Raw genomic sequence first — 57,367 nt, 5'->3', positions numbered from 1 at the left:
GCGGTTGCAACTGCACGCAGTAATAGTTGTTGCGCGCAGGCGGCCTACTTGCTGGCGCCGCCTGCTCTTGTAGGCGCTGTGGCCGCAGGCAGCGCTAGCAAGTGGGGCACCCGCGGGCTACCAGCCCCGTCGATCGCAAGCCTACTACATGTGGGCCGCCGGCCGACTTCTATAGGTGCAGCGCCTGCGCCGGCGCTGTGCTGCCGGTTGCCGCTACTGATGGCTACACGCACGTAGATCAATGGCAGCAACTGTTGCTGCCCTTCCTCGCTTTTGCGTCAACGATTTTGATGTCAAAAATTTCTCCAAAACACAACACACGTAATTTAAAATCAATCATTCACACAAACAACCTGGCTTTAATACCACTGTTGGAAAATCTCAGGGGCGACATCACAGAAGAACAGAAAACAAAATCCCCAATTTCGTAAAATGATCATAAAATTCTGTAAAACTTAAAACTGCGTATAAAATAGATTATATTACCTAGGGAGATCGTATATCCCTGAATCTTGTCCATGAGATCTAATAATTCAGGGGCTTATTGGATATCCAATAAGATAGGGTCTCTAACGGATATCTCATATCCGAACCTCTACTATCGTAATGCTTATCTTATGTCTAGGCCCAATATCAAGCTGGTCGTAAGTCATACCTATCAAAACTCCTTTTGGCTCAGTGAATTATTATGGAAATAATAATTCACTCAACTCATTGACTGTGAACGTACTGGGCCACTACGTCATAGTCCGTCCCCAGACGATACAGGAGAATCCAATCCATTAGACCTATTTATCCATAGTTACCATGTATCTATAGTCCCTCATCTATCTAATATCCCAAAGATCGTATACCGGGCATGGTACTGTCAGACCAATACAGTTTCTACTCGAGTCTCGCTCTAATCGGATTCTACCAGAGAACTCTTTCTCTCTCAATCCAAATGACCCTGGCTAGGGATTTGTCTGAGCAAGAATACATAGGACATTCCTCTCATGACACCGAGAGTGGATGATCCTCTATCGACACGCAATAGTCCTCTTAAGGTTGACTACTACTCTCGAAGACTAACTGTGTTAGATCTGGGACATCCAAACCTATAAGTCCGGTATCAAAGAGTGGAGCACTCATACAAGACATCCTTAGTGTCTCAAGTCTAAGGACCAGATACACCACTTGGATCACGGAATTGCTGTCTGACAATAAGGCATCATCAAGCATTCAGAATTCCGTAAGCGGATCAATCAGTGAACTCATTCTCCAATGAGCACCTGTACTGTATCACTAGCGTCCCCACACAAAAAACTAGAAGGCAGTTCGGGTCAATTACAAACCAACTCCCCTATGAAATATTCATAGGAATATTCCAGGTAGATCAGAAGGTAGTTCAATCAATTACAAATAGGCTCCTCTATGAAAAATTCATAAGATAGGGAATATAAAATGATAGGGAATATAAAATTAAGTAGTTACTATTCATCACTTTAATACCATATCAAGCCAATACTCTCTTGTAGAAACCCAAAAGATAGCTCGGGTCAATTATCAACTTGTTGAGCCTACCTCCTCGATGAAATATTCACAAGGATATTCCTAGTAGACCAAAAGGTGGTTCAAGTCGATTATGAACCAACTCCCATATTAAATATTCATAGGACTATTCCTAAAAGACCATAAGGCAATTTAGGTCAATTACAAACCAGTTCCCTTATAGAATATTCGAAGAAATATTTTCAAAAAACTATTAAGACAGTTGGGGTCAGTTACAAACCAACTCCCCTATGAAATATTTGCAGGAATATTTTAGGAAGATCAGAAGATAGTTCAATCAATTACAAATAGGCTTCTCTGTGGAATATTCATAGAAATATTTCAAAAAAAATAAGAGGCAATTGAGGTCGATCATGATCTGTCTTCTCTATAGGCTCTTCACAAGATATTCTCTCCTCTTTTGTGGTGAGAATAAAAATATACCATTAGCTCCACATTAGGAATGAGGAAGAAAGAAGATAAAAAAAAATGCAATTAAGTACTAACTTGAGTATCAAAGGAATCGACTGAGAAACTCTTCTCGACCTTGATCTTTATATAGGAATGAGGTTATAGAAACCCTGCTCTATCATGAACAACTCCTCACAAACAGATCAAGGCTATGTCGTACTGATACAAACATCACCAATATTTTTTCCTAATAATTTTGATTATAATTTTTTAATATCAAAAATCAGAATCGAAATAGAATCAGAGCCGGTTTGAATGGTTCCAATTTGAATCGCTATTTTTTTATTATTCAAATTGTTAATTTTTAATTAAAAATAAAATATAAATTTATTTTTAAATAATTTAAAATCACATAATTGATTTCGATTTTTTAAATCTAAGAACTAAAACTGAATTGTTCGAGATTGATTCTGAGTATCTAAGACAAACATTCTGTAACATGAAAAAAATAAAAAAATCATAATTAAACCAAAATCCATCAATTCAAAAATATAGAGAGCGAGCATAGTTCTATGATGAGGAGTTTAGACGTGACGTGTCTAATATGTATATTATATAATAATTGAATAAAAAATTAATTAAACAAAAGCTATGAATCTAAAAGCTCAAGAGAATTACTTCATTAAATAAGAACAGAAAAGATAACTAAATGGTTGAGGTAAAAAGTGTATAGTTCTAAAATTAGACATCAGAGTCATGTTTAATATGAGTATTATATAATACCCGATTGGAATAAGTAAAAACAAAAAGTTACATTGATTAAAATTAGACGGGATATAGTTTGCCTTCGATCTAATGTGCATCTCATGTAATACTATAATTAAACTCAAAGGATTAATTACATATTATCCTTATAATTAGCTATATTAAATATTTTAATTTTTATACTTTAAAAAGTTACATTAGCATCCTTGTAGTTATGAAAGTGAGACATCTATGTCTATTTACTCTAATGTTGTAGGTTTTATCAATAAAAATATAAAAATAACAGATAAAAAAATAATTTTAATATTTCAATTGATGGTGATAGACGTTGGCAGATGACGGTACCGTTGGGAGTCGTGGGTGGATATTATGGATAAGAAAAGTGGCGACGAGAAGTGATGATCATTTTGTATCTACATCGACATCAATGTAGTTGTCGAGCGACAAAAGGGCTACCAATGTAGATGTTGAGTGGTCCTTTCGTTGCTCAGTAACTACGCCAACACCGATGCAGATGTAGTGACAAAAGAGTCACTCGACAACTACATCGACATCGATACATAAATAAAAACGTCGTCGACGTAGATGTAGAGTGACCCTCATCTCTCGTCATTGCTCTCTTTATTTACACATCCACCCATGGCCCCCAATGGTATCGTCATCCCCCACTATCGACATTATTCATTATCATCAATTGAAATATTAAAATTATTTTTTTATTTTTTTATTTTTATTGATAAAATCGATGTTTCAATTTTATAATCATACAGATACCAATATAATTTTTTAAAATATAAGAATCGAATTACTCAATATAACTATGTACGAGAGGTAGTAATTAGTCCCAACTTAAACCATCCAAACATTATGCACACCAATACGATCATGCAACAATAATAATCATCTTTGTGGCAATAGAATCAACCCCTCCAACCACAAAACTCAAAGGTATTCTCTTTGTTGGCAAGCCAGATATATGATCGATCGATAAGCATGAGATCGTTGTTGTCACTGTTACGAATCAAATCAAAATCTCGAATCTAAAAAAAGCATGGGATTATTGGTGTCACTGAGATGGCATTGGGAGCATCATGATCACAATAAGTGACATCTTCATCATGTGGATGTCAACTCCAACCACCCAAACATTGTACACATTAATAGGATCATGTCGATGGAATCAACCCCTCCCTCAAACAGCCACATTCAAAAGTGTTTCCTTTGTTGGCAAGCCATGGCGAGATGCATGATCGATCAATAAGCGGATAACTCAGCATGAGGAGAAAGGGAAGACGGTAGAGTAGGCTTGCGGGTGAAGGCGGGCGACGTTGATGTTGATGTTGACGTTGATGGCCTCCTCTTTTGTTTTAGCTTGCAAGAATCCAAAGTCTATGACAACAATGGGATGTGTCTATAGGAATACTGTATCCCTTCTACCCCTTTTGTCATGTATGTGACATGGGTCCTATATCTTATCACCACCTTGTTTGTTTTATGTGGAATTCTTCTATGAATAAATTGATAGTTTTATTCAGTTAATTTAAAAATAGATTGTAAAATTGAGTAGTGATTTTATGAACACCTCCTCAATTTTTTTTAGTCATTTAAAAGAGTTAATAAGATTGATGGGGAGAGAGAGAGAGAGAGAGAGAGAGGAAAAAGAGTAAGAGAGATCCTTTAGAGGAGGAGATGAGATAACGAAGGAAGAATGGAGTAGGGTATGAGAACGATTTATGACGATAACGAAAGAGGGAGACACAAACATGAGGAAAGAGATGAAGATGATGAGAAACATATTTATAAAAATAAGTATAGAAAAAAAATTTGGAAACAACTTAATAAAACATGTTTATGGGGATAAATCATCATAATTTTTAAAATTTTGAACTATTTCTTTGTTTAGAAAAATGAGAATTTTCTTAATATCTCTCCTCCATTTCTTTCCAATTTTTTTATTTATTTATCATGTAATAATATATTTGTTTTATTTTTCTATATATGTATTCTCCTTCTCTCTCTTTCTCCGCATACCAGCTCCTCTTGCTCATAGCTCTCTCTCTCTCTCGCTCTCTCTCTCTCTCTCTCTCGCGGTGACCATGGCGGACGAAGCCCAAAGCAAGGCACACGATGTGGCACCCGCGGCGGAGGTCGTCGTCTCTGAGGCCCCGGCGGAGGAAAAGGTGGCGGTGACCGAGGCGCCGCCTGCGGTAACCGCTCCTGAGGCGGTGGTGGCGGAGGAGGCCGAGAAGCCTGCCGAGGAGGCGGCGCCGGAGGCTGGGGAGAAGAAGCCCAAGGCGGAGGAGGGGGCGGCGCCGGCTGAGACCACTGAGGCACCGTCTGTCTCCTTGAAGGAGGAGAGCACCGCCGTTCCTGACCCCGTCGACCCCGAGAAGAAGGCCCTCGACGATTTCAAGCAGCTCGTGCAAGCTGCCCTTGCGAACAACGAGTTTGCTCCTCCTCCACCTCCTCCGTCTCCACCTACGCCTCCGGCCAAAGAGGAGGAGTCGGCTCCAGCCAAGGAGGAGGAATCCAAGCCTGAAGAGCCCGCTGCCCCTGCTACGGAGGAACCCAAGATTGAGACCGAAGAGCCTCCGAAGCCAGCGGAGACGGAGACACCCGCCCCGCCGGTGGCAGCCGAGGAGGAAACCGTCCCACCTGTAAAGGTGGAGCCTTTACCTCCCCCGCCAACACCAGTGGAGGAGAAGGTTGTTGCAGCCGATGAGGACGGCGCCAAGACAGTTGAAGCGATCGAGGAAACCGTCGTCGCCGTCACCGCCCCTCCTCCGGCTACCACCGAGGAGGTCACTCCGGCGGCGGAGGAGGCGACAAAGGAGCAGCCAGCCGAGACCCCTGCTCCGCCACCGGCGGAACCGCCGGAGGAGGTGTTCATCTGGGGCGTCCCGCTCGTCGGCGACGAGAAGTGCGACACCATCCTCCTCAAGTTCCTCCGCGCCAGGGACTTCAAGGTGAAGGACGCCATGGCGATGCTCAAGAACGCCGTCATCTGGAGGAAGCAGTTCGGCATCGAGGCCCTCCTCGAGGAGGACCTTGGCCTGCCGGAGCTGGAGAAGGCCGTGTTCATGCACGGCGTCGACAAGGAGGGCCACCCCGTGTGCTACAACGTCTACGGCGAGTTCCAAAACAAGGAGCTTTACGAGAAGGCCTTCGGCGACGAGGAGAAGAGGCAGAAGTTCCTGAAGTGGAGGATCCAATATCTGGAGAAGGGAATCAGGGAGCTCTTGGACTTCTCTCCCGGTGGCATCTCATCCATGGTTCAGGTGACCGACCTCAAGAACACGCCACGGCTCGGGAAGCATCGCCAGGCTACGAAGCAAGCCGTCACCCTGTTGCAGGACAACTACCCTGAATTCATCGCCAAGAAGGTACTTTTAGCATAGAATTCTAGTCCTCCTCTTCCTGTTCCGGTTCACCTTTATCTGCATGATGTGCAATTGGATCCGAGTTGTGTTAACCAAACTGCATCTCTGCGAGAGAGATCAAATTCTTCAATCAACTAATTCCTAATTACCAGAGCACAAAAATTATGTCGGCTTTGCTTGATATATAGGATGATCAGATAGTTGGATACATGTGAGAGTGTAAATTATATTCCAGCTATCTTTGCATCTCCTAAGGCGTTTGCTTATAGAATGGATGCAATTGTTCCTTATAAATGAAGGCTAAGGTGGTCAAATCGATTCTTTTGTCGAAACTCTCGAATAGATCTTAACTCTATCGATTGGATGAGACTAATCCATCCACATATGTAGTTCATCCAAGCAAAGGTTTTTTCGTTAAAGTAATTTTATATGATATATGTGTTTATAATTGGATGAGACAGATCCATCTTCACATATAATTTGTAACATCCGTGTTATTTTAGGTGTTCATCAACGTTCCGTGGTGGTATTTGGCTTTTAATCGGATGATAAGTCCCTTCTTCACCCAGAGGACCAAGAGCAAGTTTGTCTTCGCTGGGCCATCCAAGTCGGCAGAGACTCTATTCAAGTGTGTGAAGATCCCTTAAGTTTCTTTGCTGATACAATCCCTAGGCAATTTGACGACCTTTCTTACATGAGTTCGTGTTCTTGATTCAGGTACATAGCGCCTGAGCAAGTGCCGGTTGCAATTGGAGGCCTAAGCAAGGAGAATGATCCAGATTTCACTACTGCTGATGCTGTCACCGAGGTTACCATTAAGCCCTCATCAAAGCAATCCATAGAAATACCAGTTCCTGAGGTTGTGCCTCAATCACATTCACCTTATCTTGAATTCTTCTTTGTTTCATTAGTGATTAGAGGAATTATTCATTCTTTAAGCAGTTTGGTAATAGCTCTGTTTGGATCATGATGCTGTCTTGACAGACAACCCTCCTGGTCTGGGAACTCCGCGTCTTGGGATGGGAGGTCAGTTACGGTGCTGAGTTTGTGCCAAGCGCAGAGGACGGGTACACGGTGATCGTGCAGAAGACAAGGAAGCTGATCGCTACTGATGAGCCTGTCATCAAGACCTCTTTCAAGATCGGTGAGCCCGGAAAAGTAGTTCTTAACATCGAGAACCCGACATCCAAGAAGAAGAAGGTCCTCTACCGATCCAAGGCTAAGAGCTCTGCCGAATCAACATAGGCGGCTGCTGTTCTTCCTCTCCATTTGTTCAAGTCAAAAAAAATAAAGCTAAAGATTAGGAAGCACTGGGTTTTCTTTGGATGATAAAATCTTTTCTTTTCTTTTCTTTTTTTTTTTGGGTGTGAAATTGGTTTGTTTGTTGGAGTCATTTGTTCACCTGTGTGAGTTGCTGCTGTAGTTTCTTAATACAGTTCATGTGTCATGATTCTAGAGTCAGAAAGGAGCTAAGAGGACTCATGCTGCTTGCTATCATTGTAAATGCTTCTTTGTACATTGGCTTCTTCTGTGCACTTTCTTGTCATATGGTTTGCATTGTTTGAAACTTTTCATACAAGAAGAATGTAGCTTATGTTCCTTTATCTACATCATACTGTTTGCTGGTTACTTTTGTGGCAGGGGAAATTAAGTTTTCCCGTTTGCTTTCAGAGTCCTTCATTCTATGCTGCTGCAAATCTTATGTTCTCTGTACTAAATGGAATGAGGCAGTTCCATTGCGCAAACAGGAATGGCTGCCGGTGGGCATGTGAGTGGTGAAGAGCACAACCAAAGCAAGGTGGAGAATGCTATCTTTCACCTGATGATGGCATCATGTTAGTCAGCTCCTTGTTCAGAGGGGGTGATTGGTTTGCCAAGTAAACAAGTCTGCCTCCAACATTATCATGCTTCTTCCTTCTTTCTCTCTCTTGGTTCTTTTCAGCACAGCACTGAAGAGCTTTCTCCAGGCCAGCCATGTGCATGCTGGCCACAGCTTTTATGGGTTACAGTGGATTCTGCAGTTGAATGTTCCTCTGCCTGCACACATCCCATTCTCCTCCATCCTCCCTTTACTCAGCTCCCATTTCTAAAGCATAACCAGCAACCTGAGTGCTTGATCGCTCACACATACCTGCACTGTCGATGATGAGTTCTTCTTGTATTCTGTCGACCGAAATGGTCAATTGTAGGTACAACCAATTTAGGATTATTCAGCAGACCAAGTTTTCGGCGAGAGACAGGACATGGCACAACCTGTACCATCTCAGTCTTTGGTGGTATCTGGACCCACTTGCTCGGACAAGGTCACAGGAGGTGGGTGGAAGGGAGAGCTGAGCCTGTCATGACTCAAGTGGAACATGGAGGCGAAGAGGGAGGGGTGCCATTCTTTTATGACATTTGCAGACCACCTTGGTACCAAAGAGTCAACAGTCACAGCTAATGCATGGGGTCATCTGAAGGCCATGTTTCCCGGCTTCCCTTCCTCTCTTTACCATCATCCATGTGGCAGCAGCATGGTCTTCCTTCTTGCTCTTGTTTCTGCAGCGAGGCATTTGTGTGGTAAACGAGGCACCGGTTGACGCTCCCATTGGACATTATCATTGTTGTCGTCGTCCTCGGCAAACTCTGAACCGAGACAAATACCGGAATTGCTTTCAAGAGTGAGCCCATGATTTGACACCAAAGAATAAACAGAAAAAGGATAGGAAGAGCATGCTGATGACGGGAAGGAGTAGGATTCTCTGATTCGAGCAGATTGTTGTTTGGGTTTATGATGTAACCTCTTCTTTTATCGTCCATCGTTAGCATGATTCTTTTGAGGACAAGATTCAGATGGAAAGCCACTAGAAAATGAAATGCTTTTGCACACACTGTCCAACTTGCTTTTGCTGTCTTCTCATCATACCATCTTTGCAATTTGCCATCTGTCTCAAGATTTGTTTAATTCCAGGCTAATTTGTTTCAGAAAATTTCCAGTATTCCAAGTGACTTTTTAGTAAGACTTTGAATTGCTTGTGCTTTTTGGTGCTATCAGAGCAAATCATAGAGGCCATTTCTTCAAAAGATGGAAAAAGCAATCATGAGATAGGGTTGCCAACCAGCTCAAAGGCCAATATAAACTCTTGCAATTTGCCATCTTTGCAATTTGAACAACAACTTCTTTTCGATAAAGAAAAAAAATTATACATATATAATTTTGAAAAAAAAAGATTGTTGAATAAGATTTACGTATCGTACTTATCGACGACGACGAGAAGTAACCTTTTGAAAATATGATGTATGAAGTTATGATTCAATTGTTGTGTATATTGTTGTGACTTTAATTATCCATACTAGAATTCAAGTTAATTTCTAAACTGATGAAAAATGATGAAATGATCTCAATTAAGGTTTGTGAAGTACAATTCCAACCTGAAACAATAAGTTGGGTTTGCCCCCTCCCCACATCTTAGAGAAGCTTTCCTCATCCCCCAGAATCATTTGGTCCATGGTCCAAGCATGTGGATCTTCATGTGCTTTATATGATTGCTTCCTCTTCCTCTTCACCTTCTTCCATCTTCCATCCCTCTCTTTTGCTGTTGCAGTACTTAAATCAAAACTGGAGGACCAACTTGCTCATTTCACACCAAATTGGCAGCTGTTGTGTACTGAAGGGCAAAGAAATGGATGGTGATACAAAATAAAAGAAAAGTCTGGACCAAACCACTTTGAAAGAGGCCTTTTTTCCCCATGTGCATAGGGAGTACATGTCTTTAGTTGAGTGGGGTTAAGCCCCCACTCTCTCACCTCTCACTTCTCTGTAGTTGTGGAAAGGAACATATGGTGAGAGGATTCTGAGCTCTCTCTCTCTCTTGGATTGTGAACATAAGTCTGAAGGGAATCTTTCCATGGGAGTAGGATATCTGGGATTTTAGAGACATGGTGAGTGATGTTTGTGATAGATAGAGAGAGAGATGTGAAGGGACTTCACCTCTCTTACCTAAGAAGGAGAAGAGAGTCCATACCAGGACTCATTAGTGAATGCTTGAGTACTTGAATCTACTCATAGAAATTAAAGGATAATGCATCAAAAAGGGAACTGTTTCCTTCTATTTCATTGTTGTGGTGTGTTTGGTGAATCCTTCTGGACAAACAAAAGGTAGGGCAATGATACTTGGTTTCTAGCAATTGGATTTTTCTACATAGAGAGAAGGTGCTAAAGGTCCCAGATTCATGCCTAGGTGGGGCTGGGATGCTCAAGAGTTTCCTCTCTACCTAGGTTCCATGTATCTAACTAAATTCAAATTCCAAATTTTATGGGTACAAATGCTTTAGAAATTTATAAACAAGCATTCTAAATTGACCTATGGACTTCTTACAATCCATGCCCTATATGATATGTTAGGATCCTAAAAGTGCATGAAACTTGGACAGAGTAGGACTAGGTCCTCAAAAGATAATAGGGTCATTGTAGCATTATTGGTTGGCAAAGATCTAACCAGATCAAAATTCTATTATTCAAAGCACATATATTAGGTGAAGGGCATTAGTTTTCTTCTATTTATGGGAAGCAGTATTGTATTGTATTGTATTTAAAGATGATTTTTTTTTTCTCTCCTTAACATAAATTAAATTGTCATAAATAATGTATTATTTTATTTAAATTATTAACTTCCTTATTTATATAATATGAATAAGGAAATAATTAAAATTTATTTCCTTAATCATATGGACATGTTAGAAATTTTATCAATCAATTAAATTGTTAGTTGATTTATTTCTTAATTTTAAAAAATAAATAATTTAAATTTTCTTTTTATATGTTAACCATAAGAAAATAAATAATGAGTGATGTAATTTTTAGAAAATAAATCATTAGCTTCCTTGTTTGTGTAGTATGGTTAAGGAAATAATTTAAATTGATTCCCTTAATTATATGGACAAGTTAAGAATGTTATTGATTTATTTCCTAATGAGTGATGTAATTTTTAGAAAGTAATAATTTAAATTTTATTTTTGTCTGTGAACTATAAGAAATAAATATCATGATTCTTTCTTTGTATATAAAAATAAAATAAAAATAAATTTAAAAATAAAAATTAAATTATTAACTTATCTTTCGAAAAATGCTCATCTTTTGGGGGTTCTCCCCTCTCATTATTCACTTAGCCTATTAGTAAGAGGATTTAGGAGTGGATTCATTAGGATCTCGAGGAGTGATAGGATCTTCTATTATTTTCTTATCAATTTTTATTTATATTTTAATTTTAAAATTTTATAAATAATAAATAATCATCATTGAAGGGTGATGTTAGAATAATTAGTTAATTAAATAGTAATTTTAAGTTATTTAATTATACATATTTATGCTTCAAAAAATTATGTGTGAATTTTATAATTTAATTTGTTTTAAATTTGAAATCATGAATCTAAATTAGTTAATTCATAAAAAAGAATGGAGTTGTGGTTAATTATTATTTTATAATATTTTAAAATACTTCTCAAAATATTAAAATATAATTTAATAATAAGGATCAAATTATAGTTAGACTTGAATTAAGTTGATTAGTTAGACCAACTCACGTGGTCAAGCATAACCTAGCTCATGTGATCAGGTATGATTCAACTCTTATGGTTAAGTATATTCCAACCCATGTTAGTTACGTAATACCTAACCTATATGACCCGACATGACTGAATCCATATTGCTAGGTACAATTCAACCCATGTGGTTGGGCATGACTTAGTCCATGTGGCCAAGTATGACATAATTGATATGGTTAAGCATATCCTAACTCATGTGGCTATGCATGACCTAGCCCATATAACCAGATATGACACAATCTATGTGGTTAAAAATGACTTCGCGCATGTGGTCAAGTATAGTTCAACTCATATGACCAAACATAACCCAACCCGTACTATCATGTGTCTTTTGGTTATATTTATGCTTTGCACAACATGTAGAGAGTTTATAGTAGGCTTGGTAATCCCATTTTGGTTGACTTTTGTAGTTGTTTTAGTCCTATAAATGTAGGTTGTGCGCAAATGTTGCGTAGAGGTAAAGCTATCCAAAAATAGGTCATTTAGGCTACCATTTTGGAGGTTTTCTAGAGTAATGCAAATGTTAGCTAGTATAGCACCCAAGAGTTACTTGGGTGACACATAGCTAGATGGGCCTTTGGGATAGTATTCGTCTTATTTCACAATAATGTCATGTGAGCACTTATATGGATTTTTTTATTACAGCGAACTATCTTAGACCTTTTGTCATGTGATCATTTAGAGTCTACGAAATCTATATTTATAATTTATATAGCCTATCAAATATTTGTTGAAATGTTTGCTTATGGGATCCCGAGTTAAATACTTCCTCTAACTCGTCTTTTATTTTGTAAATCCTTAGAGGACTATAAAAGGTTTTGGGAAGACTAGTTGTTTATGGACAGATATGCAAGGGTGCCACATGACTTTGGTAAAGCTAACTAAGTCTATGATAATGTGGTCAAGCATGGCCCAACCTACGTGGCTAAGCACAACCCAAATCGTGAGCCAAGCATAGCCCAACTTGTGAGTGAGGCTCAATCTAACTCACGAAACTAGGCTCGCCTAGCTATGCAATTGGCGCTAAACACATCATCGTAGCTCTACCTAGCTCGTTATACCTTAGCTCAACTTGCTACTTGGGATAGGCACGTGCGATGCACGTGACATGTCGAAGGCTCATGTGGGTCAATTTAGTTTGGATTAGGAATATGTGACATAGTTCATTTTTCTTTCCCTTTATTGGGTTGAGTTTGTTAGTTAACTAAATTAGATAGGTTTGATTGGTTTAGGGTGGTTTAGGCCCACTAGACTTAATTGAAACCATCAGTTTAAGTGATTCTAAACCAATTTTATAAGGATTTAAGGTTAATTTCATTATATTCTAATTGAATCGAGTTTGATTAAAAATAGTTAGGACTATTCCAAATTATTGATTGAGAATTATTGAAAGATTGATGTCCCGTGTCTTTATGATTTGATGAACTTAAAAATTTTATTTAAATGTGTCCTTAGAAAATAATTAATGGTTTTCTCTTAGTTTTCAGATTAAATTGATGATATTGATATAATTATTACCATGCAATATATATGATTACGCTGAGTGGTTCATAATGAAAGTATAAAATGTGAAAGAAGCTACGGGTCTATCATACTACAAAACCACAAATGGACATAGTCTAGTAAATCATATATCAAACAATAGTCCATCATAATATTTTATCATAATACTTCTTGGAAGCATGCATCAATGAATACACGAACATAAATAAATGATCATGGTTGACTATGTATCTTTGCTGAGAGCATATAAGGTGATTTCCTTCAAGGATCAAATGTTATGGTTAGATAGTTACTCCATCCATTGTTGAGAGGATCATATCCTCATTTGGATGGGCGAGAGATACCACTCCATCTACTATTATAAGTTTTATATGGGTTTTTTTCATCCATTGTTGGGAGGAATCCATCCCGTAGAGTATATCTTTCCATTCGCTATTAAGAAAATACATTATTAAATATGATGTACGCCTTTGTTATTTAATAATCATCTAACGCATCGAGAATTATTTATTTATTTATTTATTTATTTATTTATTTTATTATTATTATTATTATTATTATTATTATTATTATTCTTATTATTATTAAATAATTAATATTTATATATATCTTATAAATATTAAAAATATTTTTATAATTTTTTTAAAATTTCTACTAACATATGTGATTATGTTTTTATCATGTATTTATTTTTAAAATAAATATAAAAAAATCTTCATCATTTATGACCCTCTTCTTTTTTTTCAATTAAAAAATAATTAGTATTATAAAATTAAAATTTTAAATTTAAAGATAAAAAAATCTAAATAATAAGTAATAAATTCATAATTTATTCGTTTTATAAATATGGGATGTGACTAGTGTTCTCATTTTAAAACAATACAACATCATCTAGAACTATGCATATCAAACTATGTTAAAGTCTTAACAATTAAAGTGCAGATTACCATCAATGACAAATGGAACTATAAATATAAATGCATAAAATAAAATAGAAAATAGTCCAATAAGCATAGAAATTACGTTATAGGTTCGAAAGCAGAAAGGCCAAATCGAGAGATCATTTAAAGAATACTGCCTCCTGCAACTCAAACCCGAAATAGTGAGAGTTGTGAAAGTGTACAAGCACCCACATCTTAAACGTGTTCTTGGTAGTCAAAACTATCAGAAATACAGTCATCAATACATAAACCTCTAAATCTTATCCTGCTTATCGCTTACAAGGGGGAGAAGCTCCATTAGGCTTCGAGGGGTGCGAGGAGTCCGAGGTGTTCCAGGAACAACAGTCTGTTGAGAGAGTTTATGCCTGACATATCCATAGAAGGTGCAGCCCAACAGGGTCACTGCACATCCAAAAGCATTCATGACAGAGATTGGATTTCTGAAAATTAGCCATGAAACTAATACGGCAACAGCAACCTGTAACAAAACACTCTTCTTTTAGCATCAAACAGTAACAAGGATCTTTCTGAATGTTGCATAATCAACTTAATGAAATGCATTACAAAAGTTAACTCACTTTTAGATTGCCTGCAACATTGAAGGTAACCGCTGTAGTTGAATGTATGACGTAGAAGATTGAGAAGTTGAGACAGAAGGCTGAAACCCCAGAGCCAAAAATAATGAACATTGCCGAAGAAACAGATTCATGAGTGTAAAACCAGTTGAATACTCCAGCTCCTTCGAGGAGGATTGCCGGTACAGATAGAATCATAGTTGCAAAAGGTGCCATATAGTACACCGTGTTTATGCTACACATTGTAGGCACTACCAAATCAACATATAATTAACCAAGAAAAAAAGAATAATAATATTTATTTTAAAGAATAATCTCATGAATCTGCAAATAACCTGAAGATGACTTTTAAATGTTGCAGATCATTCAACTTGTAGAAGGCACATGCATTCAATGAATTCCACGAATTTATAGTATATGCTTCGTTTCAGATCAGGCATACACTATGTTTGCATCCGGCGAAATTCACACGGTGCAATGTGTCTAGTCTCACATGAATATCTTACACCATTTAGCTTTCTGTTATTGCCATGTTAAAGCACACAAAATTAAACAGGTAAAATACTACAGAATGGATATAATCCTCTAGCTTTACCCTCTTTTTTGTTCAGGTTTTAGGCTGCTGACCTACAAAATCCACAAATCGATAATTCTCATGGAAATTAGGCAATTTAAAAGGAGGTATTTCTCACAAAATGGTCTGTGTTTCCTTTGGACCTCATTGTTCTAGTTCTTTTATAATAATTAAAAATGTGTCGAAGGCTTTACTACAAGTAGAAGTCAAGTCAACCGATATCAACACTAAACCAAAAAAGGCCGGATATTGATAAAAGTTGCATTTGCACTGACATTCTAGATCCCGAGGTTTACATTTTCTTAAAACTCAAATTTCCTAACAGTGTGCTCTAAACAACAGACACAATTGTACTCAAGTTAGAAATGGTTACAAACAAGAAGCTTAAGACACAATACCCAATAGGGAGAGTGATGTATGTGCCAAAGACTACCAGGATGGAAGTAATCATGACATGGTAAATTACTCAAAAAAAGTTTTACGAGTCAAAATAACTAAAAAAATTGCAACATGAATAATTATATGCACGGGCTGGTAACAATAAAATTGCAACTTAAGACACCAATTAAGCAATACATATTAATTCAAATCTAGAGTATTCCAATTTCCTCACTTTTTTCTTAGAAGTTACAAAGAGCAAAGGCTTAAAATGATCCATGAAAATGATGTTTTAGCTAAAACATGTTATGCTCAAAATACACAAAAAAAGGTCCACAAACCATAAGCTTTACTAGCAAACTATAAAGTATGTGGTTGAAGATTCCATAAATTATGGCATCTGCAATGATGTGAGAATCACAAAATAATTTACCTTGCATATGGCATTGAGTGAATTTATCATTCTTCTCTTCAAGAAATGAATATGAATGCATAGGTTGTATACCTAAAGAACGCTAGACAGTTCTTAGACGGCGACGCAGTCTCAGTATAAATGATTGAAGAGAAAGTTCGAAGTTTAAGAAACATGACAGTGTAAATTCATTTTGTTCTACGCAATTGAACATGCAAAAGTAACACATGTAAACTTTCAACAAATTGAAAACAAAGGAAAGGAAAATATTGACAAAATTTGACAACTTCAATCAAACTCCAACAAATTCACATGTAGAAAGAAACATCAAGTAACTTCTAGACTACTAAAAACAACATTAACGGAAATGATAAAGTTTAATATAGGCTCCATTCCAAACTTGTAATCACGTGAAAGTCATGCAAATATTATCCTGTACAACAGGAACATGATGTTCTTATCTTTGTGTCAACAACTTTTCATGGACACATTTGGAAGTAAACTCACATCAACACTGGAGAAGTCTTATCTTTGGTAGCACCAAAAAGTAAGTTGACTGAATTCAAGGAAGTGGACAGGTGCCAATCAGCAATGAGGAAAAGAAAGTTTAAGAAAAATTTCATTGGAAAAATGTTGGGCACATTAAAACATAAAGTTAGGTACCTGTCAAATTTATATCCATGAAGCAGTGACTCTGCTAAAATTGTCTTTGTTGACGTAGCGAGACAACCAAATAATGCAGCACAGAATCCAGATATATCAAAACTAAGTTCGGATAAAGAGGTTAAAAGTATACCCCCAACGATGGGCACCAATGAAGCCCATATACGCCACTCAAAAACTTTTCTCCATACCAACCACTGCAGAATGACTGACAAGGATGTACAAATAAGAATAAAATGATACAAATGCATGAATAGCAAAAAAACATGACATACAACACTATAAACCAACCTGTTGTTGCAGGAGTGAAGGATTTTATTGTCTGCATGAATGAGACTGGAATATACCTCAAGCTTACATTCCCCAATACAATATTAATGCAAAAGACAAATGACATGGGAAATATTCTCCGCCAGCGATCTTCAGGATCAACCTCAATTAATGGTTTGAGCTTAAGCAACTTGATAACAATATATGCTCCAACAGCAGAGCATATGAAATGGATACATGATACTGTCAGAGGAAACTTGAAGTCCAGATTCTGTATACACAAGTCGTTCTTTTAGCCAACAACTCAAAATGAAACAAAAGTTCAGGTAATTGCATGGATGACTAAAAGAAAAACATTTTATCTTTAATCAATTATTTTTGGTGATGGCTAAATAAGAATAATTGCGACAAAATAGCTTATATGAAGAAAAAGTTAGTTCAAGAGTAACGTACATGAAACTTAATTAATTCCATTGCTTTCCAATTCTTACATTTAACTTAAATTCTGCTCAATATTGTACCGTCAAAGTTAATTCACAATTTGTCTTTATTCTCATTGTGATCCAAAAAGTGTGGTTATCCATTTCCATCATTGTACAAAATTATACTGCTGATAACTTAAATATCATGTAAAACAAGAAAATGAATTAGCATTTCCATCTATCGTGAGTCACTAAATGGTCAAACTGCGCTGAGATAAATAACTGACTTCCTACTGTTTATAAAACTTCAACAGCAACCTTTCCACCATCCTCTACTATTATAATGTATGTGGCCTGCATGACTTGAGGGGGACATCATCTTGATACTGAATCACAGTGCACAGAGAGGAACATCATCTTGAAAATAGATCATAGTGATCCATTTTATGCACAAAGATCTCTGCAATGTATCTATCCATGCGCAAAGCACATGCTGATTTTTATTTGTCAATATGAAGAACAGCCTTGATCTATTGATCAGTTTGTGTAAGAAAAGAAGAAACAAATTATGATGAAGCATGCCAGCCACCAGCAACTGATAATCTCAGTCATGTTGTTGCTGAAACCTGCATTTGTTCCCCATGCAGATCTTTTGTTCAGAAATGTTGGTAATTCATCGAAAATCAAACCAGCTTTATCTTAAAGCCATAGCACCATAACCTTAAAAACAAGATGTGCGGTACATTGTGCCAGAGGAGCATACAAGTGAAAGATTGGAGATCTAAGAGCTAAAGAAACGTACAGCTACTGACACTATAAATCTAATAAAGAATAGCATAAAAAACTAATTAAACCGCAACTTCCAGGGATCAACTCCAGGAAAGAACCTAACCCTAATATCTTCACGAGCCTATATTTCCTCTAACGACCTTCCAGAATCGAAATATGGGAAATATGGTAGGAAGAATCAGATCTAGTGCACGTCCTCATTCCTACCACATAACAATATCATTAAACCCATATAGGAAGGTGAAAAGTACCTCCAACCCAACGGTTCTCTGAAAAGACACCAACTTTATCACATAAGATTGCGAGAAACTTACATATATGAATCACAGACAAAGAATAATAAAGATTCTAATACAAATAAAGAAAAATCCTAAACCTTTCCTAAGATCTCGCCAAGGGGAAGGACATTAGGACGGAAATCGGTAAATCCACCAACAAGCCAGAACAATCTCCACCTAATTGACCAAAAACAGGGGGCAAAAGGAACGGATCGGAGCCAGACCTGAAAGATCCACTTGTTCATGATGATGACCGTGACATTGAACGCCCACCACTGGAGGATGGAGAGCACGGCGCGAAGCATCCCCCAATTCGACGTCTTGCTGTCCTCCATCCGTCCCACTTCAGATCAGAAAGCCCTCGGCTGCGCGCCCTCCGCCGCCCCCGCCGCCGCGCAGCCGCAGAAACGGGTGAATCCGAAGAAATTAAGGACGGCGACGGGGCCTGGAAGCTGCGAATTAAACCCCCCCCCCCCCCCCCCGCCCGTATCCTCGACCTTCGCCCCCTCCAAATCCGAAACGGAAGATGGAAAGGAGACTTCTTTAGAAGGGGGGTTGATAGACACTATAACGAGTTCTATTGCTGCTCCTTTGGTCGCTTCTGCCCAGAGGATGGCAACGGGTCAACCAGCGCTCGCTCGGTCACTCAAAAATATTTTGTACTATTAGTATACAATATATATACGTATAATTTGGTTATAATTATATAACCCGGTCACATAAATATGTACTTATAATTCAAGATAAATTTTTTTAAAAAATAACTTTTCACTTTCGACCTTTTATTCTTTTAAATGAGATTTATTTGATTTTCGCCCTATCTGCTGCATGTGGTTGTCTTTGCCTCATCATGAGACCTGATTATTATCGAACTCTATCGAGATAGGGGATAAGGCTAAAGATAGGGAAGCGACCATAGGGTTGCCTCCGTCATAATACTATATTTTGTCACACCTCTTTTTAAGCTATCTTCGTACATCACGTTGCTGACCTCAATAAAATGAAATGAGACAATTATGATGGAGCTTCCCCTCCTTCCTCCCTTATATGGTCCTCGATGCCTTACTCTTAAGTTACTTTGCTCCTATAATCAAGTTGTGACAAGAGGCTAAATTGACAAGATGGAAAGGGTACACTTCTTTAGCATTATGACCTTAGAATCTAAGAGATGAAGGGGGTTGAGGATCTCCGAGGTAAGGTGAGTATAGAAACAACAATAATAATACAGATTATGATAAAGAGAAAAGGTGAAAGCCTCGTAATAGAGTTTTAATGGTGCCTCAACAATAATTGTGGATAAGGACTAGGGTAGAGGCAGTGGATAAGAACGTGATGATAGCAGCAAATGAGGGTGAGGGTTTGCTGAAGAGCAACGAACAAGAGTAAGATTAGAGATGGTGAATGAAAGCGCGACAATAGTAACTAACGAGGGAGTGAATGATCTCATCATTAAAAAAAATAAGAGGCATTGTATGAAAATAAATTAGATGAAAAACACTTTGTAGCATTTTTTTTAGAATTTATCTTATAATTTATATATGCATAATTATATTTTATATTATTAACATATATTCATTGGTTGTATTATAAAATACTATTTATATAAAATATTATCGTCAATTCTTACTTTAGTCTTTTACCTAATTATTTTGATAAAATTTAATTGAATCCTATCCAATCCAATTTGATGAAAGCCTTTTTTTTTTTTTCCTTCTTCTTAAATGCTAGCGAGAGGAAGTGATTGAGCTAAAAAAGCTCACAGTATATTGTTTTCCTTTTATTGTAATAAATTAATGAAATTTTAAGAAAAATGTTCATCGTATCCTTTTTCATTTTATTTACTGATCGAAGAAATGATCGATTCATCCTTTCCTTGAAAAAATGTTAATTTTGTAGAAAAATATAATTTTCTTTAGTGCAAGTCATGTATTTATTTAAGAAATATATAAAAAATATTGACACGATATTATTGTCATCATCATCGTCCTCATCATCATCTACTTTCATTATTCAAACATTAATTTAACTATTTAGCCAAAATGATATCTCATGAGAAATAAAAAATAATTATTATTCTTTCCAAAAAAACATAGAGAGAGAGAGAGAATTGTAAATGAAAAATACTCTTTTGGATAGAATTTTTACTAATTTCCAAACAAATATGTGGAATGTGCTTCTTGATTAGAACAATAGCGGAATAAGCAGTAAAGAAAAAAAAAAGATGAATCCAATGCATAATGCTTTTTTCATTTCACCGAAACAAAAAGATATATTACTCGATCAAACGAGAACAAAAATCACCCCTCGAGAAGGCCAATCCCCTCTCCAATGGTTAGCTATGCTCTATAAACAGGGTTACTTAATCTAACCTTTATAAACACAAATAGAGAGGTGCATTATTACATAATAGATCGTGTGAATAATAGGAACAAGAGGTGGAGGATTAGACCAATTCTTAAACTCAATACTCGGGATTCCTTTGCTCCTCCATTCTTTTGAGAGCAGTGATATGATGCTTTGATGGGCTCAACACATTGGTGTGCTAATCCCTTGCACATGCCGTCTCAGACCTGGTAATGTTCCCCACCACAGTACATTCTCCTCGGGAAGAGTAATACAAGGTTGAGAATAATTTAGATCAAATGTTGCTGTGTGGTTATTGTTTTGAGTGTTATGCCATGCATGATATAATTTTGACCAGTCGTCCTGTGATTTTGACTAATCTTTGACGTTGGATTAGCGGAGAGGGTGTCGGTGTTCATGGCTCGAACCTTTCATGACATGTGAGAGCTACTGAGAGCGACAGGGAATAAGAACAAGAGCTTCCCATCAGTGATGTTTATGTTTCTTTCTTTTCCTATCTTGTTTGTGCTTTGATGCAGGAGTAGATACCTCAATGATGTGTGATCAACATTTCAATGTCATCTGATTAATACCTCAAAATGATATGATTGATATATTGATGATATGTGATCGACACATAAATATCACGTGATTAATATTTTAGCGACACGTGAGCAACACCTCTGCATGAGGTTGTACTACCATAAACACTGTTAAGTTCAGAAGAGAAGCACCATCTTCTTCATAATCGATGTCTAATGCAAAAATAATAATATCCAAAACCCATTATTTTTATATATATATATATATATATATATATATATATATATATATATATATATATATATATATATTCTTTCTTGCTTTCATAAGAAGGAAAACTAATCACCAACTCGGCAACTTGTGGTGTTTATGTGTGGGTATGCTAGTCTTCACCTGAGACTGAGTTCTTGTTAAAGGCACAGTCCATCGATCATCATCTCATCAAGAGGACTCAGCGAAACAACCTCCGGTTCTAAGTATCATCTTACGATCACGAGCATCGTTGCCATGATTCGTTTCATGTATCTGAAGCAGTCCTCCTAAGTTAATCAACCGATCTCCATATCATCTTCCCAAAAAACAAGTTCCTTTTGTCTCTACCAAGTCTCTCTCGTCTTCAGCACAGCCGGTAATGAAACCCTAAAGATAAAGATATTATCATGTAAGTACAGTTCTGTGTTGCCATTACAGACCTGAAACACTCGGGCTTACTGAGGAGAGGTCATTCACTTTGCCCATGATCTCCTGCATCTGTTAATGGAGAGGAACTTTTGTTTTGCCGAACGAGCTGAAGCAATAGTTACAATGAAACAGTTGAGATTTTATGACTTGTTGTTTGTTTAACGAGAAACATCTTGTTGAGGATGGTGAAGAACATGGATCAATAATGATGCTAGTCAAGAAAAACGTGCCTAAACAATTGAAAGCAGTGACTCATAGATAATATAGTTAAATGAGAAATGAACCACATTCAACCTTGTCAAATAATAGTGCCTTCAGTACATGTAAATAGAAAAGATTATCCTTCGGCATCCCCACAAGACCACTGTAGAAGAAGGCTGTACTCCTGTCCATGCCCACTATCTTCAACTAGGCTGAGGGAGTCCTACAAACACCAAGGGCTGGACTCTCGCAATATTGGTCTCAAAGAATATGTTGGGTGAGGGGCATGTGGTGAAAGGGAGAGTGTGCGGCACATAACTCCTTCGATATTGTCTAATAATTAGAACCATAAGCTTTTGCTTTACCAACTTTTTTCCTTCCTCAAAAGAATCTAAGTGCGGAGATAAAAATTGGAAGAATAATGGTAATGTAAATTTCGATCTTCAACCTGATGTGTCGCGAAACTATTTGCTGAGTCTAAAAAAAACAAAAAACTCTCCTTGTATAGTCAGTCACCTCTGTGGAGACACTGTAGTGATCGATGCATTATTACGCAAGTGAGGAAGCATTGACCTGATCGACGACCACATAGGCTTCTCAAATATGGTACCGAAGACACAAAGTTAGGACTGCTAAAAATGAACTAAACTAAGTGTGGAACTCATCGCACCTACAACTCCGACAGCTCATCCAAGAGGGTACACTCTTGTCACCACCCCATAAAGACGAGTCATGGTAGTGAACACTTATCCGGTTAAACCTCCTGTTTGCAGACTGGTCCAACCTATAACCCCTAGCTCGCAGTCATAAACCCCAAGCCATGCGCAGGCCTAAGTCCTGGACCACCCTTCTTCTTATCTTAAACAGCGATGAATCATAGATAAAATGATATACATATGCATTTATATACGTTGTGCTTAGTCCCTCTAACCTTGGGTTGATTAAGTAGGATTGAGATAAAATCTCATGTGCCTCTCCATCCACCTCACATGCAAACACGTCGCCAGCGTCAGAAGGAGACGTATCGAGGGTGTATGAATGATGGCCTCTATTCGCGGCTATGGCAGCTACGTAATCCAAGAGAGGGTCGTTGCCGAAGCATACAGGACTACTCACATCGCCGGCCTTTTTTCGGCGTGCTCGTCCAAACTCGCAGCCGGTGCGATCCAAGGCTGACGTGGCGCCTTTGCTTGTGGAGCCCTGATGACATGTACAATATTCAGGCTTCGAGTGATTACCCAGCCATCTCTGTTGAGTTGTGCACGAGCGATCTGATAGATGCACCTTACTTCTGACACGCGTCACCTCGCAGTTGGACCAAACATCGTTTTGTCCGTGTGCGCCAACGCCCTCCCCCTCTCTCGCGCTCGTGCGGAACAACGCGAGCCTTAACCCGCGCCGCCTGATGCTATTGTTATTACCACGCGCGCCGCACGTGTCGCCCGTAGAGGCGGTCGATTGTGGTCGCGTCACCCTGGTCGCGTTTCGGAACCCGGTGAAGCCCACCGCTTTGCGCTCCATTTAAGGTCGCGAGGCCTACGCGTCCTTTCGAAGCGACGGGCGGACGGAGATCGAAATTCCCCTGCGATTGATCTCTGTCGCCGGGAGTCTGTGATGGCGGAGGGGAGGGATCGGGAAGAGGCGGCGGAGGGCGGACGCGGAGGAGGGATGGGCAGGCTGGTGACGGCGGAGTTACGGGAGTTGTGGACAATGGCGGCGCCGATCACCGCGTTGAACTGCCTGGTGTACCTACGGGCGATGGTGTCGGTGGTGTGTCTGGGGCGACTCGGCCCGCTGGAGCTCGCCGGCGGCGCGCTATCTATCGGGTTCACTAACATCACCGGCTACTCCGTGCTGTTCGGCCTCGCCTCCGGCCTCGAGCCGCTCTGCTCCCAGGCCTACGGCTCCCGCAACTGGGAACTCATCTCCCTTTCGCTCCAGCGCACCATCTTGCTGCTGCTGCTCGCCGCCGTCCCCATCGCTGTCCTGTGGGTCAACCTCGGCCCCATCCTCGTCGCCCTGGGGCAGGACCCGGCCATCACGGCCGCCGCCGCCACCTACTGCCTTCACTCCCTCCCGGACCTCCTCACCAACGCCCTCCTCCAGCCCCTCCGCGTCTTCCTTCGCTCCCAGGGCATCGCCCGCCCCATGGCCGCCTGCTCCGCCGCTGCCGTCCTCCTCCACATCCCTCTCAACTTCCTCCTCGTCTTCGTCCTCCGCCTCGGCGTTCCCGGCGTGGCTCTCGCCGCCGTCGTCACCAACCTCAACATGGCCCTCTTCCTGCTCGGCTACCTCCGCGTGTCGCGCGCCTGCGAGCTCTCCTGGCGGGGATGGTCCAGGGCGTCCCTCCGCGGGCTCTCCCCGGTGCTCCGCCTGGCGCTCCCTAGCTGCATCGGCGTCTGTCTCGAGTGGTGGTGGTACGAGATCATGACCGTGCTAGCCGGCTACCTCCCCGACCCGACCTCCGCCGTCGCCGCCACGGCCGTCCTCATCCAGACCACCAGCCTCATGTACACCGTCCCCATGGCTCTCGCCGCCTGCGTCTCCACAAGGGTAACCTACTCCCCTCCTTTCCGCTCTTCCATCTCGTTTCTATTTACCTCGTCGTTCGTGCACCGTCTTTGGATGGATTCTCTTTAGGGGTGTTCCGCCGGAGCACCGGACCGGCAGGGTGTTTTTGGGGGTCTGCCGTTTTCTATATCTGGCAAGATTTTGTTGGGGTTTTCGAATTCCCGTAAAGGTGAGAATTATGTTGTCTCTACGAATCAGAACTCGCCACGTAGGATGTTCGCCTTTGTTGTTCTTCGCCTTCGGTCTCTGACACTGTTCCATTGGTCGCTTTTATCGCTCGTATACTGAAACGGGAGTGGTTGCCGTGGATTCGTCATCTTGTGCTTGTTGCGTGCTCTGATGGCTCACGCAGGTGGGCAGTGAGCTCGGCGCCGGGAGGCCGAAGCGGGCAAAGATGGCGGCGCTGGTGGCGCTCGGCTGCGCAGTCGTGATCGGCGTCATCCACGTCGCGTGGACCACGCTCTTCCGGGAGCAGTGGGCGAGGCTGTTTACGGTGGACGCGTCGGTGCTGCGGCTGGCGGCGGCCGCGCTTCCGCTCGTGGGACTGTGCGAGCTCGGCAACTGCCCGCAGACCACCGGGTGCGGCGTGCTGCGCGGGACGGCGCGACCGGCCACCGGGGCGCGGATCAACCTCCTCTCCTTCTACCTGGTGGGCGCCCCGGTGGCGGTCGGGCTGGCGTTCCAGCTCCGCATCGGCTTCGGCGGGCTCTGGTACGGCCTCCTGACGGCGCAGGCGGTGTGCGTCGTCCTGGTGCTGGCCGTGGTGCTTCTGCGCACCGACTGGGAGGTGGAGGCACTGCGGGCCAAGAAGCTGACCAACTTGGAGGTGACAGTTATGTCCGAGGACGCCAAGGCACTGATAATTTGCGACAGTGACGACGAAGCTGTTCGAGGCATATAGTGGGGAGGGAGGTGAACAGTGTGATCTGTAGCTTTTAGGAAGTTGCGGTTTGTGGTTGGCAGGGGATGGGGATGGGAGTCATATAAAGAAGCTTTTAGGCGGCGACGATGACTACTTGCTTTCTGCTGATCTCTTTCTCTCTCTCTCTCTCTCACTGTCTCTGCTCAAAATCGTCTCCAGGTTTAGAATCAAATGATGCCTTCACAGAGAGCACAGATATTTCTCTTCTGTAGAAAAGGTGCAACACAACTCGCACACAGTGCTTTGCATACAGTGTCTTCGTCCTGTGGGTTTGAAAGGGAGCATGGAGACAATCAAGTACACTCTCGACCTACTCCATGCGCATTATTCCTAGGCCTTCTGCCGTGGGACTGGGGGGTCTCACATTTGGAGCCACCTTTTGCCCTCCTCCCCCTGCCGTTCCTGCACAGTATAAAAGTAGTATGACCCTGCAGTAATGCACGCAGAATGACCATGTCATTTACCACATCCCCAATCATGCAGCTTTAGATCTGTGTCTCTAACATGTGTGTCCGTGTCCTCTTTGGTGATGCACAAGGGATGATGAGGATTGTGGAGACACAGGCATTCTTGTATTCACCATGCATCATTTGTCCTTCCTCAGAAAGGAGGATCCAATCTCTTTCCGACAGTTCAACCATATCATTAAGGCAGCAACAGTTGGATAAATAATTGCTCTTCTCTGCACAGTACAACATACACTCATTTCTTCTGTTCTTTCCTCATCTGCAGTGCCAGCTAACGGTCAGTTTTCACTGTATGTGTGCAAAGGATGAGTAAGATTTTGATCGTCACTACAAAAGCAATGTCTACTTTTCTTACTTGTCAGTTTAATCTCATTTTCAAAACATCGATCAAAACTTAAATGAAACTAATAAATATTTCATAGGTTTTATATCATTATCAACTTAGATCTAATCATTTTGAATCAATAATTTAGTTATCTCAAATGGGATAAAGACTCTACATCACATTGCATGATAAATTTTTTACCAATATTATTTTATCTAAAAGTTTAAGTTCTTACCTGAGATATATATATATATATATATATATATATATATATATATATATATATACACACACACACACACTTGCAACAAAATTTAAGTTGTTTTTCATATTTAAACTCCATAAAAAGCTTTGTTATGATTTTTAAAAATTTAAGCATTTTTTTTGTCAAAAGAGAAATTAAAATATTTTATTACTAAAATTGATAGGAAACAATCCCATTGACCTCAAAACGAATCAAAAGATAAAAATTACTCTAAAGACTAAAGAGTTTATTGGCTGTAGCATAAGTGGCCAATGAATTAGCTACATAATTTCTTTCATAGAATACATGCCAGATCTTACAATTATCCATAATAGACATTAGATGTAAAATATTCCTACCATTATTCAAAATTCATCCTAGAGCAGGAGATTGATTGCTTACTATATCCACCATCATCAAAGAATCTATCTCGATATGAACTCGATAAAAATCATCTTTATAAATCAAGCATAACTCTTACAAAATAATTTTTAATTTTTGCCTCACAATAATTATTTTCTCGCTTTTGAAGGTATTTACAATCCAAAACAATAATAGATGCATCATCATGTCTAACAACCAAGCCAAGAATCATCATAATTTAATTTAATCCAATCAAGAGCTGTTTTTTTTCATTTAATAGGGCAAGAACAATGATTAACATTCATCATAGACTCAATTGGAAATATATCTTCATTTTAGATATAATGGGTAGCTACCAGAAACATCACAACTCATCCCACACATCCTATTAGGCACATCCACATTGAATTAACATATCCCTATCCTATTTATATAGATGAGAAGGAAGAATTTTCCTTAATAGAATAGAGGATTTTTTTCAACAGAATAGACAGATTTCCTCGTATAGTCGGAGAAATCTGCTATCAAAAATTCAGAAACAATTAAAAATTTCAATATTTATGAGAAAATAATTCAGAGAATGGATGTACAAGAACCAAGAGTAGTAAATATCATAAAACTATGTCTAAGTTTGTTCAAAGCCTTACCAAAAAACCTCTAAGTCCAACTGTACTTACAATGCATAGATTAAATTCTAGGGATCAAGGTGACCATACTTAGCCTCGTCGATACTAATCCAAATTGAATCAACATCATTAAAATGTTTTATACGTTTAGCATGTAAAACAAATTTAATTAAATGAAGATCATCTATACCCAAAATCGCCCATAGCTTTTGGGGTCACAAACCATCTCACAGGATAACAAATGAAGACTACGAGAGTGGTCTGCTGTATACTAAAGAAACTATCTAATAATATGATTAATACCTTCAAGAATAGAATTAGGAATCCAACAAGCACTAAAAGTATGCAAGGGAAGCAAATAGAGCACAGAGTTAAACAAGAGTAATGCACTCAGCTGGGATAACAAGTTGGTTTTGTAAGTGCTTAATCTATTTCTAACATTTTGAGTAGAATGCTCAAGTACTCAATTAGGATCGTAACGAGGAGCACTGAAGGATAGGATCCCAAATACTTGAAAGGAAATTTACCTTCCTTGAAGGATCCCAATTAGGAATTTCGAAAGATTGTTTCTGTATTGTGTGCTTTCATAATAAAACTTTAGACTCTCGTTAGATAAATAAATATTAAATGGTGGACTAAATCACAATCCAAATGGATCATTGAGGGTGACCTCAATATTAAGTCAGCTTCATCACTCTAATCATATCACCATCTTCGGATTAATGGCAATTTTGTTCAAGATCATAGTCTTAATGAGTTTATCACTTTTTTTATTTTTAGCTTTGGAACGCTAAACCATCCCAACCAACTACCCTTTTGTCTTGGCTTATTCCAACTGATTGGGGTATCTCTATTTAGGAGAGCAATCGACTCATTTCGTGTTTCACAATCAAAGAGATTTTTGAAACTATTTGTTATTTTGGCCTAATGATTATAGTTGAGTTTTATAAGTACCATTGAGATATTCTGCCTAATGATTATAGTTCAGTGAACTTAGAATCATTAAATCCTCACAAACAATCTTTAGATTCTAATACAGAAATATTATGTTGAGCACTAGCTAAAGAATCCTCAACATCACCAAGCTTGTGCTTATTCTAATAAGAAAGCAAATGACAAAGATTATGTAGGTTAGTAGAGAAGATCTAAAGAGGAGCACTACCATTAGAACCCCAAGTATTGCGAAGAATATCTGTGACTTCATTATACCCACTCTAAAAGTTTTGAAATTTAAAATTATAAAGAAAATAATAAACAGAAGATAATGAACAAAAAAGAAGCATCCAACAATTATTAGCAAGAGTATGATCTAACCTATCCTAGATTTGAACAGATCCTTTATGGTTATTACAAAGTGTTCTTGGGGTTGGAAAAACCTAGATTTAAAAGATGAGCCATGTCAACAAATGATTGAAATCCTCGAACAAACCAGAAACATAAAAAACAAAATCTCCACGTTTATCTTAGAGAATATAATTAAAATCACTGATGAGAAACCATGAAATACAAGTCATGCCAAGCATAGAAAAGTATTCCCATAATATGTTACTAAGGATGTACTAATATACAGCCGTAAGCAACCATTGATTGCTGTTGGTGTATTGAACAACCACATTGCACATATTGAGATTGCATAGAAAGCACATGAGCAAATACTCACCAACTGTTCCAAGCAACAAGAACACTGCCCCAACGCTCGAATTGCAGGCTACGCATCCCCTGTCCAATTTTTTCCTAACCTTCGGATGAACCTCACACAATATTCCTTAGAAGCCTGGATTTCCTGTAAAATCAAAGAATCTACATGGTCAGATCGAATCATATTTTGAATATAGTCACTCACAGCCTGCAAAGGTGTGGTCAAGGGAAGGGCCATCGTCAGCCAACATAAACAAGCGAGGAGGAGGGGCATCTTTGCCATAGTAGGCTTCGCCACAGCGACCTTCTTGACACGGTTAGTTTCCTTAACCACAAGTTGAGTCTTTTTCTGCCTAGCCTTAGGCTTAAGCAAGGCGGCGACCTCCTTGACTTTAGCGCGAGCTGCCGCTCGGGTGGAGACATTCTTAACACAAGTTTTTCCTTGATCCTAGTACTCAAAGGGTAAGCCAAGCATTTGTACCCACACCGGGGCAGCATGCATCGGTTCCAACAGAGGCTGGAAATCCAATCGCCAAGGCATAAGATGCAAGAGTTCACCTCGGATGGACCAAGGACCATTAGTGAGCACCTTCAAGATATCTTCCTACGAAGAAAATCGAAATAGCACATTGCCCTTTCTCCATATCCATGGTCAGAGGGGGGACAGAAGCATTCCAAGACTTGTAAACAAATGATTTAATCACTTCTATGGGAGGAGGACGACGTAAAAAACGACTAACTAAACTAAACTTCCAATGCTCACGCCAATTTTCCAAATTCTCGTCGTCAAAACAAACGAAATCCGCAGACGAATTAATGATCCGATCAAAATGAGAGTGAGAAAGAAACCAACTTTCGAACTAGCAGAGGGTTTTTCAGAGATTCCCTTAGCCCATGTAAGGGGAGCGGATCCAACCTGTTTGTTGCGACTATCCAAGCCCTGCTTGGAAACGGGATGCCTCATAGGAGCAGGAGCAATACCAGCATTGTCAACCATGAGCACGGTGATGCCTGTGGAAGGGAGCACAAAAGAAGGTGAAGAGAAAGAAGAGTTGTGGAAGAGGGTAAGTGAGCGCCGGTAGAGAGGAAGAGGAAGGCGACGGGGTTTCCCCCCAACGCCCAAGAAGAATCTCTTTCCGTTTCTTTGTACCCCTTCTTTACTAGCACCTTCCATTGAGTGCCTTTCACTTTCGCTAAATTTAGACTAGCAATTGATAATAATCACTATAAATGATGGTTAATATTGATATTATATATATATATATATAATCCAAATATTGATAAGAGATATATGCATTCTATCGAAAAAAAACCCATTATATTTACTTTTTAGCCCCCCATATTCGTTTTTATCCTAGGGGCACATTTTCAACGTGGACGAAAATAATCTCAATGTTTTAGTAAAATAATATGATTATATATGATATTCAAAAAAATAATTAATCATTATAAAATTTAAAAAATAATACTAATCATCTTAGAATAATTAGAATATAATTCTAATATGATTAGTACTTAAAAATATATAAAAATTAACTATCAAAATTAAAAATTTTAAATAGTATTATTTAGATAAAATATACAAATATTTTTGTCCAAATAAAAAGTTAACTTTTTCCCGATAAAATGTAGTTAAATATGCTATAAAATAGGGTTAATTATAAATAATCACTGTAAGTAACTATTTTCACTATCTCATTCTTTATATTTTAAATAGTTACATCGAGATTTTTATAATTACGAAAGTTAAAAATTTAATCTAGTTTCTTCTCATATTGTCTACTCTGTTTACAAAAATACCAGACGTACTCATTGATAAATTGAAATGAGATAAAATCAGTATATGCTCAATGATAAATTCAAGATATTTTTTAATAAAATCGATATTATGAGAAAAAAGTAAATTAAATATTTTTTTATAAATATAAAATTTTAAATATAAATTTTACAAATATAAAGATGAAGATAATAAAGATTACTAACTAATTAAATAATAATATGTAATCAGCCCTACAAAATTAAAAAAAAGGGTTATCCCTCCACAAGCCCACCATCTTTGAAGTTGGAAGGCGGGCTTCTTCGCTGCCTCACCGTCTTTAGTTCTTCCTTCCTCCCTCATCCTCGTTACCCTCCCAAGACCAAACCTCTCGCTACTTCCCTCTCTTCTTTGACGCCCCTTCCTCGCTTCGACTTAACGCTCTCCTCACATGCCGCTTCCCTGAAGTCGGCCAGCGGCGCCCACGCGGCGAAGCATCCGCCGCCTGCAACGAAGAGGAAGAATTCCGGGAAGACGAGGGCTCCGGAGAAGCCACCCGCCGAATGCGATGGATCGGCGTAGCGATCCTTCCCCGCTGCCGAAGCCGCCCGCTGGATTCTTGCTCGACCAGCACGGGAGGGTCCTCCTGGCCGCCTCGAAGCGGATCGCCACCATCGTACGCAAATTTTGAACGGTTTTCTTTCCTTCATGGCGTCTGTTTGTTTGTCCGATCGGCGCGGACTTTATCTGGACATTGTTGTGGACTCGAATCTTGATATGGCTATTAGGTTATAGATTTATGCTTCCGTGATGGCCAAAATTCGTTCTTAAATTAGATTAACAGTGAGCCCAAGCAGTGGCGGGAAACCTAATTGGATAGATTTTGCAAATCTTCGTTTCAGCGAGCTCAAACTAGGGTTTGTACGTCGTAGGGTAACTGTTGATGCTTACACTGTGTCCTGTACCTTCCTTCTACTCTACAGCGATTATTGCACTGAAAAGCATGACTTTGATTCCTTTTCATGACCAGATAAAGAGGTACTTATTTTCCTGTGACATATTTGCTGGTTGATGCTTCCAATAATCTGCCCTTAGAATGTGTAATTAGGAGAGTGTTCCAAAGTTCTAAAGGGGATGAATGCATGCTGCTCTGCCCAGTGGATACGTATGTGTTCAACATTTTGAGTACTGGGTTCCTTCTTGCTGCAACTATTATATTATAAGTCGTTATCTTCCTGGGCAGGCCCATACAAATATTGAAGAGCACAAACTTCAGTGGCTGGTCAGCAGTATGTGTCATATTCTTATATTTTCATTTACTTGTGTTTTCGGTATTACTAATCTTGCTACTGAAGTAAATTCATAGTTGAAGCTCTTAATGTTGATTGATTGGAATTGCATTTGGACTTTTCGATTGTGTTCCTATTTCTGATCCTCTTTTTAATTTAGTACATAGCTTTTCTTCTACACAGGTTGGATGGGGTTAGATCAGTAATGAAAATTTCTTTTCTAATATTACGGTAGTCAGTAGGCTCAGGTTAATTACTGGCACATCAGAAATTAAGGACCATAGAAGGCCACAGGAACATCATGGTCCATGTGTTTGAAGTAGCTTTTCTATCTAAAGTGTCTTAGCTAAGCATGTGGTCTTTCACCACAAGATCCTCATAAAGCATGGGGTCTTTCAGTATCAAGATATCTTGGTCGTAACTTTTACCAAGTCAGTGCAGGCTAAAATATCTATTTTTACTCCTTTGCAACCACAAATGAAGTACTTTTAGGTAATAACTTTACGCAAAGCAAAACTTATGGTTTTCTACTTTCAAAACATGTAGAATTTTTAGATGTTGCTTATGGTTATAAGTTCGTGCATCATCCTTTGTGCATAAGATTATCATGTATATTTGCTGCTAAGGCTTTTTAAAATAAAACTCAAGGATCATGAAGAAGAATTGCAATGTTTTGGTTTGTTAAACCAACCTCTCTCTCTCTCTCTCTCTTCCTCTCCTTCCCATCTACGTTTATTAATACACACAAATGGAGAAAAAGGAAAATCCAGAATTCCTAGATGCATTGCTCTACCTTTAACATGTTTAAAGTCTATATTAGTGTACTTTGTGAGTTTCTTTTTCAGGTTATCCCTGCTGCTGCACATGCCCTTGCCAAAATCCATATGCATCTTGTATTCAGTGTGTTAGGACAACAGATTTTTGATTTTTCTTCCCTTTCAGGTTTTGTTACTCTGAAGAAGACGTACTGGAGTTTGGCACTGATAGTTCTTCTGTTGGATATCTCTCTATGAAAATGATTTTTGATTTTTCTTATCTATTTGTTTATGTGAAAATGGGTTCCTTCAAATAATTTGTTCTAGATAAGATGATAAATGTGACTGAAAATTATCTATCCATAATTATTGATTGTTAAAAGAACTAAATCTTTACCTGTTTTTGTTTGGAAACAAGTCACTAAAAATCATTACTTATTGATATACCTGAAACTAGGTTATTACTAGGGGAGTATTTTGTGCATTGAAGGTATTTGATTGAATATTTCTTTTACTTCTTGATTTTTTAGTTGTCAGTCACTATAATTTACTATGTGTTGCCTTTTATTTGAATCAGCCATGCAGGGCTAGGTCAAATCAGTTGTTAGGTCTTTTAGATTCACCTTATTGTGTAATTTTTTTTGCATCTCTTAATGAGAAACCAATGCCCTTAAAGATTTTGCGTGTTTAAAGTTTGTTTTTTGTTGACTTAACAAATATGTATTGATATTTGGAGGAAATACTTTGTATCGTCTAAACAGTTGTATCATCTATGTTACATGGAGTCTTATTAAACCTTTAAACATGGACATCTGATTTATGTAAACTGCTTCCATAGCCTTAACCTCTGTCTCCAATTTACTTCTTGGGATACCGTTATACTCTTGTGCTGAATATGATTAAAATGAGCATTATAGAACTGTGTTATCTCATTTCTGTAGTCAGTATATTCTGTAATGGTAAGTTCTGTCCTATGTTGCGTAGAAAAAAAAATAACGTGTTATAGTCTGGATGGTTTTAGGCATCTTCAATCAGTTAGATCCACTTCAACTTGACATTACCCAATTCCTCTTCAACATCCAGTTTTGATGAAGGTTGCACTGTCCTTTGGTGTATTTGTTTTAAGGATTTTACTTTGTTGTCTTCGTATATGATTTCTATAGCTGTATTTTATTGCATTGGAGGTATAAGATTTTCCAGTTCCATAAATTATGTCAGTAACATCAATTTATATATTGGGAAAATGTGGCACATAGCACTTTCTTAACTATAATCAGTTTGCATGTTTCAGTTATGTGATCTTTTTCTTTAGTTTTGATAGATGTTTATGCTTTATCATCTGTCATTTTAAGAGTAATGTCTATCCTTCAAATTTTTGTTTCAATGACAACAATGATTTTGATTCTTCAGATGATGGTGAAAATATTGAAGGATTGCCCAGTGAAGGTGTTGAGATAACTTGCTTCAATTTGGTGAGATAACTAGTAAGTTACATGATCTTCCTAGTATGATGTTCTACTACTGTAGCTAAAGTTTCAGCAGACAGCAAATGGGTAATTTGTTGTATCCAAAGGTCAGTCAGAATCTGATAGGGACCTGTATTCAGAACCTGGGTTTGTCCTCTTAGTTTTCCATTAATTTTATTTAAACTGATGGTTTGCGGTTTGCACAGCTGGGGTCTGTTAGACTTTAATAGGTTTGCGTAGTTTGGTCTTAGTGATGTTGACAGATTGGATTGAGATTGTTAGTTTCTTTTTGCTAAGAATAATACTTTAATAGTACAATTTGTGCATACACACCCCAAGCACCTCATTGACATGCACCCACCATTCTCCCATTAATGCTTACTATATAAAAGAGCGAGCCCAGCGGATGTGATTCCCGCTAATGCTTGATTATATACATGTTCTTACATGTACAGATATATACAGTAAATTGGCTGAATTGGAATGTACATCAAATTCTTTTCAAATGACTTTAATCAGTTGGGATCAGGGGGGATCTGCTAGATTTGGAGTGATCAGCTGGCATTGACTTAAATTGTGAATAACTAATCAATCCACTAGGATTAGCCAAAAATCCATCAATCAGTTTGATCAGCCAAAATGGCTTATGCCATTAATCTCTTGAAGGTTATTGGTGTTGGACTCAACCAGATTTGCTGGATTGAATCGAGACATGCCAATCTTGAGAATTATGATTCTGCTGCTAGGAGTCCACTGGGTGGTTCTGATTGTAAGCTAAATCAACCTTTGTTGAAGACCTTTGAATAACCTCATCTATGTTAATTTCAGAGTAAGGAATATTTTAGGCTTTTTATCTTCATGGTTGATACCCCTCTTCTTCTGGCACCACAAAACAAGAAAAATCAAGAAAACACTGCTAAATAATAAATGAATTGTAGAATAAGAGAGGTTTGGATGAGTTGGGATATGATTTAGGGATGAGTATAGGTATGGATCATATGGTTCGAGTATGATTCTGTTAATTCTCTTCAAGCCATGTAAATGGGTTTTGTTTTTCTTTTTTTTTTGACTCTGTGCTGACTTATGGAATTTTTGGTTGTACTGTGAATATGACCAACAGGGTTGTTTAGATAATTTCTTGTTTCAAACATCACATTGTAATTTTATGTTCATGTGATTCGATCTGTAGGATGGTGCACATTACATGATCTACACACCATCTGATCCACTTCTCTTTGTTGCTGTCAAGGTACATTGCCTATTTTCTTTTTGTTTATCCTCCAGATGAAAACATTCTTGATGTTTTTAAGATCAATGTCTGTAATATATCTGTTATATTTTTCGTTTCTTGTACAATATTTACTAATAAATAAGAATAACAGTGATTTAATTCTGCAGGGTGAAAATGGTGTTCTCCAAATTGCTGACGATGCAAATGATTCATCTCTATGAAATGGGTTTTGAATTCAGTATTCATTTATTGCTTATGGTTATTCTGCATGCCTTTGATATATTAATCACTGTTTCTTGATTTAATTTTTCTGGATGTTGTGGCCCCTGGTTTATTTCAGGTTAGTTTGTTTGCTTCCTACTTTCAGATATTGCCTGTTAGATTGTATTGAGTTCTTGGATATTTTAGCCTTTTATGTTTGTAGATCAGATGCTGATTTTTTTTTGCCCCTCGTAGACCAAGTTTCTTCTCGGGATCCCAGTTTGAGCTACATGTAACCTTTTTCTCTTGCATTTTGGAAAAAAGTTACTTTTTCTTCAATAAGTTATGTAGTTAGAATCATTAATCAGTGTTCCGATTATGGATTATATTGAAACCATGTCTGTTGTTATTTCAATAAGGAAACAGTTGTTTTTTTTTATGCCCTATTCTTTTCCATGACCTGGAAATCAGGATCTGCCGGAGGACCCTGTTACCGTTGCTGCCATAGATGAGGAGACAGAATTTAATGCTCTTGTGGTATGTTTTACAGTCATTTTTTTTGTGATTATTTCTCTATTATTTAGAATTCATATTGTCATAAACTTAGTTGGAATTGCTTATGTCCTGAGGCACTTTTACGTTATCTGTTTGTAAAGGGTCAGCTTAGTTGCAATCTCGCTCAAGTCCCGAAGGACTTGTTAAAGAGCAAATTGATTAGTTCGGAAACAAGTGACGGACAAATCCCGATGTTTCGCGAAGAGACTAAATACTTAGTGTGTAAGAAAGAAAAGAGAGAAAGAAGAAAACAATAATTTTAGAAGACAAACAAACAGTTGCAAATCCACAAACGACTATTTACTAGGTATCGGGTGCGTTGGCAAGTTCCTATAGGCTTAATGTGTGAATTTGTGAATCAAATCAATGCTCAACACTATCTTAAACCCGAAAACTAAGTCATTTTGAGATAATTTTGTCCATTATGATGAGCAATTGTTTTGTAGCTTTGTAAATTGTTTTTGCTCACAGTTTTAAGTAAAGAGATATTAAAACAAGGTAAAAGAGATATACAGCAAACAAAAGCGACGAAATGCTCATTGACGAAGGTGTTGCGTGGGTGTGATGATTGTCAATGACAACACATTGGCATTCGAGTTAATTGGCCTCTAGGTCTTGATAGAGAGATCAGGAGGCAACCTTCTCCGAAGAAAGCGCCTTTACCTTGTGCAATTTGACATGTTTAACTGAACCCCGTGAAAACTCTTTTGATGTGGTTGCTTACAAGCTTTTATGTTGTGTGTAGGAAGAGGAGGCTGCACTTCTTGAATCATTGTTGGGAGAAAGATGACAAACAGAGATCTTTGATGAGCTGATCGATTGGGAAAATGATGAGAAAGATTCTGTGTTATCATTTAGAAAAGAAGTTTCAAAAGATAAGTTGGTCTTTGTGTTACGAGGACTTGTTAAGAAAATGTTTAACAGTGTGTGATCTACATTTATGGAAAATTAGGCAACACAGACTTACTTTCTTTCCAATCTGCAATAGAGCGAGCGATATGGAATATCTTCATTTGTTGCCTGTGCAACTGAGTACCGTATCGTTATATTTGTTCATGATAATGGATACATTGATCCCTGCACAACTGACATTAATTCTCTCTATTTCTAAAGTCAGTGTGCCTTAAGTAGTTTTGGCTGCTTTGCCTCGACTAATCGTGCCTCAGCTAATCGTTCTCCGGAACCCAACCGGTTCACTACTATACTTGGTTATTGGGAATATTTGAAGTGGGCAGGCATTTGAGTACACTACTACATCAGCAAAGTGGACATCTGAGTACTGCATCAACACCAAGTCGGGCTCATAGTCAGCCTTGTGTGTCAGCTCCTGGTCATATTCAGTATGACACCAACAATGAACAATAACAATCGATGGTTTGGGTGGTTTTTCACGCTCAAATATTGTCTAAGTAAACGTTGACAGTTATATATCTCATTCGTGTAAGGTCGAAAATGTATTCTCTTTATCAAAAGAGCCCATCGAAGATGTCTTGTCGGAAATACCTTAACCTAAGTTTTGCATGTTTAGATGATCGACTCTCACTTGCTTTCGATGTCGATTTGTGATGAAAGTAGTCTCGAACCAATTTGCATTTGCAATGCCCACTAATTTGGCATAGAACTAAATTAGATATTGATAATTTAATCGTAAGAGAAACAAGTCAATAATCAACAAGAGCGCCCACTGGATGTAGTGTAATATCTAGATTGGGATTAGGATACCAAGGGTTTCTTAATCAACATCGGCTTTTAGATGTCTCTTTAATGACCAAGGGTTGGCCACTCCTTTGGTAAATCCATCATTAATAAATAATATTTCAAATGAAGCTTCCTTGTGTAACATAATAAGTACAAACTAACATATTTACTATTATATGCAAACATCATCTAGCATCATCAGTCAATATAGACATTTTAAAATTAATTTATTTTACAGTGTTAAATCCTTATAATATGACACTATTATTTAAAACTCAAACATCTTCAACTTTACAATTTCACTAAATTTTTATAGATGACTTTGTAATATTTTTATAGGTCAAAATCATATAATAACCTAGGCTTGTAATCATACGACTTACATAATATCTAATGTTTAGTTATGTTAGTTCTTTTTTATTTTATTCATCATTAGCGAATATATAAAAGGCTTATAAGAGGCTCGATAAATCCATTTTGATTACCTGTGGTAACTTTTAAGCATGTCGGGCTACGTCAAATCATTTGTTACATAATTGTTCTTTATATTTTACATTGCCAACAAGTGCATTTGAAATGTTTGTTTGTGAGACCCTAAGTTAAATGCTCATTTGTGAGGTTACGAGGAGATTGATCATCTGTGAACGAATATTTTTTTTTATAGGTTATTATGGGACTTTGTGAGGTTACGAGGAGATTGATCATTTGTGAACGAATAATCAAAGGTGCCATAGATAAAACTTACTAAGTCCATACCATATGGTATTAAAGTGGGACAAGAAAACTTAGAAATGTTTAGTATGTAAATATAGAGGACTTAATATGACTATATTGAGGGCAATCAATATGTGACTATTTAAGGGAAATAAGCATAGAGATATAGGAAAATAAGTTGCTTAATGGAGTAGACATCCGATGTTAATATTTAGAGGAATGACCAACTCTTTGCATGAGAGGCACCACAAGAGTATGTAATGTACAAAGATTATGATGGCCAAGTTTGAGCTATGGCTCGATATTGGTAATCAAACTTGATAGTGCTAAATACAAGTGGGAGTGTTTCGAAAAGGACGAGATGAACAAAGAGGGATAAGTTGCTCAATAACTGAAAGAGTTTGTTCAAAGTTCATAAAGGTGAGGAAAATTAACTCAAAAAATTCAATACTTACACAATGACTTATACATGAATGATAGGCTATCCGTGACCATTTCAAGATAATTGAAACTTGATGTCATGGAGTATGAAAATTTTTTCTACAACATGTGATAGATACGTCCATAAGAGCTAAATTGTTCAGTAGGTTTTACACGTTTCCAAATATTGTGGGGTACAACGAGAGACTATATTAGTGAATAGTCATAATTTAACAAGTGCATTTATAGTGACAGAATAATATAATTTTTTACAGCAATGTAGAGTAGTCTAAGGAGATAGTGGTTTTTGAAAATTTTAGAGAAAGTATAGAAAGAGGATAATTACTCCAACAAGACAAATATATAGGAGAGATAAATCTTAATTCTTCAGTGGTAGATTCATGTATAATGAAGCACATATATTGAGGGAGGTATCTTAAGTTTGAAGTTTTGTAAAACTCAAAGGATCAAGTGAGTAATAAGGATTCATCACGTAATCTCACATAAGATAATGCATTGATTGACGCATTATGAGATTAAGTGAAAGAGCGACAGGAGGTAATACCAAACAAAGACACACTTTAAGCTTATGAGGAGATCGAGTTCAACGAAGGGTTGACACATGAAATGGTGGGCACGATGCATGAGAGACACCATCATCTTAATACAAATCGAGGAGTGGAGGACTTCGGTGAAACTTAGTAAACTTGGTAAAGTACCTATGCCGTGTGAAAGGAGTCAACTTAAAAGATATAACATGAAGCAAAGGCGTGAAGACAAATGTCAAGGATATGAACTCTTGTAGAGACAAGAGTGAGATTATGTCGTTTCTTAGTTTCCTCATTTTGATGGGGTGGACTCATCTTGTAAGATGCAAAAGTCAAAGAGAACTTCGAGATACATGCACCTTAACTTAGTGAGGTAATTAACAAAGAGATTAGAGCAAGAAGTTAACTCAATTTGTGAAGATAAAGTTGGAGTCGAAATTCCTTACCACAAGGCAAGATGACACAAAGACAGGTACTCCTAAAGAATATACAATAGTACTATCATTTAAGTTACTATAAAGGAAGCTATGTGCAACAAAGATTGTATTAGGGGTAGAGACTCAGGATCTAGATAATGATACATCAACTTTTAGTGAAGTCGGTGGACTTTAAGAGTTACTAAACGACAGACTATCTCATAACTTTAATTCATCTACTAGTGACCTAAGTGTGGATCGACAAAGGTGTAAAACCCTACTCCTAATTTTATTCATATCACATGCATGATTAAAATAGTATGTCATCATACAATTTACTTATGCCATCAATAATAATATAATGAGAAAGTGGGCCAATTTGAACCATATATATCATAAAAAAATATCAAGTAATGGTAATACATATATGTTATTTGTATTTTCATTAGTATGCTAGGTGGGTACTATGTAAAATACTTGGGCACCATAGAAGGTCAATTGCCAAAAAGGCAAACATAATCGGAGGAGGCATAGGCCCTACGATGTTTTGGCATAAACCACATGAAAATCACAATTTGAGTTCACCATATAAAGATCATAGTGTAATTGACCTATAGGCAACGCAATGCAATGGATCATGATGGAATAGTTCAAAATAATCTAACACACAAATTAAGTCTCATGAGGAATTTAATCATCAGGAGGGAAATGATTGGAGCTATTGGAAGCTTTGCTTCAATAGATAACATAACGATAAGAAGGGTTATAGGTTTAAGGAGTAAATGTCATTATACCACAAAGGTAAGATCTTCCGTGCATGCATCGAAGTTTGTATTAGATAATAAGGTCATGAGCATGAATAAGTGTTATAGTACCACAAAGGTAAGACTTTCAAGTGCAAGTATAAATTAATCCTGTGAGGGACTTGACCATATAAATGTATGATTAAAGCTATTAGAGAGTAGATTGCTTAAGAGCTTATATTTGCTTGAGGGAGCTCAACAAGTAAGAGGACAAGGTCGAGTGAGTAAATGTTGCTACTAAGGATACAAATGAGAACAGAATTAGCGTGAGCCCTATAACATGATGGCAGAGGCCATGTAGGAGAGTTATGTTGAATCTCAGATTTTGATAATGAAATCAATTAATGAGTTTGTGATCTAATCTATATTTTGAGTGACACATGACTAGCTTCGATCAAGGAGAAGCAAATTAATTAAAGCAGTAAGAATCAGACATTGGGCCAAAGTGAACATGTCAAACAATTGGACGTCAGGCTGAAGGATCGGTCGACGTGTCGGTAGAAGGCTTCGTGCCATGAATTCGGGTATCAGGTCGAAGGATCGAACATTGAGCCAAGGAGATCGAAAGTTGTGAGAGTCAACATGCCGATTTGGCAATACGTCGAAGGAGAGAACAATGCACCGAAGGATCGGACGAGCGTCGGATAAACCAATGACATGCCAAACAAAGGATTTATGCTTTGTAATTATTTCTCTAAAATCGAAGTAGTTTAAGGGGCTAACTAAGTTAGCTTTTGGTGTAATCATGCTAACTCAATTAGGGGCCAATTGGGCCTTAATTGAGACTAATTTGGGCTCATTGGGAGGCCCGTTCAATGACCCAAAAGTTGGGTCACGTGGTGGAACTGCCTATGAGTTGGAAAACTCAAAAAACCCGATCTCCGAGGCTGTCAGGTGGTGGTATGACAAGACTAGGTGGTGGTACCGCCCAATATCAGGCTATAGGTGGTGGTACCACCCGTACTCGGAAGACCCGAAAGTTTAAATTTTTGGCTCCAATTTTGAAACTATTTGGGGCCTATAAATACCCCACTTGGGCAGCAAGAATTTTTTAGGAAAAAACGAAGTAAACTCTGCCAAAAATTTGAGTTCCCTCCTCCTAGTGCTTAGAGTTAGTCCTAAGGGAGGTGTGTGAGGGAATACTTGTAAAAGAGTGACTTGTAAGGGTTATCTCCTAAACTTGTGAAAAGGAGAGAGTGCTGTAAAAAGGTGGTTGGTCTTTGCCTATTGAAAGAAGACCTTTAGTAGATGCTAGTGGCTTCAACGAAGGAGGAATCAGAAGTGGATGTAGGTCACTACGACCAAACCACTATAAATTCCAGTGTGTTCTTTCCTTACTTCTTATTCTTTTTACTGCATTCTACTTTACTTCATTGCAAACTATCCAATCCCCTCTTCTCTATTCACTTGCAAACTTATACGAGTTAAACAGACGGTTTCATCGAAATCGGTTTTTATTGTACGAAGATTTTCAAACCAACGTAATTTTTTCGCTGCACTAATTCACCCCTCCTCGTAGTGTTGACTCGATCCTAACAAGTTAGAATATCTTTCCATTAACTAAGGTAAATTACTTGGAGAATATAAAGGTATTGAAGTAGGTAATTGAAAGGAGCAAGAAAGTAATGATGAGTCTAAATGGACTTAGTTACCCAAAACCAAGCATTAGTTAAAATATATGTTAACTTAGAGTACTACAATGCCAAAGAGACAAATTTAACGATTACGAGGAGAAGAAAAGGAATGGAGATGTAAGGCAACAAATTATAGCATCGTGGTCATAGAAGCACCATGGTACCATAGAGGTGAGACTTTTATAAAATCATTGATCCCTTGCTCTCGTGGAGGGAGTGTATAGATATGGAAGGGGCCGAGGAGTTCAAAATATAATAACATACTCCAAGTATTATGATAAAACAAAATAATAAAGGCCATAGAACGTTATAAAATCGGTGTTGACAAGCATCTCATCAAGATAGTCAAAAGTATGGAACTTTGGGTCGATGCGAAAGTTCTTGACTAAGGAACGAAGTATGTAATATGTGATGTTGTACCCTTTTTGCTCAAAGGGGTAGGCAACAAAAATGATCAAGTATGTGGTACATTCATGAGGGATGACCAAAACTAATAAAGAGTTGCTCTAGTTAGGAAAAAATTTTGTTCCAGCAGGCAATGTTTCTTGCATTCCGGAAGCTCGACGACAACGATAAGATGACTTATAATAGCTAACTCAATACAAATAATATAATAATTTAAGTAATTCAAAAGTGTGAGCAAAGAGTAAGTGAAGGAAGTATAATCCTGAGGAGGTAAGTGAAGTTAAGTACCCTTAGCCTTCTCAACTCTTAAGAGAATAAGCGAAACTGAGTGTCCCAGTTATTTTAGTTATCCAATAGAAGAGCTCTATAAATATTTAAAAGCCCTTCGAAGAGATATAGTGGTAAACAATCAATGGTGATTGGTTCTATCCAAAATAGCTTGTTTGCTTCATTTCTCAACAAAGTGATAATTGAAAGCAAAGATGATAACTAGGCAAAAGATAAGTCGATGGGTAACTTTTATGAAAAAATGATCTAAAAACTTTAAATTTTATGAGGCAATGCTCATTAAAGTTATAATAGACATCTATCCAATTGAGTTGGCATAGACATTTGAGGAATTGATACATAATAGGGAATGTTTTTTTATTCATTTAAAGGGTTTGGAGGAACCAATGAAAGTCAATGCAACTTGACCGACCCTACAATAAAGTTAGATTCACTAGTAAGTCAAAACTACATTGGTAGATCAAAGTTCAACCACTTAATATTAACAACAAAGAGCAACTAAAGGTGAGAAGTGCATTATGACTAATACAGGAGATTAAAGATTTAGTGAAGTCATAAGGTGCAGTATTTGTAAAGGTTTCAATAAGGACATCCTATGAATAAATGGAGAATAATGTTATAAATAGCTTAAAGGGAAGGTGTCTAACGTAATATCTAGATGTGTCCATGCTTTTTGATTCCATTCATGCCTTAGGTAGCACATAAGGGGCTTGTAGTTGGTTTGACAACTCCATTATCGTATAAAAATAAAATTATCTAAAAATAAGACATGTAGTCATTTTGGATGTTTTTTAGGTACACAAAGTAACATGAAATATCATTCACCTAAGCACCTTAGAGCTACTCAAGTGGCACAATATTATATAGGCCTTTAGAATAGTGTTTTGGGTTAGTTTGCTGCTAAATGCTAAATTCTGTAGCGGTATCATATGGACACTTATGAGGACTCTTGAGTGTAGCCAACTACCTTGGATCCTTTGTTTGATGGTCATTCATAGCTTATAAATTTCATCTTTATATTTTAAAAAATTATCTACCAAGTGTTTGCTTAAATATTTTTTTTGTGAGATCCTGAGTTAAACATTTCTACTAATCCATCTTCTCTTTTGCAAGCCTTTAGAAAACCCTATGAGATTATAAAGATATCGATTATTTACAGATGGACTTGAAAGGATGTTGTATAACTTAAGCAATATTAATTAAATCTATAAGAATATGGTCTACAAACAAAAGATATTATTCATAAAATTTTCAATAGTTGATTTAGACAAAGGAATAATTATCATCTTTACATAGACGATTAATTTATTGAATAAAATCATTCGATAAAGATATCATCGTATCATGTTAATTAAAAATGAAAAGATCTCACTCCTCATTCATTTTAGGTTTCTCAATGCTACTTAATATTACTATATAATTAAAAAAATTAGAAGAGGTATCGTATGCTTAATTCACAATCATTTCCATCCGATAATAAAGTTCTCATGTAAATAAATGATCAGCCTCATTTGCTCTTAGTAAACTACTATATCCTTTCAACCATCAAATCATACTAACTATATATTTTTCATCTTAAAAACTCCTCCCTTCCATAACCATGAATTTTGAATAAAGACGATATCACTAACATTCCATATAAACTTTGAATCAATATCCATAAGAATCATGGATTACTTACATTAAAATTAAAATGGTCAATGAATTCCGTACATGATTTCTCCAATGACATCATGTAGTATTTGGTGATACCCTTAAATCTCCGTATCTTCCATCCATGGCAAAATCCTTGTAACCTCTCATCCCACATTCTCTCAACTTACATAATTCAATCATAGTTGCCTAATTATTCCTGTCTTAATATCGTTGAACACTTTCCTATCTCAATCTCAAACATCCATTTTCCCTGAATTGCATGTCTCCAATGTCCTGTCCCCTAGTTTATTAACATTTACATTCTTTAATGCTAGCCGTTTGATTTCGATCCAAAGGCAGACTAAAACTGGTCATTTGTGTCCTGTCTACTGAAATGCCCATCAAATAATAATAATAATCATTATTATTATTATTATTACGTACATCACGAAATCTAAAAAGAAGTCCACCGAAGTCTTTTGCATTGGAGTATCTCATTATCTCCGCACGTAAGCAACGAAAGGCTTTCGTTCTCCTTTGGTCTAATTACCCATGTTCCACCTGCGCCCTCCTCCTCCCACGTGGAAGTCATGGTGTGGGCCCCACGATCCGGTCTCTTAGAAGGTGTTCGGTATATGTATGCGGTACGTGTGCTTTAGGATCTCGTAGGGAAATCAGACGCCGACAGATGGTCTGCTCGCGGATAGGATCAACTGGACCCAGTCGACACAGGATTCAGGTACGGGAGGATGCATGGGACGTGGGTCCCGCTTGGACAATAATTGGTATGGCGATTATTGTTGGATCCCGGCTTGGATAGGACAGGCGACGCGGCACCCGGACCGACAACGCCTTCCCTGTTCCTTTGGGTTTCCCCAATCGCCTGCGCTGCTCAGTGTCATGCACGGAAAGTGATGGTTGTCGATGCAACTGCAATTACCGCGATTCCCTGCGGTGAAATCACAGGGTTAGCTGTTCGCAGCTGTCACGCTCTCTCCTCTCCTGCCTTCCTTCCGCCTCCCGGCGTCTCTATAAACTCAGCTGATGGCCTCCCGCAGCTCGAGTTACACTTGCTGCCATGGCCAAGAACGCTGGCCTCCTCATCCTCTCTCTTTCCTTTCTCTTCTTCCTCTTCATCTCTGTTGCAGTCTCGCGCAATGTCACCTTCGACCACCGCTCCCTCATCATCGACGGCCAGCGCAAGCTCCTCATCTCCGCCTCCATTCACTACCCTCGCAGCGTCCCCGCCGTACGCTCTCCACCCTCCTTTCTGTTGTTCATGTTGCTGCTCTTCTTTTGCTTCTTCTTTCTCTAAGCCACTGTCGGTCTTTGATCCTACTCCCAGATGTGGCCCGACCTCGTCGCGGCGGCAAAAAGGGGAGGCGTGGACGTCATCGAGACCTACGTCTTTTGGAATGGTCACGAGCCCTCTCCCGGCCAAGTCAGTTCCCTTCCAACTCCCTTCCCATGTTTCTCGATCGCGCTCCTGCTTGATATGTCCCTCAACATAACCCGCTTCCTCTGCCGTTTCTCCCTGTTTGCAGTTTTATTTCGAGGACCGCTTCGATCTTGTCAGGTTCGCGAAGATCGTCAGAGATGCGGGCATGTATATGATCCTTCGCATTGGGCCATTTGTGGCCGCAGAGTGGAATTACGGGTGTGTATGCCGAGTGACGTTCAGATTTTTGCACCTCTGTTGGTTTTGTTCTTGAGGGGATTCGATTGTTATTGGGCTTTGGATTTGCCATGCAGGGGAGTGCCGGTTTGGCTGCACTATGTTCCGGGGACTGTTTTCCGGACTGACAGTGAACCTTTCAAGGTCTGTGGATGAATAAAGCTTCAATCTTTCTTTGGTGGGAACGGCATGTTCTTGGTTTGTTTTGTCTATGCGGAGTGTACTCTGACAGACAAGAGTTTGTCTTTGATTGTTGGCTTTCAGAGTCATATGGCGAGCTTCACCACATTCATAGTGCAGATGATGAAGCGAGAGAATTTGTTTGCATCACAAGGAGGCCATATCATTTTGGCTCAGGCAACTGCTCTCAACTGTCATTTAATTTCTGCAACTGACCAAGTTCTTTGATTTCTTTGTAGAAAAATTTGATTCTCATACATCTTTACTTGAATCTACTGTTATCTCTACAATTCCTGCCTTCCCAAATATTGTAGTTAGCTCAATCCAGCCTCATGGTTCAACTACTAGTATTGACCAAATGATTGCAATCCTCTCTTGCAATCCGCATAGCGAGCACGTTTTACGCATTTAGATAACCTTCAAATGGGGCGCGCTTTAATATTGAGCTTATTTTGCGATAGCTTCCAAGCATGGAACAGAACTTTCGTTGGAACTTAGTTTTACAGACCATATTGCTTCTGTTACCTCTTTTCAGTGCGACTGACCGAGCTGTTTTGAAGACTTTGCTTATTAGTAATAAGAGTGGAAGATAGAAACTGTAACTGAGAATTTTGATCTAACTTCGAAGTGTATATATATCATAGCCAGCTAAAGGTGTAGCCTCATAGCTCTATCAGTCTTTTCGAGTTTTTGCATGATATAAGAGTGTTCTTCCTCGTTCCAATAGAAAGTGCTCTGCCACTGTGAAAGATCATCGATGGCTGATAGGGCTGAGTTTTATCTGTTTCATTTATCGTCATTTGTTCAAAAATCCTATCAAAGATCATTCTTTTATTGTCGTCGAAGCTCAAGAACTGAAATCAGTTTCTTATTTTCGTTCCTTTTTTTGGCTTGACTGCAGATTGAAAATGAATATGGAGATATTGAAGCAGTGTATGGTGATGGGGGGAGGTCATATTCAAGGTGGGCTGCCAATATGGCACTCTCTCAAAACATTGGTGTACCTTGGATCATGTGCCAACAGTATGATGCCCCTGATAATGTGGTAATGGTTCATATCCTTGTTGATGTACAATTTCTGGATTCCATCTCAAATTTTTTGAGGATTCAGATTAATGGTAGTAGGCCAATATAATATACAGCATGGAACTTGCTAACCACTGTTTATTTTGAATGACAAAGCTATTTACAAGAAGTTGTCAGTAGCTTTTTCAAACTTTGTGTTAAGTAGTTAGAGCAGCAATGCATAAGAGAAAATTCACTACTCTGTTCAATTGGAACTCCAAGACAGTGCAGCTACTTCCTATCATATAAAGTGCATCAAGCAAAATCAAACAGAATTTGCTATTCTTTCTTGTTTTGCGTGTCTCTTATCTTGTGACTCAACTTGTGAGAATGCAAAATTATGGCTCTTTACATTTATATGTATCATCATTGTTATATTAGTGTCAATCCCTGTTTCACAGCTTCAAAAATTAGAAACATATTATCGTGTAGCGACTAAAGTTTGATTTTTTTTCTTCTTCTTCAAACTTGCAGATAAATACTTGCAACTCATTTTATTGCGATCAATTCAAACCAAGTTCTGCGAACAAACCAAAATTTTGGACAGAAAATTGGCCTGGATGGTAATTTCTATGTTGAATCAGCATTATCTTCTTTGCTTTTAAAGTGTTACTCTCAAGTTTAACTTCTGACATGGAGAATCTAATTTATAGAATTGGCTTTGCCAAATAAACTACATGTGAGTAAATGAGAAGTTGAGAATAAATACGTAAACTTTGGGTGGATATAGTTGGTTTCCTTTTCATTATATTTTAGATGATATTTAAATCTATGGACGACACTCTGGTCTGTCAAATAAGTGAAGCTTCTATGTATTATGATTTTGACACCTTAACTTTATAGAGACTAGCATGCTAGAATCATATTCACACATGGGGACAACTTGTTTCTGATCTGAAAAGGAAGTCACAGGTTCACAATAGTTAAGATATGTGGAAATGGTGGTCAGAAGGGGAGAGATAGGTGAGAGAAATAAGGTTCATCTAGAGTGGACGTGGATCAAATAACTAACCAACATATCATACGTAATAGATGGGTATTCCACCTTTTCTTTGGGAAAGGAAAACATTGATATATGTGCATGCATAAACATTTTCAATGTTCCCAGCACAAGGAGGAGAAATTGGGTTTTTTATTCTCTCCAAATAATCTATCTTATTCTTTGTAAATGGTGGGTTTGGGTTGATATTGGGTGCAAGGGGCATAGGAACTTATCTGAACCTGATGAGACTTGCTCTCAGGACAAGATTTCTTGACTCAAACTTGATCATTGTAGCTGGTGAATAGGCCAGGCTGGGACAAGATGGTTTGGACTGGATCAATCTGGTGGACTAAGGCAAATTTTATTTTGGCTTTCAGAAATGAGAAAGAAAGAGAATTTGAATCAAGTGGGGTTAGTATGTTTATGCTTGAGACTAACTCAGACCCATACCCAAGAAGACTTGCAAAGAGGCTATGATTTTTTGATTGTTCCACTCCGCACCTGATTAGTTCTCAGTGATAACTGGAAGATGCTTCTGTAAATATGTTTCTAATGCTTTGCTTTATTAACTATAAACTGGAGGAATTACCTAATGCCCCGAATCCAGAGCACTATAATCTTTCTAGGTCTTGCTGGCTGTAAATTTCTATGATTTTATGCTCTGCATCTGGTCAACCATAGTATCTCTTTGATGCATCTTATGTCAACAAAATCTCATGGCACAATTTTTTTACTTCCATTGTTGTAAGCTCAATTACAGATCTTTTAGGCTTTTACTAATGCTAAAATGTAACCTTTTTCCAGGTTTCAGAATTTTGGGACGGCAAAGCCTCATAGACCACCTCAGGATATTGCATTTGCTGTTGCTCGCTTTTTTCAGAAGGGTGGTAGTCTGCAAAACTATTACATGGTATGTCTTTTAAAAATCATTATATTTTTTGGTAGGAGACTGCAAATTATTTCATGCTACTGAAAACAATGAATGCACACTTCACATCTTTTTCTTAGTATCATGGTGGAACAAATTTTGGTCGCACTTCAGGGGGACCATTCATCACTACAAGCTATGATTATGATGCTCCAATAGATGAATATGGTATGTTACTTTCTAGATTTTCATTGACTGAGTTACAAATAACTAATATTTTTTAAATTTTAATTGAAAGGTTTATTTCTTTGATATTTAATTTCACTAATGAAGATGGATTGCATTTTAGGGCTGGTTAGGCTCCCAAAATGGTCACATCTGAAGGAGCTCCATGAAGCCATAAAATTATGTGAACAAACTTTGCTCTATGGCACGTCAAAGTTTCTGTCTCTTGGCTCTCATCAAGAGGTGACACAGTTTCTTTTTTTTTTCTTATGATATAGTTTCCTCACTAAGTTCAAAACCAAGTATTTCTTTATGTGTTTGTATAGGCATAGTGACACCCAAATATATCCACTTTATGCATAATTAAAAAATTAAGCACTATAAAGTAATAGCTACAAAATGCAAGTATATTTTATAATTTGTTATCATTTTTAAGGGTTAATTATAAATTATCTCCTATAATTAATTACCTTTAGTATTTTGATCCTTACACTTTCAAAGTTACATTGGATTTTCTATACTTACGAAAGTGAAATATTGAGATCTTTATATATGATTAAAAAAATAATTTTACAGAGTTAAAAATCAAGAGAGATGGATTTTATTGGAGTAACGGAGTTAAATATTTTATTTTTGTTAGTGTAGGGATCTTAATGTAACTTTTGAAAGTATAGAGACTCGGATGCTAAGAGTAGCTAATTACAGGGGATAATCTATAATTAGCCCCATTTCTAATTATTATAATAATTTTAAGCAAGGAAAGAGAGCCAAAAAGTACACCTATACAGTTAATATCATTCTAATTATGTTTTCCCACCCCTATTTCATGAATCTTATTTGGAAAATATTATCATGTTTTTGGACTTTTAACCTATTATCAAATAAGTGCACTTTAAATAAAAGTGCCAATCAAGGAATACTCATGAAATAGCATGCTGTTCATGTCTTCCTCTTTAAGTTTAATGTTTTCAGTGGTCATTACGTTAAGAGGATAGGCTTCATTCTTTTAAATTATCTTTTTGGTGGGTTTCAGCTATTCTGTTTTATTTATATTATCAACATAAGTTTCTTGCTTATGCAGGCTGATATTTTTGAACACTCAGGGAAGTGTGTTGCATTCCTGGCTAACGTGGATGAACGAAATGATAAGTTGGTCATATTTCGGAATGTACGATACAATCTTCCAGCCTGGTCTGTCAGCATCCTTCCAGATTGCAAGAATGTTGTGTTCAACACTGCAAAGGTATGTTCAATACTTCAATCTTCCATTTACTTATTATTTACATACTATGGGCAACATTAACGTATATCCTATAGTTCTTAAGAACCAAATTCAAATTGTTACCTGATATGATATCTATTATGAGGGACTAAATGATAGACAGAGATGCAAAACCTGCTTATATAAGCTGTAATATTAGCTATACTCTATTTCAATTCAAATATTTAAGCATACAGTGAATTTTCAAGATCACTTTTGAAGCGCTTAAAGAGCATTTTGTTAAACTTCTTTTTATCAAAATTCAGACATCATCAGATGCATGTTAGTGCTCATGTTCTGGTGCTTTCTTTACAATGACAAGGCATTTGCTTCGTTTAATACTAGGTGGTAACTTTCTATCACATACCATGACAGGAAACTCTGTGACAGTAATATTTGTTTGATCAAAAGAGAAATGCTAATATCTATTATGGTTATATGAAAGAAAATTCCAAAGAATCATATGAACAGCTTCACATACACTTGCACATGTATTGTGCTAGTAAGCATTATACCATGTGTTGTACCAGATTAGCTATCTCAAGTTCCATTTATTAAATAATTACTAAATAAAGATGTCTGCCTTTTCCATCATCAGTATGCCGACTAAATATTGCAGCATTATGTTATACTAATTAATACCTTTATGATAACTTGCAATGAAGACCTTTTTGGGCATTAAGTGCACTGTTACATACCAATGAAAATGCTGCTACACTGTAATAACTAAATATAGATCAGGACTTGAAATATAAAGGTGAAATTGGTTGTGTTTCTTTCATTTATGTCTTTGAAGAATTTTGTGACCATAGCAAATTAAAATTCTTATTCCTGTATTTTGATGTTGCTAACAGTCTCGATTGGTATTTATTATTCAGGTCCGATCACAACATTCCCGAGTAGAAATGGTACCAGAGAACTTGAAAGCATCTGCAGGTTCAGGAAAGCTATCTTGGCAAGTTTACACAGAGAAAGCCGGTGTTTGGGGAGCACCTGATTTTATTAAAAATGAGCTTGTAGATCATATTAATACGACAAAGGATACAACTGATTATCTTTGGTATACAACAAGGTAAGCTTAACTCTGCAATTTTTGTTATCTTCTTTGCTAGTTTATTGCAGTACTACCATATTGACAGATAGTTTTCGTTTTCCTTCTTCTTTGCACATTTATTACGTCAACCACAATTCACTATATGCTCAATGGGACTTGAAGTAGTGACCACTTGACCATGCATAAAATGTGCTAACAACCTGGATGTCTCCGTGGAGACTCATCTTGTTACATAGTTACTAGAGAATAATTTTGATCTGGAAGAATTCTTTTTTCTGGCAAGTGCAACTAATTCAGCATTAAGGAAACCTTGTATTTGCAGAGGCCAATATCATCATTAGTTACGTTTTCTTTCTTCGAAATTCAGAGATCATCTGATAACATATGGCATTAGGAACCTGCATGATGCCTTAGATATACATAAACAATGTAATTAGCTGTTCTGTTTTTCATGAAAGTTGGTCCATGATTGCAATGTAGATACTAATTTTTCTTTAATTTTTTTTATAAATGCAGTTTTTATATAGATGGAAATGAATTTCTTAGTAATGGGAGTCTTCCAATTCTGATGGTTGAATCTAAAGGCCATGCTGTTCAAGCTTTTGTAAATGGTCAACTTCAAGGTTCTTTCCCGACTTTCTCATCATATATAGATCATTTCACCATGGATCATTGCTGTAAAAATATGATACACTCTGGTGCCTGACTTGGTTATCTACACATTCCAAGAATCTGTTTGTTAGCCAAATCTTTGTGATTTACTCATAATAATGCTTTTATGGATATAATACATATAGCAAATGTAGAGAGGAAGATTAAACTGCTCTATTGTACAAGCTTTAGAAGTTTTATTGGGAACCATCGATAAGCCTATTCCATGGAGTCACCTTTTCCCATAGAGCAATTTCATCTTTCCTACCATAGACAGCCTTGTTTTGAACTGATAGATTGCAAATGGTGACCACAGATAGAACATATTTAGTATGATGCTAGTGTTTCTGGGGAGGTGGAATTCCACAAATACATAATTAACATGTGCTCGCTTCCATCTATACATACATAGTAATGCATATGTACATGTAGATATTCAATTAGTTGTACTAGTCATTTATCATTAATCTTGCATGAGCAGACCAATAACTATAATAAGGACAATCTTGGGCCTTAAAAGTAAAGGCTAAGGAAATGTCCTGTGAAGCTAATCATTGACAACCACAGATGGTCCTCTTGCCACTTCAAATTGATTACAACACTTTGTTATCTGCTTCATTCAATGCTGGTTCTAGTTGCCTTCTTTCCTGTGAAACTTAACATGGCATATAGACTGTGACTTCACATGAATGATTTTTCAGTTGTCATCAAATGCAGTCATAAGGCAGACAATACAGAACTCTGGCGCTCTTGCTTTTCATGCTACTTCATCGCCTTTGTCCTATTAAATCATGTGCATCTAGTGGTTGATGCTATTCAAGTCTCTTTGGATATGTCCATATCTATTAACTCATAAAAGTTGACTGATGATTCCTATGGCTTTTATCTTACAGCCAATTCTTCTGGTTATACTATCAATCTTGAGGCTCCCATAACCCTAAGGGCAGGGGTAAATGAAATTGCTTTATTGAGCATGACTGTTGGGCTGCAAGTAAGTAATTGTGCCTTGTTTTAACTGATAGTGTTGCTTATAACATATGTCTTACTCCGAAAACCAGAATGACAATATGTGGAGAGTAAAAGGATTTTCTAATGTACTACAGCTCTTCAAGTCATTATTTCTATCATCTGCCTCATAGATCTTCAAGGAGTTTCTGAGTAACAAATATCTGTATTAATGCATCATATATTATTGGTCTCCCCAATGTTCATTTTAAAAACAAGAAAAATTAATTCTTCTAACAATCTAAGAATTTTGCCAATGCTCTATATTCTTTGTCATGCACACGGTATGTGCATTGATGCGTAAGACTCTCCAAACCATGATAGAGACTGAAAATTGTATGGACAGCAATTATTTGATCTCTGAAAAAGCAACACAGCAACTTCGAACTGGGTGTCTAAGAAATTTTCACTGAAAATGTAAATACTTGTTCTTGGTCTAAAAATAACTGTGGTATGTTTTTTTAGTGGCATGACCGGTCTATAAGCTCCTTACGGATTCTGATATTTTGTCTTCCAACCAAAGAATGCAGGACCTTTTTATGAATGGCTAGGTGCAGGGTTAACCAGCGTGAAGATATCTGGACTTAGAAATGGAGGTTTAGACTTGTCAGGAGCTGCATGGGCATATAAGGTAATCAGATTGGCTACTGTATCCATCATGAGCTTTTAATTCTCAAAACTGTTTGCTAGCATTTATATGTGATGTATTCAAGTTTCGACTATCATGGAGCTAAATTTATGTTGAATGCTGTTAGTTTTCTCTTGCCTCCACTGCAGGATGACTCTTAGTTTTGCTCGTTTCCAGGGGGTTCTGTGTTGTATATGAACAAAATGCAACAAGTTATGGCATTGTAACTCTCAATATAGTCTGTCATTTGCTACCATAGAAATTGGTTTTGTAGTTAACCATACAAGTATTATTTAATCTAGGACAGTAACATAGTGGTTGAACAGAAATTCTTTGTCATGTTTGTGGTCATGTGAATAATAGAGCCAAATTTATTTTGTATGTTTGCTTGGACTCCAAGAACAGAAAAAGGCAAGCCAAGTATAAGGCTCCCGACATTATTAGGTCTAGGGAGGCTCAATGTGTGTAGCCTTAACTCTTAGCAAAGAAAGAGGTCGTTTTGCTTCCGCGACAAGGGGTAATCTAATCCATGACATCAAGGCTTACCCTTTTTCTGACTCAAGAATCCATTACATTAAATTATTTATCTACTGGGAGATGGCTTAGCTCTTTTATTAAAATTATTATTTTCTTTCAACATTTAGTTAAATTTTGTAAGGAAAGAGCATTCCGGCTTTTTCTTTCTTTCTTTTTTTCTTTTTTTTTTTTGCTTATTGCATTGTGTTCATCATAGTGATTAGTTAGGCAGGTGTTACTCATAGTAAGTCAACAACCTTTTATTATGTCATAGGTCAGTACCTCACAAGGGTGGCATCAGGACTTTTGACTTGCATTCGGAACAACGTAAATTAAGATCTTCTCTTCCTCATTTCTAGTAGTTTGAGAGACTGAATTTTAAGATTACATGTTTATTTTTTTGCATAGGTATGTCATTGGCTGTATGGTATTTTAATGCTTAGAAACGCAACAACCTTTTGACAGTGCTAATTCTTGGAAATATATCACCTAAGAAGCTCTATAATATGATGTGCTTCTCTTTGCAGATTGGGTTGGAAGGAGAGCATCAAAATATATTCAAGGCAGATGGTAACCATGATGTTAGGTGGACACCAGCATCTGATCCTCCAAAAAATCAACCTCTGACATGGTACAAGGTATTAATTGTTCGTTTCTTGATCTTTCTTAATATTTATTATCCTAAAAAGGGTTTTATCAACATCAAGTCAGAGATGCTAAGTTTCATGAAAACTGTGCTACAATTGTCATTGGTATATATCATTGTTATTAGCTTGTTCTGCTCTTCCTCAACCTTCAATCTAATAAATTGCGTGAAAATTCTCTGACTCTTATTTCACTGCAGGTAGAAATTGCTCCTCCCCAAGGAAATGAACCAGTTGCACTCGACATGCAGTCCATGTGGAAAGGTCAGGCCTGGCTGAATGGCAAAGCCATTGGAAGATACTGGTCTCTAACAAGTTCTGTATACAACAAGTGCAACCAGAATTGTGACTACAGAGGCCCATTTTCCCCAGACAAATGTAGGACAGGATGTGGAGAGATCTCCCAGAGATGGTACTTTCTCTTCCTAAATCTCAATTGGTTGTTCTACTCTTCTGTTTAATGATTCCACTCCTCTATAGAACCTACACATGAATTCTCTGAATCTAGCATCCTCATTCAGCTGACAAGATCTCTTCATCTTCTCTTTATTTGGCCAATTATATGAATGACTTAATATGTGGTCTGTGTTTCAGTAACAAGTTTCCGAAAAATACTAACACTCTCTTCGAAATCTTCATTACATCGTACTCTCTTACACCTACTAATTAATCCACTTCAAGAAAAAAAATCTTGTAGTCTTTGCTGTAACAAAAATCTGCAGCAAAGATTTCTTCTCCTTGGGGTATTGACTTCCTTGTGTGCTTTAAACTTTGACCACAGGTACCATGTTCCAAGATCATGGTTTCAGCCATCAGGAAACACACTCGTCTTTTTCGAAGAGAAAGGGGGAGATCCTACCCGGATCACCTTTGCAAGAAGACGTGTGACGGCTGGTGCACCGGCATAACCAAGACACCGGCTGTTGAAGCTTGCAGAGAAATTAAGATGTCATGAGTAGATGCGGCTACGTAGTAGGTGGTTAATGAATAATTTGCTTTCCATGCATGTGAAAGAAGACTTGCGTATGTTGTGTTTATTGTATACATCTCAACCCTATTTATCGACATTCACACAAATAAAGGAATATCAAATATCTTGCGCGATGATAAATTATGGGAATAGTATTATAATCCTGATGATAATGCTTATCGATTCATCATCAGGATCAATTAAATAGAATGACAGTCATTTTTAATATATTTTATACGTTCGGAAGATATCAGTTTGAATAATCAAAAGTTGAGTGGATGATTTAAATGGTAATCTTAAATATTTAAGTAATCTGTATAACTAAAGCAATCATATTACATTCTATGGTATCACAATCACAGGTGTTTATTTTGCTCCTTAAGAAAATCAAAGAATTGTTTAAAAAATAATATACATAATCATAACATTTT

General features: G+C 37.8%; 5 protein-coding genes and 1 long non-coding RNA gene across 8 annotated transcripts; 4 read left to right on the top strand and 2 right to left on the bottom strand.

The window, feature by feature from the left end:
- Positions 1-4,730: 4,730 nt before the first annotated feature.
- On the top strand, positions 4,731-7,694 carry LOC135584349 (patellin-3-like). The gene is made up of 4 exons (XM_065113072.1): positions 4,731-6,089; positions 6,590-6,714; positions 6,804-6,945; positions 7,071-7,694. The coding sequence occupies exons 1-4, from the start codon at positions 4,803-4,805 to the stop codon at positions 7,329-7,331; spliced, it is 1,815 nt and encodes a 604-aa protein (XP_064969144.1). The 5' UTR covers positions 4,731-4,802; the 3' UTR covers positions 7,332-7,694.
- A 6,541-nt stretch (positions 7,695-14,235) lies between these two features.
- On the bottom strand, positions 14,236-18,958 carry LOC135615066 (UDP-galactose transporter 1-like). The gene is made up of 5 exons (XM_065113071.1): positions 18,699-18,958; positions 17,007-17,256; positions 16,716-16,923; positions 14,692-14,923; positions 14,236-14,591 (listed from the first exon to the last, which is right to left on the bottom strand). The coding sequence occupies exons 1-5, from the start codon at positions 18,807-18,809 to the stop codon at positions 14,367-14,369; spliced, it is 1,026 nt and encodes a 341-aa protein (XP_064969143.1). The 5' UTR covers positions 18,810-18,958; the 3' UTR covers positions 14,236-14,366.
- Positions 18,959-23,799: 4,841 nt separating this feature from the next.
- Positions 23,800-26,294, top strand: LOC135615065 (protein DETOXIFICATION 54-like). Its single transcript, XM_065113070.1, has 2 exons — positions 23,800-24,795; positions 25,166-26,294. Exons 1-2 carry the CDS (start codon positions 23,857-23,859, stop codon positions 25,712-25,714), a joined length of 1,488 nt encoding a protein of 495 aa, XP_064969142.1. The 5' UTR covers positions 23,800-23,856; the 3' UTR covers positions 25,715-26,294.
- A 2,984-nt stretch (positions 26,295-29,278) lies between these two features.
- On the bottom strand, positions 29,279-30,507 carry LOC108953044 (uncharacterized). Its single transcript, XR_001978334.2, has 2 exons — positions 30,315-30,507; positions 29,279-29,543 (listed from the first exon to the last, which is right to left on the bottom strand). It is a non-coding gene; the product is annotated as an uncharacterized LOC108953044 (long non-coding RNA).
- A 955-nt stretch (positions 30,508-31,462) lies between these two features.
- On the top strand, positions 31,463-37,615 carry LOC135615064 (uncharacterized). 3 transcript variants are annotated; one of them, XR_010487835.1, is made up of 7 exons: positions 31,463-32,319; positions 32,398-32,443; positions 34,609-34,682; positions 35,854-35,913; positions 36,063-36,388; positions 36,568-36,633; positions 37,397-37,442. XR_010487835.1 is itself a non-coding variant. In XM_065113069.1 (7 exons), exons 4-7 carry the CDS (start codon positions 35,869-35,871, stop codon positions 37,439-37,441), a joined length of 189 nt encoding a protein of 62 aa, XP_064969141.1. In that variant the 5' UTR covers positions 31,463-32,319; positions 32,398-32,443; positions 34,609-34,682; positions 35,854-35,868; the 3' UTR covers positions 37,442-37,615. The 3 variants fall into 3 exon arrangements, 1 of the variants encoding a protein (XP_064969141.1); XM_065113069.1 differs by having other exon boundaries at positions 36,063-36,095; positions 37,397-37,615; XR_010487836.1 differs by lacking the exons at positions 31,463-32,319; positions 32,398-32,443 and having other exon boundaries at positions 33,161-34,682.
- An 8,505-nt stretch (positions 37,616-46,120) lies between these two features.
- LOC135615063 (beta-galactosidase 3-like) lies at positions 46,121-57,077 on the top strand. The gene is made up of 18 exons (XM_065113068.1): positions 46,121-46,461; positions 46,558-46,653; positions 46,757-46,869; positions 46,965-47,031; positions 47,152-47,239; positions 47,964-48,112; positions 48,607-48,695; positions 49,919-50,024; positions 50,123-50,210; positions 50,332-50,450; positions 51,289-51,450; positions 52,347-52,540; positions 53,039-53,145; positions 54,067-54,164; positions 54,702-54,809; positions 55,850-55,960; positions 56,167-56,378; positions 56,748-57,077. The coding sequence occupies exons 1-18, from the start codon at positions 46,291-46,293 to the stop codon at positions 56,872-56,874; spliced, it is 2,205 nt and encodes a 734-aa protein (XP_064969140.1). The 5' UTR covers positions 46,121-46,290; the 3' UTR covers positions 56,875-57,077.
- The last annotated feature ends 290 nt before the right edge of the window (positions 57,078-57,367 follow it).

The sequence above is a fragment of the Musa acuminata genome, chromosome BXJ2-6 (assembly GCF_036884655.1).
Source record: "Musa acuminata AAA Group cultivar baxijiao chromosome BXJ2-6, Cavendish_Baxijiao_AAA, whole genome shotgun sequence".
Lineage (NCBI taxonomy): Eukaryota > Viridiplantae > Streptophyta > Magnoliopsida > Zingiberales > Musaceae > Musa > Musa acuminata.
Note: the sequence above shows the minus strand (reverse complement) of the source record. Positions and strands in the feature narration are given on the sequence as shown.

What these genes read in the sequence shown, in the direction of transcription:
- LOC135584349 (XM_065113072.1), top strand. Translation starts at nt 4,803, where the DNA reads ATGGCGGACGAAGCCCAAAGCAAGGCACACGATGTGGCACCCGCGGCG. An exon ending in CTGAATTCATCGCCAAGAAG is followed by an intron (nt 6,090 to 6,589) that starts GTACTTTTAGCA and finishes GTGTTATTTTAG; the next exon opens with GTGTTCATCAACGTTCCGTG. An exon ending in TCGGCAGAGACTCTATTCAA is followed by an intron (nt 6,715 to 6,803) that starts GTGTGTGAAGAT and finishes TTCTTGATTCAG; the next exon opens with GTACATAGCGCCTGAGCAAG.
- LOC135615066 (XM_065113071.1), bottom strand. Translation starts at nt 18,809, where the DNA reads ATGGAGGACAGCAAGACGTCGAATTGGGGGATGCTTCGCGCCGTGCTC. An exon ending in CTTCACTCCTGCAACAACAG is followed by an intron (nt 16,924 to 17,006) that starts GTTGGTTTATAG and finishes CATCCTTGTCAG; the next exon opens with TCATTCTGCAGTGGTTGGTA. An exon ending in CATGGATATAAATTTGACAG is followed by an intron (nt 14,924 to 16,715) that starts GTACCTAACTTT and finishes TACAATGTGTAG; the next exon opens with CATAAACACGGTGTACTATA.
- LOC135615065 (XM_065113070.1), top strand. Translation starts at nt 23,857, where the DNA reads ATGGCGGAGGGGAGGGATCGGGAAGAGGCGGCGGAGGGCGGACGCGGA. An exon ending in CCGCCTGCGTCTCCACAAGG is followed by an intron (nt 24,796 to 25,165) that starts GTAACCTACTCC and finishes TGGCTCACGCAG; the next exon opens with GTGGGCAGTGAGCTCGGCGC.
- LOC135615064 (XM_065113069.1), top strand. Translation starts at nt 35,869, where the DNA reads ATGATCTACACACCATCTGATCCACTTCTCTTTGTTGCTGTCAAG. An exon ending in TTCTCCAAATTGCTGACGAT is followed by an intron (nt 36,096 to 36,567) that starts GCAAATGATTCA and finishes CCTGGAAATCAG; the next exon opens with GATCTGCCGGAGGACCCTGT. An exon ending in CAGAATTTAATGCTCTTGTG is followed by an intron (nt 36,634 to 37,396) that starts GTATGTTTTACA and finishes TGTTGTGTGTAG; the next exon opens with GAAGAGGAGGCTGCACTTCT.
- LOC135615063 (XM_065113068.1), top strand. Translation starts at nt 46,291, where the DNA reads ATGGCCAAGAACGCTGGCCTCCTCATCCTCTCTCTTTCCTTTCTCTTC. An exon ending in GAGCTGCATGGGCATATAAG is followed by an intron (nt 54,810 to 55,849) that starts GTAATCAGATTG and finishes TTCTCTTTGCAG; the next exon opens with ATTGGGTTGGAAGGAGAGCA. An exon ending in AACCTCTGACATGGTACAAG is followed by an intron (nt 55,961 to 56,166) that starts GTATTAATTGTT and finishes ATTTCACTGCAG; the next exon opens with GTAGAAATTGCTCCTCCCCA.